Source organism: Pipistrellus kuhlii, unplaced genomic scaffold, assembly GCF_014108245.1.
Source record: "Pipistrellus kuhlii isolate mPipKuh1 unplaced genomic scaffold, mPipKuh1.p scaffold_m20_p_1, whole genome shotgun sequence".
Classification (NCBI taxonomy): Eukaryota; Metazoa; Chordata; class Mammalia; order Chiroptera; family Vespertilionidae; genus Pipistrellus; species Pipistrellus kuhlii.
The window spans coordinates 97,923,605-97,995,693 of NW_023425404.1; the positions used below are offsets into that span (position 1 = coordinate 97,923,605).

Genomic DNA, 72,089 nt, shown 5'->3' on the forward strand with positions numbered 1-72,089 from the left:
TCTGTGACATAGTCCATTCTGAATAAATGATGCTTTTAATAATTTATTATTAAGTGATTAGAACTTGAAGAGAGTTCTCTGTGTATTAACTATGCTTACTAATATAATTACTCTGGCTATAAAGTAAAATCCATATCTTATACACTTTTAATTGCAGAATTTCAAAATATTGATGCTATTTTTAAAATTAATTCCTAAAGTATACATTGTATACTATTTTTCCTTTGTAAATCGAACAGTTACGAAATATTTGCATTCAGATGTGAAAATGTGTAATAGCCATCATAATCACTATTTCCTGGTAAATTAACTCTAATTTTCTAATGAAGATACATAAATTTTTTTTGTGAAGTAACTACTAAAACTTGTAAAATTTGCCTATATTTTAATTTTTTACAACATGTCAATATATTATTTAAAGTATTACATATAATTTTAATTATATTAATGTACTTATTTGTATGTATTAGAAAAGAAATACTAAAAAGTAATTATTTTATTGCAATATAAAATATACCAAAATAACTTACTATTTCCTACTTATAAGTTACAGAGGCATATTGGTATGTATTATGCTAGAATTAATGGACCATGAAAAGTTATGACTAAATTAGAACAAGCATTTTTATTCACCATCATTTTAAGAAGTATATTAAAATATAAGAATGGACTGTATAAAGCCATAAAAAATAGACTCAAATCATAAGATCATAAAGGATACTAGTCTAGGCATTGCTTTTCACTTTGGACTTAATCCCACCAAAGGAACTAGTTCACACATAATTGCAATAAGTTTTCATGCTAGATCTGATTTGTAAACATTCTCTCTTTCTCTGACTTACTGACAATCTCAAGAAGTACATTCACACACATATTTGAGATTGTTAGTAATTCAGTAGTCTAATAAGTTAATAGTTTCATATGACATCCAATCTAATAACATGCCAATCAATTAAAAGAGAAAGAAAAAATCACTTCTGAAATAAACTCTTCTGTCTTAAAAAAATAACTCAAACATTATGTTTTGAATTTTGCAAAGAGAACAAGAGTTACTATACTAATAAGAAATTAGAATTGTTTTATAGAAGACCTGGTTAAGCTTACTCCTGACTAATTACAATTATGCCTTTGAGGAGTGTTAAAGCAAAATGTAGTTTGAATAATGTAATTAGACTCACTGTTATTAACCAAAATCAAATGCATTGTTCATGCAAATATGAAGTAGCCATGTGGAAGGTAAATAGTATTTTGTCTTAAAGACAATGTGTTGGTAGATTAAATATGCTCCATTTATTAGGTAAACCTGCACATTTTGATGCACATAGTGGAATGCAGCACACTGAGACAGAATGAAATCTGTAATTGTAATCACTGGAATGGGGTTCCAATTCCATATGAAAAGTAAACACCATAACGTATGAAGACAAGTAGCACTTGGTAAGCAGTGATTATAACTAATAACATTTTAAGAAAGCTTTAGGTATATTTGATGGACAAAAGCTATGGGAATTCCAACACTAATGATTTTTAGTATTCTCAGTATAAGAAAGATGTCAACAGATATTAGGATACAAGTCCTGAGAATTGGATTTAGCCATAGGATTTCAGCTCCTGATAGCAGTATTATCAAGAAATACTTCAGAAAAGACCCACTGGTCTGGAAAAAGTATAGATTTTTATCAATATAGAGATTAATGAACTAATCAGATTTGGTATAAATGATCAAAATGAGGTTCATTATCATGGGATGTATTCCTGTCTTTAAGTTTGTGTAAAAAAATGCCCTTGCCTTAGTCCAGATGCTTTAGGATATCACACATTGCACAGGTTTTCTGATACACAATGTGAGAATCTCTCTAAGGGAAATATCTAAGAATAGGATTGCAGGGAATAGTCTGGTTCAATTTTACCAGATAATGTTAAATCCTTTTGCAAAAATACCTCATTGTATACTCCTACTAGCAATGTCTGAGAGTTCCCATTTCCAAATATTCACCATCACTTCTTAACCTTTTAAACTTTCAGACAAAACAACTTTATAATTTTGAAATGATATCTAATTGTAATTTTAATTTGCATTTTTTCCGAGGAGCTTTTACATCTCTTCAAATGCTTATTAATCATTCAGATGTCTTCTGTGAAAAACATAGTATTTACTTTGCAGTGTTCTACAGGGCTATTTGTAATTTGCCTTCAGATTTAGACTTTTTTTTTAATACAAGGCCTTTATGTTATGTGCTTCCTTTATCTCCTATTTATCTGTGGTTTATCTTTTCAATCACTAAATGGTATTTTAGATGAACTAAAATAAAGTTTAATGGGTTGAATTTACCAGTATTTTCTCTATTTGTTTTAGCTCTTATGTTTTCTTTAAGAATTATTTTTCTGGTCTTTGGTTGTAAACATATTCACTGCTTTTCTTCTAATGTTTGTCAAGTTTGCCTTTATTTTTAAAGTATTCAATTTGGAATTAACTTTTGTGTGTGATATGAAAAGAACCTAATTTTAATTTTTTAAATTATGAATCACCAATTATCCTTATAGTTTACGGAATAGTCCATTATTTTCCATAAATGTATGGAGCTAGCCGAAACTGGTTTGGCTCAGTGGAGAGAGCATCGGTCTGCGGACTGAAAAGAGATGATTGCTTGTTAGATGTGTTAACTTGGCATGTGGGCTGTTCCAGAGAAGAAGAAACAGCACATCAGAACCTTTACAGAAGAGAGAGAATTTATCTATCCTTCATTTTTTATTGACCAAGATCCCTTAATGACTGAACTTCTGATTGATGTTATCTGGTGATTACTCTGGAAGCCAGACCCCATGTCCAATGCTGTGTGGTATTTTGCCTAAGTCAGAAAATGGAGAAGTGCTATAACCAAGAGGGAAGAAGAGAGTCAAGACTTATAACCCAATAGAGCAAGCATCTTAGTTCTTGATTTTATGGGCTGATTTTAATATTTACCTTTGGCTCTGTATTTGCTATATAACTCAATAGATATATTATCTTGAATTAGGAAAGTTCCTTTCTATTTCAAGGTAGAATTTTCTTCTCTTTTTAACTCAAGAATGAATGTTACAGAAAATATCAAATAAGAATACAAAAAGATTTTTCACATTATATGTCATCAGGGATGTGCAAATTCAAACAAGAAACCACTGCACACGTCTTTAGAATGGCCAAAATCCAGAACATTCACAATGAATGCTGAAAAGGATGCTGAGAAACAGGAATTCTCATTTATTGCTGGTGGGAACTCAAAATGGTTCTGCTATTTTTTATTTTTAATATATTTTATTGATATTTTACAGAGAGGAAGGGAGAGAGCTAGAGAGCTAGAAGTGTCGATGAGACAGAAACATCGACCAGCTGCCTCTTGCACAACCCCTACCTGGTATGTGCCCACAACCAATGTACATGCTCTGGACCGGAATCAAACCTGGGACCTTTCAGTCCGCAGACCGACGCTCTACCACTGAGCCAAAATGATTTCGGCAGTACTGCTATTTTAAAAGACAGATAGTGTTTTGTTTTGTTTCTCACTTTTCCTCTCTCTTCTTTTATTTTTAATTTTTTAAATTTAATAAATCTTTATTGTTTAGATTACAATTGTTCCTATTTTTTCCCTCCATAGCTCCCCTCCACCTGGTTCCCATCCCATTCTCTTCTCTTACATCCCCTCCACTGTCCTCATCCATAGGTGTACAATTTTTGTCCAGTCTCTTCCTGCACCCCCCACCCTTACTACTTTCCCCCTGAGAGTTGTCAGTCTACTCCCTTTCTATGCCCCTGATTCAATTATATTCACCAGTTTATTCTGTACATCAGATTTTTAATTCACTTGATTTTTAGATTCACTTGATATATGTATTTGTTGTTCATAATTTTTATCTTTACCTTTTTCTTCTTTTTCCTCTTCTTAAAGAATACCTTTCAGCATTTCATATAATACTGGTTTGGTGTTGATGAACTTCTTTAGCTTTTTCTTATCTGTGAAGCTCTTTAGCTGACCTTAAATTCTGAATGATAGCTTGGCTGGGTAGAGTAATCTTGGTTGTAGGTTCTTGCTATTCATTACTTTGACTTTTGCCACTCCTGTCTGGCCTTCATCGTTTCTGTTGAGAAATCACCTGGAAATCATATGGGTGCTCCCTTGTAGGTAACTAACTGCTTTCCTCTTGCTGCTTTTAATATCCTCTCTTTGTCTTTTGCTCTTGGCATTTTAATTATGATTTGTGTTGGTGTGGTCCTCTTTGAATTCCTTTTTTTTTTTTGGGGGGGGGGGGTTCTGTGTGCTTCCTGGACTTGTAAGTCTATTTATTTCACCAGGTGGGGGAAGTTTTCAGTCATTATTTCTTCTAATAGGTTTTCAGTATCTTGCTTTCTCTCTTCTCTGGCACCTTCATAATTCTGATCTTGGTAGGCTTAAAGTTGTCCCAGAGGCTTCTTACACTATCTTCAAATTTTTTGTTACTTTTTCTTTTAGCTTTTATAGTTGAGTGATTTTTGCTTCTTTGTATTTTAAATATTTGACTTGATTCTTGCATTCTTCTAGTTTGCTGTTGAGTGTCTGTATAATATTTTTTTTTTTTATTTCAGTCAGTGTATGTTCAATTTCTAGTTGGTCCTTTTCCATATCCACAAGGGTCTTTCTCATATCCTCAAGGGTCTCACTAAATTTATCAGCCTTTTCTAGGAAATTCTTGAAAGACCTTATAACTATGGTTTTGAACTCTATCTCCAGTTGTTTGTTTTCCTTCATTTTTTTTTTTTTCATTTGTGATCTGTTTCTTTGTCTTTGCATTTTTGATGCTTCCCTGAGTTGGTAGGGTAGCTTTGTGTGCTAGTTGTCCTACATGGGCCGGTGGCTTGGCCTCCCCAGTTACCTGAGATGGACACTCTTGGTGCATCCCTTTGTGGACTGTGTGTACAGGCTGTTGTAGTTAAGTCTTGATTGTTGTTGGTATCAGTGGGAGGAGTTGACCTCCAGGTCAATTGGCTGTGAGGATCAGCTGTGTCTATGCTGGGAGATAGCCTTATTTGATTAGACGTGCAAAATTGAGCAATTCTGTGCTCAGCTTAGATGGGGCTGGAGTTTTAGGGTAGAGCCTACAGCCTTGGCTTCCTGTCAGCCCCATTCTATGAGGTTCCTAGGTCTCAGTGTCCCTCAGTACTTGTTCCAAGCACCTCTGAGAGAAAGGCACCCTCAAGTTTTGCTTGCTGCCAGACAGTCTAGTTTCTCCCCCAATAAATCTGGATTCCCAGATTCTAGCCTGGAACTAGGGTTCAGTTCAGTCAGAATTGGGGTTCAGCACAGTCTGGAGCTTTTGTCTCCATCCCATTAGGGAAATCTAGTAGCCCAGTCAACATTTCGTCCTCTGCACACATTCACATGTGCACCTCCAGAGCTCTGCCTTTTGAAACTCCCCTGAGTTTTCGCCTTACAGCCCAGATTCTCTCTTAATGAGCCTGGGTCTCCAGGGTCTTGTCCAGAACTGAGGTTCAGTGCAGTCAGAACTGGGGTTCAGTGCAGTCTGGAGCTTTTATCTCTTTCCTGCTAGAGAATACCATCCAGGCACTCAGCTGCCCCCTCCTCTCCAGCTCTGTCCTCTCCGCACTCGCACACTCGGGCCCTCGCACCTCAGGATTTTACAGCTCCTCTGATTTTCCTTGTGGTTTTCTCTTTCCTTATAGTTGTAGAATTTCCAGTCAATCAGCTTTCCTATGGTTCTGGATGATGTCTGACTTGTCTTTTAGTTGTATTTTTGAAATTTTTGTGTGAGGCTGCATTTTAGGTGTTATTCTATGCTACCATCTTGGTCTCTCCAGTTTGTGTTGTTTTTTGTTTGTTTGTTTGTTTGTTTGTTGTTTACAAAACTAAACATACTCTTACCTAAGATCCAGCAATCATGCTCCTTGGTGTATACTCAAAGGAATTAAAAACTTATGTCTACACAAAAATCCACAGGTAGATATACCAGCTTTATTGATAACTAGAGGCCTGATACCTGAAAATTTATGCACTGGAGGGGGTGTCCCTCAGCCTGGCCTGCCCCTCTCTCACAATCTAGGAGCCCTCAGGGGCAAGAAGCAACCAATGATCAGGAGAAGTGATGTCCCCATCACACCTTAGCTGCTATCACTGCCGGCAGTGTAAGCCTTAGCCATCCCTGGTTACCTGAGTCTCAGGCAGCCCTGAGCAGCTGGGGGGATGAGGAGACTGGGAGCCACCATCTTGTGACTGTGGGCACTGCCATCTTTGAGGGCTTGGCATCAATTAGCATATTCCCTCCTTGTTGACTGTGGGTGCTGCAATCTTTGTGACAGTGTGAGGGTCACTTAGCATATTCCTTCTTTATATACAGGATTTCTAAAACTTGGAAGCAACTAAGATATTCTTATGTAGGTGAATAGATAAATAAACTGGAATTTTATTCAGTGCTGAAAGAAAATTGGCTATCAAGTCATGAAAACATATGGAGCAAACTTTAATGCATATTATTAAGTAAAAGAAGCCAAAATTAAAATTCTACATATTGCATGCTATATGACATTATGAAAAAGGCAAAACTATGGAGACAGTAAAATTATTATTTGCCTGGCATTGGGGTGGAGGATGTGAGAAGGAATAATAGATGAAGCACAAGATTTTAAGGGCAGTAAAAATACTCTGTATGGGATTATTTAAATGGATATGCTATTATACATTTGCCCAAATCCACAGAATGTACAATATGAATAGTGAACCATAGTGTAAAACTATGGACTTTAGATTATTGTAGTGTGTCAGTGTGGGTTCATCAATTGTAGGAAATATACTACTCTGGTGGGAGTTATTGATAATGATGGAGGCAGGAGGTAAATGAAAAATCTCTATGCTTTTTGTTCAATATTGATGTGAGCTTAAAACTGCTTTAAAAAATAGGCTTTTTTTAAAGACTCTAAGTTGGACTTCAATTATCTTAATTATGTAGGGCATTTATTTTTCTTCTGTGAAATTACTGTTTCTGCCTTTTATCATTTTCCTATAGAATTGTCATATGTCTATTGATGTGGGGTAGCTCTTCATATATACCAAATAGTAATCTACTATCAAGTTCACAAGTTTAATTTAGCATCTATTTTCACTCATATTAATACTTGATATATTACAAAGTAGCATTACAGATCATTGAGTTAATGATTCTAAACATGGTGCTAGAATAAGCTGTGATAACAATAGATTAAAATGAGGTTAACTTTCGTGAATTGTGACTTATACATAGAGGGTTATAAAAATTTATATAGAATTAAAGACTAATAACAAGCTGAAAACATCACCAGATTAAGAAATACACACTGCCAATGTTAGAAATAGTCTGTTTATCATTTACAGACCAAATGTCCTTCCTGCTCTATAAAGGGACCTAATTTTTATGAGAATGATTCCATTGTTTTTGCAAAAATTAAAAAATATATATATATTCTATTGATTTTTCACAGAGAAGAAGAAGAGAGGAATAGAGTTAAAAATATCAATGAGAGAGAAACTTCGATCAGTTGCCTTGGTACATGCCCTTGACCGGAATCGAACCCTGGACCTTTCAGTCCGCAGACCAACACTCTATCCACTGAGCCAAACCGGTTTTGGCTGTTTCTGCAAAATTTTTTATTCATGTTTGTATCTATAATCATTATCTTATATAGTCTCTCCTACTCTTACTTTATATAAACAAAATCTCAATTATTCTATTGTTTACTGACCTCTATTAAACCCCAGGTTCCTTTCCTTTCCCCCCCAATTTCTCATTAAAGAATGTACTCCCTGCATGGCTCAGTGTTTGGGCATCAACCTATGAACCAGGAGGTCATAGTTCATTTCCAGGTCAGGGCATGTGCCTGGCTTGCTTGCTTGATTCTCAGTGTGGGGCATGCAGGAGGCAGCCGATCAAACATCAATGATGTTTCTCTCTTTCCCTCTCTCTTTCTCCCTGAAGTCAATAAAAAAAAGAAAAAAAGAATGCTCTCCCTATTGCACTAGCCTGGATCAAATCATCTCCTTAATGCATTTTGCCTTCCACAACACACACACACACACACACACACACACACAGCTTAAAGAATGAGAAGGTAGATGAATTTTTTCAGCAAGAAATACAGTAGATTTAGATATACCAGAGATGGCTTTGTGTGTTTAATTGTGATATCAATGTTGAGAGATTATTTTCAAAAAAGTTAAAATTATGATTCCCATACAGATATACATATGAATGCAAGTTAGCTATATTAATTAATATTTTAGGAGGAAAATTTTATAAATAGAATCTAAAGAACAGACATCTTTATAGATTAGAAATACTAAAATGAATGTATAAATGGAGGCAAAACTAACTTCTTCCACAATATTAGCAGGAAGTCAATTGAACCCACTACCTAACAAGTTGTATCGCTGAGGAAAATATTTTCTGCCTTTTTCTACAAATTATAGATTTGTAAAATAGCTCCTATTATTTTATTGATAGGGTGATTTCTTTTCCAGGTCCTTGTTCAGATGGATTCAAAGAATAAAGCCAAGGACAAAAGGTGGTAGGTGAAAAGTATAAAAACTTTATTGCAAGCAAATACTACCTCTAAAACCTTAATTCTAAATTCTAAGCCTAAAACCCTGTCCCCCTTGGCACAGAGGGGCAGAGTGGCCACCTAAGAAAGTTGTCCTCTAAGTTCCTAATTCTAAGACTTTGTCCCTCTCGGATGGACAGGGGGGCCCCTAGGAAGGATGACCGCTGCTTTCTTTGTCTTGAGGCATTAAATAGGCTGGAAACACTCCTTCTCTACTGCGGGACCTTAGCCCTGTAATCAGCTCCCAGGAACCCCGTGTCTGCACTTTTCCTCATTTGGTCATCTTATCTGTTTAGGTTAGAGCCTCTTTTTAATTTATCTTATGGCTTTTTCCCAGTTGTGCTGGCCTGGGGATGTCTTATAGCTCTCCCAGTTGCTCAGGTCAGGGCTACTGTCTATCTAATTTATGGTCACTTCAATTGCTCAGGCCAGTGACACCTCTGTCCTTGGTTTATGGCTGTTTTAATTTCTCAGGCCAGAAATATTTCCATCTGCCTGAACCCCTCTCTCCTAAGGCATTTCTCTATCCTCTGTCCAAGTAAGATAAGCACTCTGGCATCTTCAAGTCCCTATCTATGCATTCCTCTCCCATGGACCCTCTCTATTCCCTAAGCCTTCCCATTAAGCTAGCTAGCTAGCTCTTTCACTATAAAAGCAAATCTCATAAAGCTGGATGTTGTGTTGTAGACAATGAGCAGGTTTCATTGAAACAGTAACTTTCTCTCTATAGTGACATCAGTCTTTCTGTCACATTCACTTGGGTGATCAATATTGTCACATTTTGCACAATAGATGACTGTGTGATAAACATTGCAATATTAATTTTTCCTTTTTATTATGTTTTCTTTCAAATCATTGGAACGCTCATATTAGTCTTTTTCTATTACAGTTAATGTTCCATTCACTGTGCAGCATGTCCAACCTCATTGCATTTCCCTTTCTCATAGATCTATTCCGACTTGAAGTTTCTTCACATAAGTGAAGAATTTGTAGTGCTTCAGTAACTCAGAGCCAAATAAGTTTCCCGAGTCCCTCTTTGCTTGACAAATGGTGTGCTTCAAGAACAGACATGAGATCAATTATTGTCTGATTGTTATGTGTATTTGTACGTCTAGGCATATTGAGGTGTTATTGTGTTTTAAATGGTAGCATAGTCCCCTTCTGCTTTGCAGGCCTTCTGTTTCAAGATTGCTTTTGTTTATCTTTATTTGAAAGCACCACTTTTTTTTTTTTTTTTTTTTTTTTTTTTTTACAGGAAGGCATTTTAACTTAATTTCATGGGTAGGCTTTTGGTTAATCAAGTATAGGCCACTTCTTCAAATTTATGGCAGGGTCCAGAAAAGGGTTGAGTAGTGTGTCCCTCTTCTAATTTATTTCCTTATAATTTAACTGTTTTTGCTTATGTTTGATAATTCAAAACTCATTTTTTTTTCTACATGGCAATTGAACTCATATATACAGAGCTGATGAATTTTCATAGGCAGGAATAATGCCAGGATCAAGAGCATAGATTCATTTCCCATCTCCACTACTCCATAGCTACATAAGTTCCTGAAGTGTTAGTTCCTTTTTATGTAGAATTGGTGACAGAGCTAAAATGGGATAATCTCTGCAAAGTGCTTCATACAGTGGTCATACAATAATCAATGCTAAATTTTAGCTATTATTATATCATAAATCACTGTTTTCTCCTTACTCTTGAACAATTTTATATATTTGAATATAAAATTAAAGAACTCATATTATTGGATAATAGAATAATAATATAATAATAGATGGTATTTAGTGATAATTCATTGTATACAATTCAACATATTAATAATTAATTTGTCTCTAAATTTTCATCTCATAAGAAAAACATTTTATTTGTAATTTTGTATTTTTAAAGAACAACTTGAGATGTAGCTCACATACTCTACATTTCTCTGCAAAGTACAATTCAGTGGTTTTAATATACCCAGAGTTATTCCACCATTATCACAATCAAGTCTACATTTCATCTCTCACTCCAAAATTACAGTTCATACTCATCAATAATCACTCACACCCTCAAGCCCTGGATAGCCACTGATCTACTTTCTCTCTCTCTCTCTCTCTCTCTCTCTCTCTCTCTCTCTTCTCTGTCTTTTTTTCTCCTTTTTCTCTCTCTCTCTCTCTCTCTCTCTCTCTCTCTCTCTCTCTCTCTCTCTCTCTCTCTCTCTCTCTCTCTCTCTCTCTCTCTCTCTCTCTCTCTCCATACATAGATGTGTCTATTTTGGATGTTTCATATAAAAGAAATCATATAACATATGGTCTTTTGTGTCTGGTTTCTTTTACTTAGCATAATGTTCTCTAAGTCCGTGGATACTGTAGTATATATTAGGATGTAATTTTTTTTTATTATTGAGTATTATTCTAGGTAAGTATACACCACATTTTGTTTAATCATTTATTAGTTGAACATTTGAGTTGTTTTGATTTATGGCTGTTATGTTTAATAATGCAATGAATTGTTGTGTACAAGTGATTGAGTGAACACACATTTTTATTTCCTTTGGTTATATACCTAAGAGTAAAATAGGTGGATCATACTTAATTCTTTTTTATTTTATTATAAGTTTTTGACATACATAACTAACATATTTGACTTGATGGATTCATAGATAAGTATACACCCATGAAACTACCATCATAATCTATGCCATAAAATATCCATCACTTCCAAAAATTTTCCCCCACTCTTTTATTTATTATTATTTTTATGATAAGAACAATTAACATAAGATCTACCCTCTTAGCAAGTTTTTAAATTTATAGTATAATACATGTTTTTTTGTTAAATGGGAAAAGGATGATAGAATAAGGTTGTAGATAGAATAAGATTACTAATATTTGGATTTAAGACTAGGAGTTTATCCTGGATTATCCAGGATCCTTACATTGTCCATAAATGAGGAAGAGGGATGTAGGACCAGAGAGATGGGTCTTCCATGAGAAAGATTCTACTGGCTGTTGCTGGCTTTGAAGAAATATCGGGGCCTATAGAATCTGAAAGTCAAGAAGATGCATTATTTCCTACAGCTTCCAGAAGGGAACCCAGCTGCCAAAGCTTGATGTTAGCCTGTGAAAGCCAGTTCGGATTGTTGCCCTCAACAATTAGAAGGTAGCTTCTTTTCTGAACAAACATCAAATGGCTCTGACGCAGGTCCTGCTGCGGGGGGGCCCTGGAATTGGAGGCCGCAGTGGTTTCAGTGAAGGATTTGACAGTGGCATCGAGGGCCAAGGTTGCATCCGGAGTGGTGGCAGGAGCTGAGGACAAGGAGTGGATCCTGATCAAGCTGGGCTGCTAGATCAAGGACATGAAGATCGAGTCCCTGGAGGAGATCTCTCTATTCTCCTTGCCCATCAAGAAATCTGAAATCATTGACTTTTTCTTGGGGGCATCCTTCAAGGATGAGGTTTAAGATTGTGCCCATGCAAAAGCAGACACATGCTGGCCAGAAGACCCGGTTCAAGGCATTTGTTGTCACTGGGGACTACAATGGACATGTTGGTCTGGATGTTACCAGGTGTACCGGTTAATAATGCAGATTTTTTCCCCCAATAGATGGAGTTACACATATGCTGTTATATATGCAATTTGATATGTATGCTATTTTGTTGTATTAACAAGCTTCAAAACTTCATGTCAAATTTTCTGAAGGTGTTAACATCATAGATATTTTTACACTTGAAGATGTTGAATTTTGTGCCAAAAAAGGAGCATTTGCAGGAAGTTTTAATTCATTACTTTATTTTGAAGAAAAGTGCTGCTGAATACTTCAGAAAGCTTATGATGAACATGCTCCATCTCAAGATACTTGTGAACGCTGGTTTAAACGCTTTAAAAGTGAAGATTTTAATGTGAAAGACAAAGAACATCCAGATCAATGGAAAAAGTTTGAAGACCAACAATTTCAAGCATTATTAGATGAAGATATATGCCAGACTCAAAAACAACTTGCAGAAAGATTAAACTTTGCTCAGTATACAATTTCTGATCATTTACAAACAATGGGAAATATTTTAAAGGAAGGAAAAGAGTGCCATATAAACTGAACAAAAAACAAATGGAAAACTGTAAAGTCATCAGTAAAATGTTGTTTCAACGGCATGAAAGAAAGTCTTTTTTGGAATCAAATTGTGACTGGCGATGAAAAGTGGATTTATTTAGAGAATCCCAAATGCACAAAATCATGGGTTGATTCAGGTCAATCATCAACATCAACTGCAAGGCCAAATCACTTCAGAAAGAAGACAAAGCTCTGTTTATATGGGATCAGGAAAGTGTAGTGTATTATGAACTCCTAAAACCAAGTAAAACCATTAATACTGATCAATACCGAACAAATAATCAATTTGAACCATGCTTTGATCATGAAATGACCAGAATGTTCCAGAAGACATAGAAAAATAATTTAGCTTCATGATGACACACATCACACACTTCAAAACCAGTTAAAGACACGTTAAAAGATCGTGCCTGAGAAATATTAACCTACCCACCTTGCTCCTTCAGATTACCACTTATTCCAATCAGTGGCACAGACACTTTCTGAGAAGCACTGCAAAACATATGAAGTGGAAAATTGTGTCTCTGAATGGTTTGCCTCAAAACAAGAAAGGTTCTATTGGGATGGTATCCACAAATTACCTGAAAGATGGGGGAAATGTGTAGCTAGCAATGGACATTATGTACTTTGAATAAAGCCCTTTTGATGTTTTTCTTGAAATTATCGTGTTTTCTTTGATTACAAAATCTGCTTTATTAACTGGTACACCTAGTAAGTGCTCAAAGGAAGTAGCCACTGCCATCTGTAGAGCCATTTTTCTGGCCATGCTCTGGGGGAACAAGTTTGGCAAGCTTCACACGTTCCTTGCAAGATGACTGTCACTGTGGCTCTGTACTGATGCACCTCACCCCTGCTCCTGGGGATACTAGCATTGTCTCGACCCCTGTGTCAAAGAAGTCAGCAGAGGTGGGGGCACTTGGCCACCTCCCACAGGATTGCCCCCATCATCACCTGGTGGATCCCACTTTCCGCATATCACCCTCTTGTTCCAACTTTCAGGCCTTCCCATGCACTTCCTCTCCCCCCACCTCCCTTCTCCTCCTGTCATGTCCGGAGCTCAGGTGCTGTCCCTGCGAGGTCTGTGGCACTGTCTGCCAGACCGTTTCATCTCATTCTTCCACTGCGTCCCGTGTTTCTGCTGCCTCATTAACTTGGTTTGAACCTGAGCGAAACGGCTCCATCTTCTATTCCTTTTGTGTCCTTTCCACCCCTAGGTTAATGCCGTGTCTAGTATGTGGCCATGAGATGCCCCTGTGACTGAGCTGGGAAACCTTTCAGCTTCTCTTTCCTTTTCTTTCATCTCAGGATAACTGGGCTCTGCAGTTTGTGTGAGACCAAGGGCCCTGGAATACAATGCTGAGCCCTCTGAACTCATTTTATTCTTTATTGTATTATTTGATTCCTGGGGTTGAATTAAAAACAAAAAAAGAAGAAAATATACCCTTAGATATACAATCTGAGTTATCACCTGGAGATTTCTGTGTGATTTTACACTGAGGCATGAGACACATGTGTTTATTGGCCAGTTTCCTCAATTAGGGAACGAAGGTTGGACCTGCCCCTGGGATCCTTTGGAGGTTGGATATGATGCATCCAGAGCGATTAACTGGTGGCTGGGAAAGTAAGATCAGAAGGCAACAGACACTTGCTGCAACTGCTGGGCACTATTGCTACATTGGGAGAGCGGCCATAGGTAGTGGGGAAAACCATGGTTATAACTGTGTCAGAATAAAAATTGATTTAAAAAAATCAGGCTGCAAACCAGGTTTGGCCTATGGTCTATAGTAGGGGTGTCGAACTCAATCAGAGAAGGGGCCAAAATCTAAAATCCAGCCTAAATCGCGGGCCGAATGGTTTACTGAACAGTCATAAACTGTCATTGTGATGGAAATGCAGCGGAGTGTAGTGATGACAGTGCGGTGCGGGCCACATTGCAAGGCCTGGCAGGACGGATTTGGCCCGCGGGCCGTGTGTTTGACACATGTGGTCTATAGTTTCTGAATCTCTGCTATTGACTATCAGGTCATTTATTTGGAATTTTTCATTTTCTTAAAACCTGTATATTGTTTTAAGAGATGGCACTAACATCACAAAGTGATAAAAAAAATCATTCACTATGAAAGACATTACAAGGTAAAATAAGGAAGTATAGATGTGATTTATCACTGTTGTTAGTAGTATCAGTAGTGTGTTTTTTAAGCACAACTACTGTAGTAAGATTTTTTTCACATATTATTGATAGTTATAATAATATGATTATTATTTAACAGGAAAGGAGTAAAGGGAAGAGTAGACAATACAGTCATGCTATTATACAGCTTTGTCAGAAAGCTGCAGTTAACATTCTGCAAGTCTGTTCCCTGCAGATGGCTGATGGAAGGTGACTGGACAGCAGACACATGCCCTGTGAGCTATGGTGACTCTGGGAGATGCTTACCTGCCATTCACACCTGGGAACAAGCCAGTGGCCAGGATAGGAGTGGCCACTGCAAGCAGGGAAAGATTTGATATTTAAGCTCCTGAACAAAGTAGGCCCCCTCTTTCTCTTGCTGCTTGTGCCTGACTCCCGTTACAGGGAACACATGCCCCTGCCTTCCCCACGTGGTTCACGGCCACGTTAACTTACATGGATTTATTCCATTGTTGGGCTGATGTACTAAATCGGGCTGGATGTCCCATCAGCTGCAGCCCGCCATGGAACAGACACGTTGGGCACTGGCCCTGCTTTTGGCTCTGCTGGACCCCCAGCTGCACCTGTTTCAGGATGGGGTTAAGGTGCAGGGGACTTGGCAACCAGAGGAATATAGTTCCAGGCCAATGAAGTCTAGTTACTCTCTAGTGCAAGTCTTAGAAAATCCATCTTTTAAAGACATTGCAAGAGCCACTCCACCCCCACTAATGTCAGAGAAATTGGGCCCACTGATTTCCCTGGCTACACTGTGTTACTTCTGCTTCTCAAAACCCAATAAGTTACGTATTACTATTTTCCTAATTTTACAAATGAAGTATCTGAGCGTCAAGGGATTAGTGAATATCCAAAGTTTAGAAAGAACACTATTTCTTATTAAATTATCTTTTAACAATTTTTAAGTTACCATCTTTATAGGGAATAATGGCAAAGCTGTGACTTTACTTCTAATCTGCCAAATTTAAGCCCCATCACTTCACAATCACATTATAGGGTATGAAAGTATTAGAAGGTAACTTCGTCAGTTACTTCTACAAATTATATGTGTTTACTAGCGTTTATATGTAAAATATATACATTTTGAAGTGCTCATACAAGATTCTGATTAAAAAATCAATAAGATTAATTATTATTGTTGTTATTATTGTTTTTAAATATATTTATTGATTTTTTACAGAGTGGAAGGGAGAGAGATAGAGAGCTAGAAACATCGAGAAACATCGACCATCTGCCTCCTGCACACCCCCTACTGGGGTGTGCCCGCAACCAAGGTTCATTTCCTTGACTAGAATCGAACCTGGGACCTTTCAGTCCACAGATCGATACTCTATCCACTGAGCCAAACTGGTTTTGGCAATTATTTTTATTTTTTTTTAATATTGTTGAGAGTATTACAGATGTCCTCCTATTTTCCCCCTGTTGCTCCTTTCACCCAATTCCTGCCCTGCTCAGGCCTTCACCAACCAACTGAGCCACACTAGCCAGGGATATACTTTTTTGAAATCACTAGCATATTAGAGGAGAGAGCTTTTGATAGAATAGAATAAAATATTCTATTCTTTTTTCTCTAAAATATTATTTCTCTTTTTAAGAAGACGTTTGCTCACAAGGTCAGTGTGACTTCCTATATATTTTAGCTAAAAACTTTAAATAATGCTTTTTCCTTTATAGTATAAGTTTGGTTATTCAAATATTTTATGAAAACTAGAGGCCCAATGCAGGAAATTCATGCATAGGCAGGGTCCCTAGCAGCTGCTGCCTGCTGGCCAGGGCCTCAGTTCTCCTGGCTGCCTACCACTGCTGCTGGCTTGGGGCGGGGCCGGCTGGAAAGAGGGGCAGGTAAGTGATTGGCCACTGGCCCTGAGCCTGGTCGAACTCCTGGTCAAACTCCAGGTTGAAGGGACAATTGCATACTAAGCTTTTATTATATAGACCAAGGGAATAAAAGCAGAAAAAGTACAAAATGAAGATAGGTAAGAGTCCTTTATTTTGTAGTTAATCTGAAGGTTAGCAGATCTCAGAGGGGAGGAGGGTGGAGAGCACAGGAAGAGATTAACTAAAGAATGTATATGCATGTAGGCATAGCCCAGGGGCAGAGACAATACTGTGGGGAAGGTCTGGGGTGGGGTGGGGCTGGGTGGAAGGGGTACGGCGGGGAGCATCTGTAATACTGTCAACAATAAATACATTTTTAAGCTAACCCCCAAAATACCAAATAGATTTGTTTGTTGTTCATATTCCTTCAACCCTGAAAACTGGAAGGCCTACAAGGACGAAGTATGAAGAAAATGGTATTCAGTGAAAAATGGGTTTGAGGGGTGAGTTAAATTTTAGTTCTAAAAAAATGTATGTCAGGGTTATTGTGAAAGTAACCAAGAGAGAAATATTAATCAGACACAGTATTTGCCTGGAGATAGTTAATATGGAAACAAAGAAACTGCTAAACAAGCAGAGGAGAGCAGAACATTGTTCTTGCTCACAGTAACGGCTCAGCAGCTTTCTAGTACACTAAAACCAGCTGTAATCAGACATTTTTGTCTGCCACTCTCTTTCACCCGGATGGCCAATTTACCCACACTAGCATATTTACAGGCCTGTTTACAGAACTGAAATTCTTCACCGGAGCTGATGCTATACTGCCTTGGAGCACTATAGGATTTAATTGAACCAGCATGAAAGGACTGATGAATGGCTTTGCTTGCAATAAAGAAAGTGGTAAGGGCAGAATTTCAATGGAAGATTTTAGCCATTACTTAGTGGCTAGGATACAAAATTCTCAATTATCTTCTTTCTTGCTTGCTAAGCCTATATGTGCTTAATTATGATTTTCTTTGCTACATCCTCTTGTTTTTCTTTCTGTTATGCTTGCTGTGCCATCCACCCTAAGCTCAAGTCTAAGTGTCTGAGACAAATAAGTTATAATTGCAAACCCCAGTGTTTTTTACACTCCTGTGCCTTATTAAAATATCCCGAAGCAATAGTATTTTCAGATTGCTGCCACTCACGGAGTTATTGAGATGGAACAATGTAAATCAGCTGTTAACAAATAATGCATGCCGTAAACATTCCGAGTCTTTGGGCTGCACAAACAGTACACACTGCGATTGTGTCCTGTCACATTCTTTTCTATCTAATTCTTTCAGCTGTTTGTTTAGTCTTTTATTCTTCTCTTTAGAATACTAAGTCTAATATTCTCCAGGAATTATTGTTTTTGTTTTGCCTCTCTGTGGTACTATTTATTAAAAATCTCATAACAGATATTATCTGTGCAAAACACTTCCAGAAAATAAAAATTTTCCAAACTTTTATTTCTAGTCTTAGTCTTCAGTTTCAAAGTTTGAGCAACTTCGTGTTCTTCCATGATTCTTTTTTCTTCCTCTTACTTAATGGAATTGTTTCATTTTATTGCTCTTGTTAGTATGTATTAAAAGCTACCATAAGTTATACATATTTTCTTTTTATTTTTTCAATGTTCTAAATCTCAACTGTTGCTTTTAACATTGCCTTATCAGATATTATTGAATGTCAAAAAGTGACTAACAGAAATTATATTCCCCACTTAATTTGATGAGCTACACAGCTAATCCATATTTCCCAACATCTTACTAAAAGTGGAAATATTTTGTCATTTATATTTTTTTCATCTTCTAGTGAATATTGTTTTTCCATTCTACCTTTGTTCTTTGATTGTCTTTTCATAGCCTCCACATTTCCTCTATAAAATGAACTTTTGCTTTGATTTAAGGCTTCCTGACTTTGATTTTTCTTTGATTTTTCACTCCATTCTACTTTTCTTACTCTCTGATTTGGACATGGCTTCAAATTATTCTAATTAAGCACTGATCTGTCTTTCTCTCTCCCTCCTAAATTCTCTTATCATCTCTCCCTCTTTCCCTCCTTCCTTCTTCTCCTTCCATTTCATTTCTTATCTGAATGTTTCTTAATTAATTAATATTTGTTTCAAATCCTTGACCTTTTTAGTCATCTTCCACTAGTTATATCTTTTGGTTTCTCTGTCTTCTCTTTTACCTGCCTACTTCAGACTCCACAAATTACTACCCTGAATTAATTTTGCAGTTTTTATGCCTCTTTAGTGCACATTCTAATACTTATATGTAGTACATAAATATTTAATCAAGATATAGTTACTACTAAACATGCCTTTTAGACATTTATATATTTCAGTGGAAATGGCATGGCAATTTCTTCTTCCATGTTTGTAAAAGACATTCATCTAATAATCCGGTCAACTCTAGAAATAGAGGCAAAAATAATGAAAATGTCATGTAATGCAAAATATTATTTCTCTTTGGCTTGGAGATTATCACAATTACTTCAGAAGATTATTTCATCTAATGTTCAGAAATTCACTTTGTACATAATCTTGGGGTTTTTCTCTTAAATTAGCTGATTTCTTTGTTTCACAGTTGATTTATAACTTCCCTACAACTTCCTCTATTTCTTTTTCTTTTTTTCTAGTAATGAGCCAGAATACGAAGAATGCAAGTTATCAGGTTAGGCAGAGTTGACATCCCCTACACCTTTCAAACTACAATAGGTATGCCTTTTGGAAAAAATATTTACATTTGTAAAAAGAAAGAAAGTAAAGTATGTTTTTAATTAAGCAAGGATATTAAAGATTACAGAGGCAAGATATATAAGAATTTGAGCATGGGAAAATTGGAAAAAATGAGTAATGCATGTTGTTAGAAAATGAAACAATGTCCAGCTGGTGTGGCTCAGTGGTTGAGTATCAACCAGTGAACCAAGAGGTCACTGGTTTGGTTCCCAGTCAGGGCACATGCCTGGGTTTGGGGCTCTATACCCAGTAGGGGGCATGCAGGAGGAGGCAGTCAGTCGATGTTTGTACCTCTCTATCCCTCTCACTTCTTCTTTCTTTAAAATTGATAAAAACATTAAAACACACACAAACACACATACACACAGACACACACACACACAACAGTATATATTTTGACTACTACTTTTAAGTATAATTCGAAATCATTACATTTTCCCCCCTAAACCTTATTGCTAGCCATTGAGAAAACTACATTTTGCATCTAAAATACCCAGCCAGGAAAATAGATTAGTCAGTGCCTATGAGATATATTGGTCTCTGCTCCAGTTCCTGGCATAGAATTTCTAGAACTCATCATTCCCTAAGAAATAAGAATACTAGAAGCATCTCTTGTTCTAATATTTGGTCTTTGACCCAGTTCCTTACACATTGCTCCTAAACCTCAAAATTCCTAAATGATAGGAGCACTCAGAAGATCTTTAGTTCTAATTAGGTGACTCCAAATGGTCTCCTGGGTGGCTCCTCGATGGAGACTGGCTCCCAAAAAGACCAATTCATGATTAGAAACTTGGAATTTTCAGCCTTTCCTCACCCATCATTCAGAGAGGGGAGAATGGTTAGAAATGAAGTTAATAATTGATCATGCCTCCATGAGAAGGCCTCCATAAAATACCAACAGTACTGGGTTGCTGGAAGGGTGAAGCACCCTAACTTCATGAGAAAAGAAGGTCCTAAACTCAGAAAAGAAGGTCACTCCCAGACCTTGCCCTATACATTTCTTTATCTGGTTGTTCACCTGTATCCTTATCATATCTATAATAATAAAAGGATAATATACTAATTAGGCTGGGCATCTTCCGGATGTCCTTCCCTACGAAGCTGGGGATGAATGGAAACCAGCCTTGGTTCCCGTGTGCCAGAGAGAAGGAAGGCATTCTCTCTCTCTCTCTCTCCCTCTCTCTCCCTCCCTCTCTCCCTCTCTCTCTCTCTCTCTCTCTCTCTCTCTCTCTCTCTCTCTCTCTCTGTCTCCTTTCTCTCTCTGTTTAAAGTATTACATATAGTAGTACACGGAAGGCCTACTCTTGCATAAATTTTGTGCATCAGGCCTTTAGTCATTTAATAAACTGGTAAATATAAGTAGTTGTTTCCCTTAGACATTGAGTCTTAATAAATTAATCATACCTGAAAAAGGAGCTGTGGGAACCTCTGATTTATAGCCACTTAGTCCAAAGCACAGGTGATAACATGGGCTTGGAACTGGTATCTGAAAGGTGTGTGTGTGTGTGTGTGTGTGTGTGTGTGTGTGTGTGTGTGAATGGGCAGTCAATATTAGTGTATGGGACTGAAGCTTTAACCTGAGGGACCTGACATTATCTCCAGGTAAAATATCAGAATGATATTAAATTGTAGGACACCCAGCTGTTTGAGAATTGCTTATTGATTGCGGTCAGGGGAACACAGTTGGTGACCAGAAGTGTCAGCAGTGAAGTGTTTTAAGGATGATACACAAGATAAAGAAATACATACTAGGAAAGAATTGAGTTTTTCCCTACAAAGGAAGGAAAACCTGAGAGTTTTTGCTTCACAGTATCACAATAACAAAGATAATAAAATGTACTAGCTTTAACTTACAATTCCCTTAGGTCCTATAGCCCTCTCTCTTCTCTCTCTCTCTCTCTCTCTCTCTCTCTCTCTCTCTCTCTCTCTCTCTCTCTCTCTCTCTCTCTCTCTCTCTCTCTCATCTTTGTGTGTGTGTGTGTGTATGTGTGTGTGTGTGTAGAGATGAGAAAGAAAGAACAGCAAAGATAAAAACCACAGAGCTTTTTGAATGAAGAATAAAGCTCTGGCGGCAATTTTGGAAACAAAAGGCAAATATCGATACAAAGAAACAAGTTCAAAGAAATTATGAAGTGGTGGGGCGTAGCTGAAGTAAAAGATGTGAAGCTGATTTCAGTGAGTGAGTTCAGGGGAAAGATAGGATGTAGAACCAAGAAAGATTCCCTAAAGTATGGTGAGAGAGCTAAGTCACCTTTAATTCAGTAGAGTTGACATGGGTGAGAAGAACTATTCTAGGTGCTGTGGTAGTTTGGACTTTCCATGTCATTAAATAATTCAACTCAACAAGCATTCCATGACTACGTAATAAGAATTGTACTGGACAAGGACAGAAAAGATAAATGAAACATGGTTTCTATGCTTGAGTAGTTTATAGCTTACTGTGGGGAGATAAGACATATATGCAGATAGTGAATACATGACATCATTTGACAAATTCTATATTTCTAGTACAGTGTAGAAAACAGCTTTGTTTTTGTTGGAATAGAGGAAAAACTTGAAGCATGAAGTTGAACGTGAGTTGGGTTGTAAAGAATGAGTTGCATTTTGGTGTTGGTGATAAAAGAAAGAGTATTCCAAATTAAAGATAAACAGTCAAGATATCACAGGTCAGAACCTAAGGGATGAAGTCCAGTGTTCATGTAGGCAAATGTTAGTGAAGAGTTTATTGCAGTTATGCAGACATAATAAGAGGAGGTGATTGGGATTAGATTATTATTTGTTACATATTTTATTCTGTTGGCCATAAAAATAATAGAAAAACTTTTTGACTCACAGTTATGCCTTTAGAGGGGTGACAAATTATTTGTGGAAGAAGATTAACAATAAGTTGATATGATGGTTTCAGAAAGAGATAATAAGAACAATAGTACTTAAAAGTGGAAAGAACTAACTTTTATAGAATGCAAAATTGATTGAGAATTGAATATATTATAGGGAGTAAGATAAATAAAAAGTATCCAAGCCTGAATGGCTGAAAGAGGTAGTTCTCACTATTTGACATTGATTGCTTCAGTTAAATATTTTACTTACAGGTATATACATATAGCTGTGTGGTTTCCAATGATAGTGTATTTCCAGTTCTTGGGGGAGAATACCCTGCATAGTATTTTAATATAATTTGTATATATCGATAGTTTACATGGACTTCATGCAAGAAAATAAGTACAAAAATTTCTTTTTTTCTTGAAAGGAGATGGATATATTTTCAACTTTAGAGGACGTTTACTAAGAAAATCACAGATATTTTGGGACTCCCTTCAAATTATGAAATGATATGACAGGTAGTGTGGTCACAGGGTGTGGGGAAGAGATGAAATTCTACCACTCACTTCATCCTTCAATCAAAGAAACTCAAGTTAATGTCTTTTATGTATTGACTTTTCTAAAGATTTTGTTTGAAGAAAGATTTCAGAGGCTAGTTTTGTTTTTTGTTGTGTTATTTTTCTTGAGAGCACTGGTTTATACAGCACAACATTGGAAAACCTAATCAAAATATTAAAATGTAAAGATGTAATATTTTCTAGCCTGTTTACATTTTACATAACTGGGGTTGTGATTTTTTTGAGAAACAAAGAGACTCATGAGAAAAATCATTTCTGATATTCTTGTATTATATTTTACTTTTGAAATGTTTATAGCTTTGTACAGAAGAGGAAAAAAGTTGTTATTCACCTCCAGAGTTTCTTACCTCTGAAAGTAGAAAATGATATTCAGAGTTACAAAAATAAACTTAAGGCACTCAATAATGTTTTCTTGCTCAAAACAAGCAACATAATCTTATCAGTTTCTATTCCATGAACATTTTAGCATCCTGTTCCTCTGTGTCAATTAAAGATGTTAAAGGGAGACAGACAGACACACACATACAGAGGCACAGAAACTTGTGCAAGGGAAGAGGAGAGGGGAGGACAGAAAGACAGAAAGAGGAACTAGGCAGAGTTTAAGATCACAGTCTTTAAAAAAAAAATACAGTTTTTCAGTCGTCTGTTTTGTTTTGTTTTTGAGCACTTCTGCAGATATGTGGCAGGATAATGGGAGAAAGATAAACTCAAAGAAATATTTGGTCCCATGAATGGTGACTAGTAATTTAAGAAATATTTGTAAATATGTGGCATAAAACTTTTAGATAACAAAAAGGTCATCATGTATTTTTTATTTTTCACCTCACTCATTAGGTAGAGCTACTCTTGGAAAGAGTGGCAACCTAGGAGTCATGGAGATGGTGTGTTAAAGAGGGGTTTTAGAAGGAGCATCATACTAACAATCCTAGAGGGAAACGCCAAGTTGATGAGTTCTCTGTTGTAATCGCTCTAATGCCACTGCTCCAGTACCTCAATAGCTGCCCTCCAGACCAAACTTTCTGCAGAATTTAACAGGTTTGAAAAGCAATTACTATTAAGATACAAATAGTGGAAACAATGGAACTTTTATAAAAATAATATTTGTTTAATGCATATTCAAACATCGGTGAGAAAAAGAAGAGAAGAAACATCTACTATGCATCTACTCTCTGCCAGATTCTCCTCAATTCAGCTCCCTTATCTGATCTTCATCTATTAGTAGTTTTGTGAGATCCCTAATATTGTGTCCATCTAACAGATGAAGACATTGAATCTCAGCAGAGTCTCTTGATTGGTTCCACCCAGCTCCTAAGAAGCAGAACCCAGATATGAGCTCAGAATTTGCTGAATAGAAAGTTCATGTTTTACATGGACTTCCAAGGCCACTCAAAAACAAAATCCAATTATAAATGAGACTAACTCTAGTAAAAATGACTAAGTATTGTTGGTGGCTAGTGGTAAGTACATTTGTTCTCCTAATCATGCTACATATTACTCTGAGGGGAGTGGTATGTGTTTCACAGAACTTGAAATGAGTATATTCCCTAGACACCATCCATCAAAACTTCTGTAAAGTTGTAGGACAGAGAAAAATGAGATGAAATATTATCATATTGTTACTTTATTCTTAAGTTTATATATAACTTGTGAGTAAAACAATTTTTAAAAAAAGATTTTAAATTCTTATCAGGACAAAATTGTCTAAAGCTAAAGTAGTTCTCTCTGCAAAACTGGGCTGATATACATTCATTAAATATAATAATTGCCTTAAATAAAAAAAAAAGTCTTATGGAGTTCTGAATTGCTTTCCTGTGTGTTTTCATCTTAAGAACAGCAGGTGAATATGAACAAATTCAAGCCTATTTTTATTTTTCAGTAATCCCAAATGCTTTAGCTTTGCAAGCTAATAGCTTTAAAAAAAAATGCTGATCTTGGCAGGAAGGAGAGCTCTGAGAGAGACTTAGCTGAGTGAAGAAACACAGCTCTGGGTTTTTAATGAGCAATTTTAACAGCAATAAATGTAAATATGAAAACTTTAATCCTAAAATTTGAAAGAATATGTAGACTGGACTAATCTGAAAAAATTTTACCTAAATCAAAATGCATTTCAGTCTAAAGGTGAAGGGATACAATGACAAATACCAGCTACACACAATACCATACACAAATAAACAAAATATGGTTATTCATATCAATAAAAATAGCCACGGCTAACAGTGAAACTGTGGGGAGAATTCAAAGCTATCTCTTACTATAAAGTTGACAGTCTAATTTCCACATTATAGCACTTTGTTGAGAATGTGTTATTGGGGTTTGTGAATGAGAAAACTTACCCTAAATAAAAGGATTTTATTTATTAGATGCTTCTTTGGTTTTATGTTCCTAAAAGTAACTGTTATTGTGATTGAACATTTTTCCCTCATTTTGATGTTTGCCTATTCAATTATTTGGGTGCAAGGAAATTTCTTGTAATTACAATATAAATAATAGATTTTTTGAATGAATCTAATTTCCCACTGGGTATTGAATGAATGATTGATATTACTGATAGTTGCCTTATATTTATGTAGCTTGGAGAATTGAAATTCTATGCCCTTGCTGCACTAGGAATAATTCCTCTATTAAAAATAGTACATTACTCATAGATGTCAGGGGAAGTATATGTTTTACATGTTTTTGAATGTGTAGCAGTGAACCATTCAAATGTTCCTTACTTTGTCTTTTGACAAAGATGCAATGATGATAATAAAAATAAAAATTCTCTCTGGAAAAGCCATATTAGCTCTTAGAAATAGATATGTCTTTAAACTATCTATGTAAAATTCCATAGAGTCATGATAAAGCAAATTCTACATCAAAGGGCAGACACAGCATGGAGAGATTTCTAGTGAATTAATGAAATCTTTATTTAATCTTCAGAGATGTAGTTTCTTCATAGAAGAATTAATACAATAAATTTCTTAAAGAGTTTGTTAATGTAAAGTGACCTAATAAGATTTTGTCTTCTCTGTCTTCTTCCTCTCATATTGCCACTGCTGCTGCCCCCAACATCTTTATCACATTGTGAAAAGAATAGTTGTTCTTGCCATCTCTATCTCATCAACTCAATCCACTACTGTTTGGCTTTAGCACCCTCCCTTCCCATATGTCACTGTTCAGAGTTGTTAGGGTTCTTTTTCATCCCCTTTTTGTTAAACACAATTACCTCTTAACAGTTTTTATTTTAATTAGATTATGTGACACCACTCCTTAATTATTCCATTCCCAAAATAAGTAGAGAAGTTATAAATTTTCAGATGAAATTTACTTTGTTCTTTGAAAGCCCCCCCCCCCCCCCCCACTGTCCTCCATCCATAGGTGTACGATTTTTGTCCAGTCTCTTTCCATTAGGTATCACTGGGAGGAATTGACCTCCAGGCCAATTGTCTGTGAGGATCAGCTGTGTCTATGATGGGAGAACTTCTGTGTTGGAGACATCCTTGAGGCAAGATTTGCTTCAGTGAGGTTTTGGTGTTCACTGAATCTGCCCCCTTATGGATCTGAGGAGTTGTAATCTAGATGGTCCTACTCTGACCCCTGGGTACACTGGCTCTTGGATCTCCAAGGAGGTGCTAATTTAGCCTCTGCTTGAGGCTGTCCAGCAGGAGCTATGGAGATATTTTCAGATTCCTCTTCTTTGTTTGGGTTTTGGAGGTGCCCAGATGAGGCCCAGCTGCAAATCAATGCAAGCTACTGTGGGACCCTTGTGTCTTCTTTTGGATGTTCTTGGTCCCTCTGACTCAGCTGCAGTTTGTTAGGTAAGTTTAAATTTCAAAGGACCAGGCCATTCATATGCAGAAGCCTCTGTGCACAACTTGAATGGGGTGGAGTCTCAGGGTGGAGCAAACAGCAATGGCTTCCTGTCAGGCCTGGCCTAAGAGGCCCGTGTCTCAGTATCCTGTGGTAATCACTGTAAGCACCTCTGAGTGAAAGCTGCCCCTTGAGTTCTGCCCACTGCCAGACAGTCCAGTTTCTCCCCATATGAGTTTGGGACCCTAGAGTCTCACCAGGAACTGGAGTTCAGAGCCTTTAGGAGTTTGTGTCTCCCTCCGGATTGAAAAAGACAGCCACATCCTCAGTTGCCAGCCCTCTGCGCACATGCCTCTGTACCTTTGGACCTTACTTTCATAGCTCCTCTGAGTCTCAATGTGCTTTTCTCTTCACTTCCAGTTGTAGAATTTCCTCTTATCTAACCTTTCTGTGGTTCTGGATGATGTCCATTATGTCTTTTAGTTGTAGTTTTGAAGTGGTTGTGTGAGGCAGCAAGTTCAGGTGTTACTTATTGCCATCTTGAACTCTCCTGAAAAATTGATCAAAGCCCTAAATTCAGCCATGGAATCCAAATAATTTGCTTCATGAAAAACTTCAGTGGGAAGGCAGGGGAGGGTTTGGGGGTGGGGAGTAAGAGATCAACCATATGACTTGGATACATGCATATAAACCTAACCAATGGACACAGACTCTGGAGGGATTGAGGGTATGTGCAGGGGGCTTGGGTGGGAAAGAGTCCAGGGGAAGGTCAATAGGGGAAAATGGAGACATATGTTCTACTATTTCTAACACTTTAAACAATAAAAAAATATATATATATATTACTTGGTTTTTCAGATAACCTGTAAGTCTGTATCTACACAGATAACAAGACTGATGATACAGTATATTTGTCAAAAATAAATATGCATGCTGCTTATTATTTGTCAGATGAGCCTTTTAATAACATAATTGATCTAGGTCAATTAAAGTGACATTCTATATAAGGACATTTGGATCAATATTTAAGCATAGAAGTTATAGTACTGAGCATAAGAAATATGTTTCTCCTAGTAATTTTATTTATTTATAGTTATGGGATAGCAGAGTTGTACAAATATATGCTCCAAGCCGAAACCGGTTTGGCTCAGTGGATAGAGCATCGGCCTCCGGACTGAAAGGTCCCAGGTTCAATTCTGGTTAAGGGCATATACCTTGGTTGCAGGCACATCCCCAGTAGAGGGTGTGCAAGAGGCAGCTGATCAATGATTCTCTCTCATTAATGTTTTTAACTCTCTATCCCTCTCTCTTTCTCTCTGTAAAAAATCAATAAAAAACAAACAAACAAACAAACAAAAAAACAAATATATGCTCCAAAAGTACCTAAGATCCCAGGTTTGTCAAGCAACTGTTCATTTTTGGTTCATTTCAGTTATTAATCTGCAAGTCATATATAACATATGATATTATTTCAAGAAACAGGATAACTATGGTGGGATATTTAACTTTTTAAAAAATGTTTTATTTATTTTAGAGAGAGGAGTGAGAAGAAGAAGGAGATAGAAACATCAAAGATAAGAGAGACTGGTGTTTCTGAATTTTTAGGATATATTTCTAACTGGGTCAAATGGTAGTTTCATTTTTAATTATTTTGTGGAAACTCCATACTGTTTTCCACAGTGGTTGCACCAGTCTACACTCCCACCAGCAGTGCACGAGGGTTCCATTTTCTCCACTTCCTCACCAACATTTGTCATTTGTTGATTTGTTGATGATAGGACATGTTCCTAGAAGTGGGATCACTGGGTCAAATTGAAGTTCATTGCAAATATTTATGTTAACAAGCACCAACTGTCCTATAATAATTTGAGCTAATAACATGTAAAAAGCATTCATATTAATAATACTGTACATTTAATATGATATTTTAGAGATTAATTACTGGTAGGAAAACATGTGAATTACAATTTTGAAACAATTGGCAGTACCAAATGGAAACAAAGCTTTTTGGTGAAAATTCTTGGTATTTTAAAAGATTGAAAAATGAAGCCCCAAAATGGTTTGCTGAAGCAAAAATATGTCTAAATCAAATAATATACATTAAACTAAAAGGAAACTCAATTATCAGGAAATAAAGTATTTTGTGGTCTATTTTAAATTTTCTTTTGCAATCTTGGTATTTAGATTTGCTTATATTTTTTTCTTGTTATCTTGATCCTATATAATAAAAGGCTAATATGCAAATAGACCAAATGGCAGAATGACCAGTTGCTATGCTGCACACTGACCACCAGGAGGCAGACGCTCAATGCAAGCGCTGCCCCCTAGTGGTCAGTGGGCTCCCACACAAAGAGAGCCACTCAGCCAGAAGCCAGGCTCATGGCTGGTGAGAGCAGCAGTGGTGGCAGAAGCTTCTCCCACCTCTCAGGCAGCACCAAGGATGTTCAACTTGGTGGCATAGGCCCACTGCACAGGCTTATGCCATCAGTTGGACATCCCCTGAGGGCTTCTGGACTGTGAGAGGGCATAGGCTGGGCTGAGGGACACCCTGCTGAGTGCATGAATTTCATGTACTGGTCCTCTAATATTATCATGGCCCAGTGCATGAAATTCGTGCATTTGGGGGAGAAGGGACTCAGTCTGGCCTGTGCCCTCTCACAGTCTAGGAGCCCTCAGAGGATCTTGGTCCTAAACTGGTATTTGGACACCCCTCTTGCAATCTACGATGCTATATGCACCAGTGACCATACTTTTCATATAGGTGAAAGGCATCTTGCTGTTATATGAGCAACTACATTTTTTTTGCCCTGATTATAAAACATAACATCATTCTTATGAGGCAATAGAACCATTTTCCCCATCTTATGGGTAGAAAAACTGGATCAAATTGAAGTTCATTGCAAATATTTATATGCAGTTATGAGTGTCAGAATCAGGGCTGACCTCAAAAACGTGCAAGCCAGAGTCCATGCATGTCATTGCTGCATCACCCTGTTTCTTCAGCGTTAGAGTAGCCTTGCCAGGTTTTAATTTTTAAATGTAGGAGACTGTTCCCAATGTATAGGGTAGGGCTCGTAGGTCTGGCTGATGATCAGGGCCATCTGCAGGGTGACCAGTGGGCAGGGTGATTAAGGGTCCCCAGCTGGCACCCATCTTGACTGGCAGCCTGGTGCTGTCTACTGGCTGGCCCCACCCCCCAGATCACCACTGCCTTTGCCTCCCTCTCAATGGGGGGTGAGTGGGAGGAGGCAGATGCTCAACCTGACCAGGGGAAGCTCCTGCATTGAGTATCTTCCCCCTGGTGGTCAGTGCACGTCATAGCGATCTCTAGTTCCGCTGTTCATTTTGCCATTCATTCCTCTGTTCAGTCGATTTGCCTATTAGGATTTTATTATATAGAATATAGTATTAACATATAGAATAAAATACTCAATACTTTATAAAGTATGAGTAACCTAATTGTTTTATTTATGAACTACAAATGTTCATTGCTCGGATAGTTGTTGAGCAAAGCTCTTAAGTGCTGGAGTATGTACCCATATTTCTTATGAAAGTCTAGGACAGTGCTGACTTCTAATTTATTTTGTGCCTTATATCACTTCTAAAACTTCTATTTTCATCTTCAAAAAAAGAGAATACCTCGCTGGGAGAAATTCATATTACCACTGTCATCTAATATGATCTTTATAAAACAAGGCTATTCCCTTTATTCAAATCCTCAGATTCCTATAATCAAAGTAGGCACATCCAATTGCCAGCAAATGGGTTAACCTTACAGACTGTTTTTAATTTGTCTTAATTCTTAATTGATGAGCTACAAAAAGTACTCAAAAGAGCTTTTAAATGAGGACTACACTTACTTTTCCTTGACAAAAGAAAGATTATAACAGAATTTGACATGCTATGAAATATTCATCAGTAAAGTAGCCTCTTTGCTACTAAAAATGAAAATAAGCTAAGGCTTGAATTCTATAGTTTAACTACAGAAATGCATTTCAAGTACATTTGAGAAATGCTTATCTTTAACTCTTTCTTCATTCTCTGCAACTCTTTAGAGAAAGCCCTGTGTGAGTTATGAAGAAAAGACCATTAAAATCACAAATTGATCTGAAGTCCAACAGCCAAGAAGTCCTTCCCCAGGTGTTTTCTGTTTTTAAGGTACCCTTGAGTCCACCACACTTTAAAAGGACAGACATATGGAATGCTTGAGAAATCAGAAAATTTTTCTATAAAATTACTTTAGAAGCAATTTCTATTCTTTGTGTTTTGAGAAACAATGATATCTAATAGGTGATAAGACATATGGAAACAAATTCAATAAAACAACTGGAACTGAATGAATTCTTATTAGATATATAAATCTTCTATTCTTTTATTAAGTCCTGCAATGAATTATTAAATTTTGCTTGACTTGAGAAATATTGCTGAATTCTAATAAAAAAGATGGATGGGTTTTAATCCAGTTTTCATAATGATCCAATGGGTTGATTGTAGCATTTGACTTAGGGAATGTAGAGATATAATAAAAAAAAGATTTATTTTTAAATTACAGTTTTTGAAAGTTATGCTTTTTCTTCAGTTCATTTAATTGTCACTAGCCATTGGGTTTTCTCTTTAATATCTTTCTGCCAATGATCAATTTTTTTAATTTTTATGAATTATAAGGAATACATTTATTTAAAAAATTCACCAAATACTTTCAAAATTGAAATCAGGTGAGAACATTGCATTCTTGCTGTAAACACAATCATAAAAAACTACTGCTGTGTTTCTTATAATTAGATTCACAAGCTATGCTTTACTAGACTCTATAATATCCTCTCTATTTGGTCACAGAGTAAAACATTTCTTCATTTAAAGCCAAAATTAATTGTGCTTCTCATAAGGCTCTCATTTATTTGACATCATTGACACAGTGTAGTGTGTATGTGTATGTGTGTCACATTTCTAACTCTGTTCTGGAAATAGTAAAAGGCTGTAGTTTACCCCAGTGGGAGGAAGACCCCTGCTCTGTGCACACTGTTTTGAGTTGATTACCCAAATCACTCATGTTCCAGATTCCATTTAGAAGAATCTCCTCTCCTCCCTAGTAGCTTGATAATGCAATGATGTAGACTGAACTGGAACTGTCATCCCTCTCCATTCATTCAACAAATAGTACAAGCTGGGAGCCTCTTCCATCCCAAGCCCTCTTGTGGGTCTTGCAGCTAGGGATGTAAACAAAGCAGAATATCCCTTCCCCTCATAGATCTTGGAGTGTGGGCGGTTATAACACATGGTATTTCAGAAAGGCTTCTCTGATAATGTGGCTTCAGTGAAGACATATAAAAAGTGAAGCTTTTAAATATTTGGAGGAATATGCTTGGATTATTCAAGAAAAGCACAGAGGATAGTATGGACAGAATGAAGTGAAGTAGGTGACAGTAATAGAAGAAAGATAATCAGATTACATATGTATTTATAGGCCATTATGAAGAATTTGGTCTTTCCTCAGAGGGACATAATAATATCTCTGAAATGGTATTGAACAGTAGAGTGTTACATTTGAGTCATGTTTCTAAGGATCATTATCAGTGCTATTTAGAAAATAGATTTTACCAATGAATGGTGAATAATGGGACCAAGTTAGGATACTAGGGCAATATTCCAGGTTGCTGGAAATAAAGGTAGTAAGACATAGCTTAATCTCAGATAAATTTTAAAACCTTATTGATTGATTAAAGGTAGCATATGAAAGAAAGATGTCTCAAGAAAGAAAGTTGTCTCACAGATTATACCAACTTGAACCTGAACTGGAATAATGGAGTCACTATGTATTGAGGTGGGGAGACTGTGGAAAGAGCAAGTTTGGGAAGGGTATTGAGAGTTTGTGTTTGGACAAGCTAAATTTGAGATGCCTGCTAGACTGCCAAGTAATTTCAAAGACACATTAGGGTAAACATTCTGAAATTCAAGGAAGAGGTCTCAGCTAAAGGTGTAAATTTGTAATTACTAGAGTACACATCCTTTTCCTTTAGAACACACAAGAGACTAATGAAATCATCCAGACAGTGTAGAGAAGACATGAAAACCACATTCAAGTTTACAGTTGGTGAATAAAAGGGAATAAACAATAAGTTTTGTGAAAAAGCTTTAAAAGAAAATTAATTGCTTCCATAAAATAATTGATCAAATTATGGGCACCTCAGTTTAAATTCCCTTGAACGCAGAGCCTGAGAAAAGCATTAGGTAGGAGCAGTTTACTTGGGAGGTGACCAGGGAGCCAGCATGAGGGAGTGGCAAGAATGATCCAGGGAAAGATCAACTCAAAGCACTGGTTATCACTGTGGGGAATTGGGACTTCTCATCAGATCTCATTCTCGGTTAATGGAGGATTGCTCCCAGGACATTGGCACCACTCTCCCCCATCTCCTGCCTCTTTCCAGGCTGCTCCTGTTTATGGGATCCTATGGCTTCATGGAAAGTCCTGAACAACAACAGAAGCAGAAAAAAAATTTAAATTTTTCCTTAAAGAGGATAGTTCCAGAATAAGTCTAACCTTGCACAAGTCCTACCACTCCTGCAGATGAAGTAAGAAGTGGCTATCAAACATGGCGATAGGACATGCAGCAAAAATAAATTGTCAAAACATCTGATTCAAAGTAGCCAACATAAATATTTACACCCTCAGCCACAGTGATGGATGTATGATTAGACACATGATTCAAGTTGAGCCAGAGATTTTCTCCAATTTTGTTGTAATTTAGCTTGTAGGAAAACCTTCTTTACTTTATGGTTGTGGATTTTTGAAGATGTAAACCCTTGGCCACCTAAAGTTATTCCCTAATGTATGAGGAATACTATTGCAGTGGGAAAATATCAATAAGAAAAGAAGCAAATATGAGTGCCAAGTTCTTAAAGTGTACCTGTCCGATGATCTGTTAGCTGAGAGTTTCAGAGCTGCCCTTATCCTGATGCTTCATAATGCCTGTTTCCTTTAGTCTCTGGCCTACTCTCGAGTTCTTATAATAATCATCATTTATGATCAATGAATAAAGCTCTGTTTCTGTGAAGAGAATTCTAGGCCCTGGCCAGGTAGCTCGTTGGTTAGAGCATCTTCCTGATATACCAAGGTTGCTGGTTCAGTACCAGGTCAGGGAACATAAAAGATTCAAACAATGAGGTTCTTCGAAAGGGCACTTGACACAAAGTTCCAGCAGCCAGCAGCTGCAGCTGCTGCAGTTCTGTCTTCAGCTTCATGATGTTACCAATTGTCAACAATGTGCTAAGTTGTCTCCCAGTTCGAAGCATTCAGAAATAATGGCAAGGCAGTTCCTCAGAAATCAGATCCCCCTGATTTCCATGACACGTATGGTGATGTTGTATTAGCTAGTGAGCCACTTCCTGCATTGCTACAGGGACATATACAGCAGCACATATTGGAACACAGTGGAACCTGTCCGCTATTGGCAGAGTCACCCCAAAGGAAGCACCCCAGCTGCCGTAATAAAGAATTGCTTCAAAACCAATTCATAATTGATGCCAAGTGAATGCACTATGTACCCATTAAAATATGGCATGATTGGGAAAATAAAAAACGTTCAAAACCTTCACAAAAATAGAATCAAACAGTGAATGCATAAATAAGTGGAACAACAAATCAATCTCTCCCTTCCTTTCTCTCTAAAATAAACAAATAAATAAATAAAAACAATTGAGTGTCAGCCCTTTTATAAAGACTACTGTAATTCATTCATTTACATTTTTGTACTGTCATTTCTTATTTTTAGTCTAATTTTAGCTACTTATTATTAATTAGTATTAATGCTGTATTTCAATGATTTGCATAAACCATTTAATTTACTTGCCAAATAAATTATGTGATGAGTAAATTATATACAATCTGTTTTCTTTTTTTAAAGATATTTCTTTATTGATTTCAGAGAAGGGAGAAGGAGAGAAAGATAGAAAGATCAATGATGAGAGAGAATCATTGATTGGCTGCCCCCTGCACACCCCCACTGGGGACTGAGTCTCCAACCCAGACATGTACCAAACCCGAGACTCCTCAGTCTGCAGGCTGATGCTCTATCCACTGAGCCAAGCCAGCAAGGGTCAACTATTTTCTTTATGATAATAACTTTAAATTAACAGAAAGCACCACATGCACAAAAGATTTCTGGTTGGTTTTCTGGTCCAGCACATACCCAGGATGCAGGATCCAACCCTGATAAGGGATGTGGAGGAGGCAGCAGATCTATGTTCTGGTCTCACATTGAGGTTTCTTTTTCCATCTCCCTCTCCTTTCCTCTTTCTCTAAAAATAAATAAAAATGTTTTTTAAAAGAAGATAGCTGAAACCGGTTTGGCTCAATGGATAGAGTGTAAGCCTGTGGACTGAAAGGTCCCAGATTTGGTTCTGGTCAAAGGCATGTACCTTGGTTGCGGGCGCATCCCTAGTAGGGGGTGTGCAGGAGGCAGCTGATCGATGTTTCTCTCTCATTGATATTTCTAATTCTCTATCTCTCTCCCTTCCTCTCTGTAAAAATCAATAAAATATATTAAAAAAAGAAGAAGATAAAGTACCACAAGTAAAACTCACATGTTTTATTATAAACCCAACATTTTATTATAAATATTATATAAATTAATCATCAGGTAGATCATAAGGTAGGTCTCTTCTTCAATGCAAACAATCTTTATTTAGTGGTTGGATGATAAAAAAAACAACAACTCATAATGTAGACCTACATAATGTTGAAGCTTCAAGTACTAGCAAACTAGCATAGAATAGGAAACTTGAGTCTGCAATGAGAAAAATATTTTTTTCCCAGGGATAACTTATTTGAGTGGTTGAATAAGCAAATTATTTTAATGTGATGCCCTTTTTATAGTTAGCCAAACCAGAGTTATAAGACAGTTTTAATCCTAGATTCAGATAAGTTAATTTTGTTTAATATTCTTTTTTTGGGGGAGGGTTACTTCTTTACTCCAGGTGACTCTTGATTATTTAAAAAATGTGCCTCCTATTAGATGATATTGATGTAGGGGATCTGGAACATAGCAGATAAGAGTGTAGGTTCTGCACTGTGTTTTGCATACTCACAGCTATAAACCTATTTTTGTCCTATCTGTATGTATGTGTAAAAACAAAGGATAAATAAACTTTCCAATTATTTACATTTTTTTATAAAATTTAAATGACCCTTAGTTTGTAGAAATGTGAAATTGAAAATCTCAAAGTCCTTTCTATTATGTTCTTTATCCTAATATATAAAAAGCCAGGGTCATCACGACAGAAACAACTGGATGGATGACCAAACAGCAGGCTGCATGGGGTGACAAGGCCAGCAGGAGTATTAGTGAGGGATGACCAAACGACTGACCAGCAGGCTGCGTGGGGCAACCAGGCCAACAGAGGGGACAGTTGGGGGTAACCAGGCTGGCATGGGAGGCAGTAAGTGGAGACCAGGCTGGCAGGGGGGCAGTTAGGGGTGACAAGGCCAGCAGAGGGGTGCATTTGGGGGTGACCAGGCCGGCATGGAGGGCAATTGAGAGTTATCAGGATGGCAGGGGGACCAGTACAAGGCATCCAGGCAGGCAGGAGGGGCAGTTAGGGGTTATTAAGCCAGCAGGCAGAGGCAGTTAGGGGTGGTCAGGCTGGCTGGGGCGGGGGCAGTTAGGGGTGATTAGGAAGGCAGGCAGGTAAGCAGTTAATAGCCAGCAGTCCTGAATTGTGAGAAAAATATCCGACTGCTGGGTTCCTTCTCACAAAGAAAAAACCGGCAGTCGGACATCCCCTGAAGGGTCTCGTATTAGAGAGGGTGCAGGCTTGGCTGAGGGGACCCCGTTTGCATGAATTTCGTGTACCAGGCCTCTAGTATGTAATAATTTTTTTAATGTTTTTAAATTTTTCTTAAATGCTGTACTTAATTATTTTTTAAAAAATATATTTTTATTGATTTTTCACAGAGAGGAAGAGAGAGGGATAGAGAGTTAAAAATATCAATGAGAGAGAATCATCAATCAGCTGCCTCTTGCACACCCCCCACTGGGGATGTGCCCGCAACCAAGGTACATGCCCTTGACTGGAATCAAACCCGAGACCTTTCAGTCCTCAAGCCAACACTCCATCCACTGAGCCAAACCGGTTTCAGCATGTAGTTAATTATTTTAAAAGTTGTATAAAACAAAGCAAAAGAAGACTCATCATACTGTCAACTTTTAAGTAGAGGATTTTCTGCATCAATTAAAATATCCTTTGATCAGATATATTCAATTTGATTTACCTATGATGGATACACCTACTGCATGACACGGTCTTTATTAATATTTTTGTAGAACGCTATATTACAAATTGTATAAAGGTCCAAATTGACAAAAAGAGAAGCATATGATATAATTTTTATTTAGTTTTACCATACTGTGGTTTTCCATTTTTATCCTTTCTTATAATAAGTACTGGTAAGAAATAAAACTATGAATGTAACAACAGCAGAAAGAGTGTGGGTTCTGGTATCAAGCTGCCTAGATTGGTAGCCTGACACCTTCATTTAGGGCAAGCTCCTTATCCTCAATAGTATTTACCTTATGAGAATGTGTGTTTATTTAAATTAGTTAAAATATAGAAAATAGTGCCTTGAATATAATAAGTGGACAATAAGTTTGCTATTGTGTTTTAATAGTGGTGATTAATGATAATGGTAATCAAGAACATTTTAATTATTCTATAATACACTGGGCTCTGGCCATTTATTCACAAGACTTTTGGCAAGATTCACTATTTCTTAAATTCCATGTTTTTTCTGTCTTTATTTACTCCCTTAGTATGCTACATATTTTCCAGTAACATATTCAGAAACCATGAATGTGGTTAATCTTGTTGAGAGTTGGTATGTCTAAAATTAGTTCATTTTACTCTTACTTCAGTAGTTGTTTGCTGTCTTTAAATCCCTCTATCTGTATGTTTTTCTGATGTATTGAAATCCCTGTACCAGAGTCCCACATTGTTCACTGAGACGATTCACTCTGGTTCCAACTTATCTTCCTGTAAATAACTTTTCTGAGGAGAAATTAAGTGGGTCCATGACCTACCTCACTTGTCACTGTTTAAAGCCTAGAACAGAGAAAGAAACAAGGAGACATATTCAGTGACCCTGTTTTCTGTCTCCTATACCACAACAGACACATGACATAAATATAGGGATTGAAAGAAGTGGCTCACACCTTTGTTATAGGCTTAATACCTCCCAGGCCTGGAAGTTTCAAATGAGTGATTTAAATTTCTCCTCCTCTTTTTTTGAAACACTAAAATGTACCTGAGAAAAAGAATCTGTGTCTCAGCTCAGAGTCTACCATTCTTGGAAGAATTACAGCCTGAAGAAAAGACTCATTCCAAGTATAGAACAGATGTCATAATACTTGCTATTTTATGTTTAGGATACTCCGATATAATAAATTTGTATTTTTAAAGAGAACCAAGGCTCTTCTAGATGTGAATCTAATGAAATGCTGCCATAGGTTGGGATTTATTTACTGTAAAATCGCCTGTCTTCTGTTCAGAGAGGAAATATTCCCATTGCTATTGTGTAGTACATACATTAGATCTTTCTATGACATTGTTCTCATATGGGTAAAATCTAGGGATGGTGGGGCTACTTTTAAAAGTAATATAAAAAAAAGGAATAATTCTTAGCCTTTCAACATATCTTTGACATTCATTGATCACCTACTACAGAATAGTCTGCAAGCTGACAACAAAGATATTTGAGGCTTATCAATATGCTGGTGGAAAAAATATCAACAGTTCTGGAACTTTAAAGACTACTTTGTTCAAATTCTCTGGAAGAGAAAAGATCGGCAATTGGTTAAATTTGACTGTAGTTTAAAATAGGTGCAATAGTATCACTGGAAGAAAATATTGAAATAATAATTGGGAACATGTCTTTTGGTGTTTGTTTGTTTGTTTTAATTTACATGTTACACTGTATAAGTTTCAGGGCTGAGGAACCTTTTTTCTGCCAAGGGCCACTTGGATATTTATAACATCATTCATGGATCACACAAAATTAACTTAAAAATTAACCTGCTATATATATTTGGTCAAACATTTAGTTAACTCACCCTTAATGTCTTGGGAGGTACAGACCAAATGATTTCTTGGGCCTTATACAACCTGCTGGCTGGACATTCCCCAACCCTGGTTAAGGTGTACAACATGTTGACTTGATATATTTATATGCTAAAGTCTTTCTGCAGCTAGAGTTCAGGAATCTGGAGAAGTAGCTGCAACATAAATGAATAAAGACTAGACAAGAAATATAATTTGGAAGGCATTTTGGGGAGGCCAGATAGAAACTTAGTTCTAGTGACAAAGCTCCCCAAATTTCCAGACCCATGGCTTTTTATTTTCAGAAAACACATTGGCTTTTTTGGAAAGCAGATATACATATCAAAAATAAGTTTTGATAATCAGGATAAGATTATCAGGTTAGGGGAAATGCCTACAGCTGTCCAGCAGCAGGTAATAATATGCAGATTTTCAGCCCTGCTGAAGCCCCAAGGTCCATCAGCCTTCTACTGAACTTCTTGAATAATTATGACCTGCTAGAATTTGCTTCCAGCATTTATACTATATTGCAATATGATTGTCATTATAGCTTTAGCTAATATCTCTATCATGTAACATAATTATTATATCTCTAGAGGCCAGGTGCAAAAAATTCATTCATGGAGTAGGTGGGTGTCCCTCAGCCCAGCCTGCACACTCTCCAATCTCAGACCCATTGAGGGATATCCGACTGCCCATTTAGGCCTGATCCCACCAGATTCCTCTCACAATTCAGGATTGCTGGCTCCCAATTGCTCGTGTGACTGCCTACCTGACTGCTTCTGCCTGCCTTCCAGATCACTACCTAACAACTCCCCTGCCAGCCTGATCGATGCCTAACTGCTCTTCTGAAGGCCTGATTGCCCCTAACTGCCCTCCCCTGCTGGCCTAGTCACCTCTAACTGCCATCCCATACAGGCCTGGTTGCCCCTAACTGCCCTCCTCTGCTGGCCTGATCACCCAAAACTGCCCTCTCCTGCTGGCCATCTTCTGGTGACCATCTTGTGTCCACATGGAGACGAGCATCTTGTGTATTGGAGTGATGGTCAATTTGCATATTACCTCTTTATTAGATAGGATTGTGTGGTGATAACATTTAAGATCTACTCTCTTGGCAATTTCAAAGTATATAACACAGCATTATTTCTTATAATCATGCTGTGCATTAAATCTCTAAAACATTTTTTTTTCCTGTTTCCTTGTTTATGATTTAGCATCTTCCCAATTTCCCCTCATCTGATTCCAGCCCCTGGTATCACCATTTTAGTCTCTGTTTCTTACTGTCCACATATAAGTAACATCATACAATATTTATCTTTATCTTATTTATTTCATTTACCATATGCAGTCTAGTTTGACTTACATTGTTTAAAATAGCAGGATTTGCTTCTTTCTTGTGGCTGAATAATATTTATATATGTATTTTTCACATCATCTTTATCCATTCATTCCTAGATGGATACAAGTGTGTTTTAGTTAATATCCTTGTTAAATATTTCATAAAATTTTCAAGAAAAGTAAACTTCTGGTAAAGTGACCGAAAAACATTTTTTTTTAAGGTGTTGATAGTAAACTTGCCCTTCAAAAGTTTAGAGTGTAACATAAATTTGACTTATCTTATATGTGTGGTACAATATTTAAATATAAAATTGATAATTTATATTTTCCAAAAAATAATGTTTCAAACAATTAATTCAAACTTTGATACTAAGATTACATGAAGAACTAAAAGTAAATCTATGATGAGAAAGAGAGTTTTATTAAGACAGCATTAGTATAATTAAACATAAAATAAAAGCAGTGAAAAATAGTTCTTATACCATGTGTCATAAAAATATTGTTCTTGATTTCAGAGAGGAAGGGAGGGAGAGAGATGGAAACATCAATGATGAGAGAGAATCATTGATTGGCTGTCTCCTACACATTCCCCACTGGGGATTAAGCCCACAAGCTAGGCATGTGTGCTGACCAGAATTCGAACTGTGACCTCCTGGTTCATAGGTCGACACTCAACTACAGAGCCACACCAGCTGGCTCATTATTTTAATATAATTTATATGTTAAAAACAATTTATCAAAGTGCATTTTATAGTAGCTGAATGAAAATACATATTTTAAATGGATCAGATGGATGGTTATACATTATGATATTCTAATAAAACATACAATCCTATATAATAAAGAGGAAATATACAATTGACCATCACTCCACCACAAAATGGCTGTGCCCACAGCGAGGCAGAGTTCCCATAATGAGCTTTAATGAGCAATCAGCAGGGACTAGGGCTGTAACCCCATGGGGCTTGACAGGGGACCTTAGGCCGTGCCCCCTACCAGGAAGGGCTTAACAGGGGCCCTCAGGCCATGACCCCTGCTCTGGTGCCAGGACAGGGGACCTCAGGTAGCACCCCCCAACCCAGCACTGGCCCAGGGGACCTGAGGCTGCACCCCACACCCAGCAGGGTTTGATGGAGGACCTTAAGGTACTCCTCCTCACCTCAGTGCTGGGCAGGGGGACCTCAGGTCACATCCCCTGCCCAATGGTGCTTGATGGGGGACCTGAAGCTGCAAATCCCTCCTGGCTCTGGGCTGGGGGATTTGAGGCTGTGCCTCCCTGTCCAGCAGGGCTTGATGGGGGACCTCAGGTTGCTCCCCACACCCCAGCAACAGGCAAGGGGACTTGAGGCTGCACCCTCACCCCCAAGTCTAGCAGGGCTTTACAAGGGTGGGACTGGCCAGGTCTGGTTCTAACCCAATGAGGGAGAGAGAAGGGGAGGCAAGGTCTGGGTCTCACACAATTTTGAGGCACATGTGGGTGGGCAGGGACTTGACTCTGGGTCTTATAGTGCACCTCAGACTCTGACAGGAGGAAGATTTTTATATACATTTTACTAATTTTCTTTCATCTCTGACACTTCTATTATAGAGAAAGAGCAAATAGCAATATTAAAATATTTCCTCTAATTAACTCCCTTTTAATGTGCATGAATTTCATGCACCAGGACACTAGTAAAATATAATGAAAACAAATATTAAAGAAAAACAAGAAAATAGTTATAAATATATTGGAATCTCCAGTTATCCAAATGTAAAAAGTATATATAAATACATTTGTACTAGAGGCCTGGTACACAAAATTCTTGCACTGGTGTGTGTGGGGGAACCTTCAGCCTGTGCCCCCTTGCAGTCTGGGATCCTTACCATCTGCCTGCTTGCTGTTCCTTACTACTTGGCTCACTGCTCCTTAGTGCTGTTGCGGAGGTGGGAGAGGCTCCCACCACTGCTGCTGTGCTTGCCAGCCCTGAGCCTGGCTTCTGGCTGAGCAGTGCTCCCACTATGGGAGCACCCTGACCAACAGAGGGATGCTCTTGTGTTGAGCATCTGCCCTCTAGTGGTCAGTGCACATCATAGAGACCAGCCATTCTGGTCATTCTGCCGAAACAGTCACTTAGGCTTTTACTATGTAGACTAGGGGCCCAGTGCATGAATTTGTGCATCTTGAAAGGAACTGTGGGCCACGAGGCTGCAGTGGGCACAGGGGCAGGTCTCAGCCCATCCTCCTGCCAGTGCCCCCAACCCCTGTCTTCTGGAAGCCCTGCCCTAGCCACTGACTCTCCCACTCACTGACAGCACCAGCCCTGCTTGCACCCACTGACAGTGTAGAGTAGGGGTGTCGAACTCAATCAGAGAAGGGGCCAAAATCTAAAATCCAGCCTAAATCGCGGGCCGAATGGTTTACTGAACAGTCATAAACTGTCATTGTGATGGAAACGCAGCGGAGTGCAGTGATGACAGCGCGGTGCGGGCCACATTGCAAGGCCTGGCGGGACGGATTTGGCCCGCGGGCCTTGTGCTTGACACATGTGGTGTAGAGCAATTGGGGCACTGTCAGCAGGTGTGAGCAAAGGCTGTTGCCCCAATCACCTCTCAGGAGCAGGGAGAAGTTGAGAAGCATTCTGTGTGTTTCAAGATTTTGTTAAATTAAATAATCCAGAATAGGCTATAATGAAAAATAAACTCTGGGAGCATTTTTGTTTGAACAAAAGCTGTGTAAGAAATTATGGTATTATAGCTAAAAAACAGTGCAATAGAGAAAAGATAGTAAGATAGAAAAACATATAGAAAAAATGGTCAAGTCTGAAAAATTGGCTGCTTTAAGACATTTGAAATTTTGAGGGATAGAAAATAAGAATCAGTTAAGACAATTATGCAATAGTCCAAGAAGAGATTTAAACACATGGAAGTAGTAAAGAGGAAACACTTGGGTGAAAGATAAATGTGAGAGGAAGTCATGGTTAATTGTTGGTTATGGAAAGTAAGGACAGAGAGAAAACAAGCACTCAGGACCAATTGCTGAAATACAAAGGCGAGGAAGAATGGCATGTCTGCTGGATGAAATCACAGTTTATTTTGGAAACATTGAGTTTGTAATCCCAATTAGGTAGTCCAGTGAAATGTCAAGTAAATTGTCTCAATTTCAGAGGCAATGTCTGGCTAGTGTGTAGCACATTCCTTATTTCCTTCTATGTTTAAGAAAGGCTCCTTAGTTAATATATATACAGTTCTGTATTTTTTATGAAGTTAAGGTGCCAGATTTGAGAATTTTATTATTGGACTCTAGTACATTGACTTACTACATATATTGCCCTGAGAAAAGGAATTAATTTTGAAGAGAATACTTTATTTTTAATCCTTACCTGAGGATATTTTCCATTGATTTTTAGAGAGAGTGGAAGAGAGAGAGAAAGACAGAGAGAAACACATTATTTGGTGCCTTCTGCATAGATCCTGACTACAGTTAGGGCCAGGGAGAAGTCTGTTACCAAGGTACTTGTCCTTGACCAGAATCAAACCTGGGACCCTTCAGTCCACAGGCCAATGCTCTATCTACTGAGCCAAACTGGCTAGGGCAATATTTTTTATTGATGTTAGGGAGAGAAAGAGAGAGGGAGAGAGCAAGAAGGCATTTGTAAGCCTATTTATGACACTTAAAAAATATATTACTCTACCATTACAGAATTAACAAAAATAACTCCCTATAAATTATTTTCTGATATTTATCTAAATACTCATGTATATTTTATTTTATTACAAATGTCTGGCTTGTGGATTTAAATTTGGGAACCATCATCATCTAAAGTCATGAATAGACACCAGTTCCTATGATCACTATGCTAGTGTGTAGCACATTCTTAACTGGGTAACTTTAATCTTAGATTTTATCTATGTTTAAAAGACACAGTGAGGTAATAACATTACAATTATGACCGATTCCTGCTTTATACTCAATAAAACCATTCCAGAGAGCAAAGCCCTTAGATAGGTTCATCTGTAGTCTCCTTCATGGTTTTGAGTGTTATCTTCCCACCTGGCTTTCCGAATCTTTCTTTGTCTCTCTATCTGGCCGCACCCAGTTCTTTATCTCCCTCTGATGTCACTCAGCAGTCTGATACCATATTTCAAGTGTTGTTGTGATTATTTTTAAAATTATAGACTTCAGATTAGTTTCTTAATATGGTTTCATTACATTTCTGCAGGTCTGTATATTAATCCTAGCCTACAGAAGATAGTGACATATTTAGGTATTAGTTCTATCTTCAGAAAAAGAAGGTTGATATTCAAGACAAAGTTAAAACCCATGTAAGTTTTAGTTCATAGTCTTATCATATTTTTAAGCAAGAATATAACCCTAAGACATGTTTTGCCTGATGTTTGTAGAAATATGCCATAATTTGTGAAGAATTTTAAACCAGCTTATCTCCACTGTTTTGAGTTATCTCTTTGACTTCACATCTGCAAACCCAAACATTCATTCTAAATAGCATGAATCTTCAAATAGGCTTCTATTTCATTGTTAGACACACCAGAGATTAGTTTCAAAGAAGAATTTTTTATTCTATTTTTATTTAACTTGAGAAAAAGACTCCTATTACTGACGGATTGTTACTATAGCAAATTTGGCAAATAGTCCTCCCTACAGACAGATTTTAAAATTTATGAATGTAATTTTGGTCATAAGGTTTAAAGGACTTTGTTTCTATTGATTCAGAAAATAAGATAGACATAATATAAATCAGATTATCATGAAAACTTTCTGAATTATTTACATATATTTTTTAAATAATAAAATATAGTTATGACTAAGTCTTAATTGACAGGCACAAGTTTCTCCATTATATTAAACTGTTAATGAACACAGAATGCATTATTCAATTATAAACAATGAATGATAATCTTTTACACTGTAATAAATATAATTTATATTTTGTGTTTGTTTGTTTTTTAATTTAGAAAAATTGAACTGTATGCTGTTCCAAGCCTGAAAATTTCTTGATTCTCTACAGAGCTCAATGTGCCTGCTGCATGGACTAGTTATGTGATTTATCCTGCAGAGTTCTTATCTCAATTGTCTCTAGCTATATTAAATTTTCACCCTCTGATGGCATAGTCATCAATAACTACAACTCATTGATTTTATCACCTTTTCACTTCCTTCCTAAGCCAATTTAAATTCCATGGTCAATTACTATAACATATCCCTCACACATCTTGATTCCCTTGACTTGCTCTCACTTTGCCACAATCTCTTGGTAAAACATAATCTATGGTTTGTACCTACAATACCTAAGCTGAAAACACACACACACACACACACACACACACACACACACAAACACACAGCCATACTGATTATTTTCACTTTAATTCAAGGGCAAACAACTATCAACTTTCTGTTCTGTTTTTAAACTATTCATACCTCCCCACCCCATTCTGACAATCCTCAAACTATTCTGAGAATAAAGCATAAGCAACAGGGAGTATTCTAAACTCCCACCATCATGGCTACCAAATTACCAGTGAAGGAGAACAGAATATGCCATCCCAAAATGTGCCCCTCTAGCATGTGGATTATTTGAGCTGATGGCAATTAAGACCTAGCAGACTCAGAAAAGACTTTTACCTCTCCCTTAACTACCTACCAGAATTTAGATAGAAGCCTGTACTAGAAAGAGAGATATTACAGTGATAACTTTTTATCTAAAAGACCTATCTGAATGGCAGGACAAATGTCTAATTATCAAACATCAGCTTTTCCTATCCTCCTGTGAATTACCTGCACCCTGTTAATCAAGGGGAGAGCTCCTCATTCCCATCTGTTGCTGGTGGGAATGGACTTCTTTTGGATTTTCTGAAACTAACACAGGAGAATGAGTGACTTTTATTTGCATGGAAAGAAATCCATGAGTTTCCAAGGTTCCACTTCCTTCACCCCCGCCTCCTCAGGAGGAAGTATAGCTGGGGCTTCAGCAAGACTAGAATCAGAGTCAGTGCCAGAGCTTCCTTTCCATGCCCACATAGTCCAACGCAGCATCAGGCTAGCTGCAGTACATCAGTCCATGTGTGTCGGGTCCACATGGCCACAAGCCATACAGGCAAATGCAAGAGAACCAAGAGCCACAAGAGATCAAAGTCTTTGTTCAGGGGATTATATAGTCCCAAATTTTCATGGTCTTGGATTGGCTCTACCCATTTTGGCCAATCCATGGTGTCCCAGGCTTGACTGACAGGCAAGTGCTTTCCCTAATCACCTCAACTTCACTATGCATGCACCTATCTCCCCTTTTTTTGACCTCTCCCACAAGTGTTCTGCAGGAAATGGGCAGGTGGTTCCCTGGGGAATACAAAATTGTAGCTTCCTGGTGAAACTGCCTAAATAACATGTCTATAATGTCTGGCTTCCCCCTCTTTCCTATCTATAATAATAAAAGTGTAATATGCTAATTATACCGGACAGCCAAACAACTTTCCAGATATCATTCTAGACATCCTTCCGGACAAAGCCGTGGTGACCAGGGCAGAAGCAGAGGCGGTTAGGGGCAATCAGGCAGGCAGGCAGAGTGGTTAGGGGCAATTAAGCAGGCAGGCCAGCGGATAGGAGCCAGCAGTCCCGGATTGTGTAAGGGATGTTCAACTGCCCATTTAAGCAGGATAGGGACCTAAACTGGCAGTTGTACATCCCCCAAGGGGATGCAGGCTGGGCTGAGGGTTGCTAGCCACTCCCCCCTGCCCTGCCAGGGGAAAATTTCATGCACTGAGCCTCTAGTTATTAATAACTAGCTAATTACAACAGTGTCACCCCCACACTTTTGAAACCACAGACCCCTATCTAATTTCTTAGCAAAGGGTGGCTTATAAGCCTCAATTATTGGATTTGACCTTGAGTCTCATATCTCTGAGACTTCTGTATATAAAAAATTAAATTTGTTTTTCATCTGTTAAACTGTCTTTTGTTGATTTAATTATTAGGTTAGCCAATGAACCCAGAAGACAAAAATGAAAAATTTTGCTCCTACATAAACCTCTGTACCCTTTCCTTCTTTACCATGGATGAATTAGTATTGTCTTTATGTAAGACCAAGTCCTCCACTGTGCCCTCTCACTAGCCAAGGACATTGTTCAGCAATTCCATTTTTTCAAGTATGTTGCATCTTCTCTTCACTGGATCATTTTCATCAGCATATTACATATACATTTCATCTTACAAAGAATATATTTTCCATTTAACTACAATTCCACATCTGTGTTCCTATTTCATTGTCTTGAATGTTTGTGTCTCCTCTCTTCAATTTATATCAGTTAGGCTTTCATCCTCAGAACTTCATAGAATTTTTTGTTTTGGATGTCACCAATATCTTCCATATTTGATAAATCCTAAGGTTATTTCCAAGTCTTTGTCTGACTTGACCTCATCAGTATTTGACACAGATAATCAATCTACTCCCTAAAATATTTTCTTCATTTCCTATACAGAACAGACACTTTTATGTGTTTTTGTTTTATTTCATAAACTACTTCTTCACAACCCCCTTATTGATTCCTCCTTATCTCCCCAATCATTTTCTTTTGTTATACTTCAGGGTTTAGACTTTGAATATCTTCTCTTTGAATCTTTAATGAATATAGAGAAAGTGGTTGGTTGGCTTTAGTCCTATGACTATAAACATTAGAGGTGGGAGGGAGAACTAGAACAGTGGGGACTAGCTATAGTTATAAGAAATATTAATCAGCCGAAACCTGTTTGGCTCAGTGGATGGAGCATCGGCCTGCGGACTGAAGGGTCCCAGGTTCGATTCCAGTTAAGGACATGTACCCTGGTTGCGGGCACATCCCCGGTGGGGGATGTGCAGGAGGCAGCTGATTGATGATTCTCTCTCATTGATTTTTCTAACTCTCTATCCCTCTCTCTTCCTCTCTGTAAAAAAATCAATAATATATATATATATATATATATATATATATATATATATATATATATATTTTTTTTTTTTAAAATATTAATCAGGCTCTGTTAAATGTGATTGTTTCTTTATGATTAAAAAAAGCACATTCTGACCTGGCCCCAGACCTGGGAGTTATCTTGAAATGAGGTCCAATCTCTTATTGGAGTACTGCCTATCATCATAGAAAGATTAGCAACTTTGTTGCCAAAACAGTGGAATCCCAAAGATGCCCCCATTGCCTGTAATCTTTAATCATTTTAACCTTTGTCTTCTACCTAGTATAAGCAGCTGATTTAGAGATTTTGGTGGATTACCTGGTGCTCTCCCCAGTTGCTGGCAATATTGGAAAATAAAACGCTTGTATAAGATTCAACCCTATCTGTGCTTAAGTGGCTCAAGTAGTGACAGGCAGCCCAAACCATTTGTTGTCTAGTTTCATAAATACTGGCTATACAGTGAAGACCCCAGAAAGTATAGCTCCAAACTAGACCTCTCCTCTGAATTTCAGTCTTGTATGGTTATCTGGCTGATTAGCATAAGAACTAGAAAGTACAAATCCCATCTCCTACATAAAACACCAAAACCTCAAATCTTGATATTGCCTCCTCTGCCTTGTTCCTCCTCAAGCTTTCTCCATGTAATTAAATCTTTACTTTCTGATGCTCAGTCATAAAATTTTACTGCCTTCATTCTCTCACTTCATATATCTTATATATCAGCAAATATATAGCTGCAGCTGTTATAAACATCTATGAAAACTAAAAAAGAAGAGGTCTCACCCTTCCTATTGAAAATAAGGGAGGAGGAGCTTCCCACCCTTTTCTTAGATCTTTACTTTAGAAAAGCTGTAGTTTTAAGTACTTTCCAGAAAATGTATATATACACTGAAAATTATTTAGCTCTATTTTTATTTTTATGACCCAGGAATACCTTTCTTAAGGACTCAGGAGCCATCTCTTTGAAATGTAAACATTCCTGTAGGAGAGTAGGAGCCTGACTGACTTCAGTGACACAGTTACAGGACTAAAGAGGTCCATTGGCCTGCATGCATCAAAGCCCAATAAGTCAGGAACAGGAGCTTGCAGCAAAAAAGTAAGGGTTTACTTTTAAGAAGTGGACCTCATACAGGTGGCTTACTGCTCCAAGACCTGGCTCCCTATTGGCTTCCAGGGATGGATTATATAGGGGGAAATCATTTATTATGGTGACTAAGGAAGTTAGGGTTGTCAAGGTTGTGGTCTCTGCTGGCGTCATCAGACTTGAGGCTTTGTTCTTAAGATTATTTGAAGCTGGTCAGACCTTAATTTTCCTGAAGGCTTAATGATTAAGGGAATGGATGTGCAAGGTAGAAGAAGGTGGGTAAATCAGGATGCTGGAAGAGGACAGTCTGAATCAAAAGAGAAAAAAGAGAGAAAAGATCATATTAAAGAAATAGGGTTTCTATGCAGTTACAATTTGCTTCAAGTTGCAAATCTGATTCCTGACATAAAGTCATAAGTATCTTGTTTCCCTTAGAATATAGCTGCTTAGTTAACACCAATGGTTACCTCAGTTACTGGGTAAATCTAGAATGAGCCAGATATGGCAAATAGTGTGGTCAAGTCCTCTTACTAGAGGACTGTTATTGTTTGTCTTGAGAAGGGTGAAAATGGGTTTTATTGGTCTTCCTATAGAAATGAGTGAGTTTTCTTTTTGTCTGCAGTCTCTTAGCAGATTACTTATGATGTGCACCACATTCTAATTTAATGTTTTCTTCAATAATAATACAGTGTATTTTCTCTACTACCTTTGTGGAGAAAATTTCTGGATTGGAGGAAAATTTTGTTTTAAATTTAATTTTCCCCTAATGTTTATCTTCCATGTAAACACAAATCTGCAACTTCTCACAACCCTAACTTCTACCCTCTGGTCCAGGCTACTTGCTCATTTCATTAGAATTATTAATATAGTTAGCTAATTAGCCTCCCTCTTTTAGTCTTTGCCTCCTAAAATTTTATTGTAACACTAGAGGCCCAATATACAAAATTCATATACTAGGTGTGTGGGGGGTGTCCCTCAGCCCGGCCTGTAACCTCTTCAATCTGGGACCCATCGGAGGATGTTCAACTGCCAATTTAGGCCCTATCCCACAGGGATCTCACAATCTAATACTGCTGGCTCCTAATCACTTGCCTCCCTGCCTGCCTGATTGCCCCTAACCGCTTTCCTGCTGGCCTGATTGACTCCTAACTGCCCTCCCTTGCCAGCCCAATTGCCTCCAAATGCCCTCCCCTACTGGCTACCTTGTGACAATGTGGGGTTAGCCATCTTGCGGTGGCCATCTTGTGACAATATGAAGTGGCCATCTTGTGATGAGATGGGGGCAGCTATCTTGTGAGGGTATGAAGGTCAGTTAGCATATTACCTCTTGATTATATAGGATTATAGCTAGATCCATCTTTTATTTTTTATTTTATTATTTTTTTTTTTTGCAGATGAACCAAGCCCTTTATTGTAACAGGCACACACTCATTGCTACTTAAAACATTCAGGTTTGCCGAAACCAGTTTGGCTCAGTGGTAGAGCCTCGGTCCATGGACTCAAAGGCCCCAGGTTCGATTCCGGGCAAGGGCATGTACATTGGTGGCAGGCACATCCCTGGTAGGGGGTATGCAAGAGGCAGCTAGTTGATGTTTCTCTCATCGACGATTCTACCTCTCTATCTCTCTCCCTTCCTCTCTGTAAAAAGTCAGTAAAATATATTTAAAAACACACACAAAAAAAACAAACATTCGGGTTTGTGCCGAAAATGCTCCCTCTGTGGCTTCCAGAACTTTGTTTTCCCATCACCTTTCCCACTCCACCCTGGAGCTGAAGCCTGGAATCCTGTGCAGTGCGGGAAGCTCCAGGAGACTTCACCGGTTCCTCATGCCGCGGTGCGCGGCCTCCCGGCGGCCACGGCCCCAGCGGACCGGCCGTCCTCCACGCGGGGACTCGGCGCCGGGGACTCCGCACCAGGGCCTCAGCGCCGGGGCTGCACGTGGCGGCCGCGGCCTACGCGACCCCGAGGCCGCCCGGGCCGTCCCGCCCGCAGGCTGCCGCCGCCGACCGCGGCCCGCCGCCGCCAGACCCTCGAGTCGGCCGCATTCCGACCAGGCCACCGGGCTCCGACCGGGCCACAGGGCTCCGACCGGGCCACCGCCTCGGCGTAGTGCCCAGGACCGCTCCCCGACGCCGCCCGGACGGGAAAACTAGATCCATCTTTTAAATCATAGAAATATATTGTTTCCCTTCTCCTACATCAATTTTTATATAAAATTATTGTAATTTATAGAAAAAAATTTAAAAATATGTGTATAAAACTAACCTATTAATTTTTGCAACATTACCTAATTTCTTAGCATGCATATATACATATATATGTAGAATATACATAGCTACATATATTCTATACTCTACATATATAGAAAAAACGTATTTCTAAACCACTTTAAAGTATAATGCAACCATCATTATTATTCATTCCTAAATATTACATCATGAATCAATTAATAACATGGACATTCTCCTATATAAACATAATACCATCACCACACATATAACTTAAATTTAAAAGCCCAGTGACCACAGTTTCAGGCAGAAACCCAAATAGTACCCTGATTAGAGGGAAAAGCAAGGGTCTTTTTTGAGAAAGGGAAAGGAATATTTTCATGAGAAGAATTTATATTGGTGCTGTAAAGTTGTTACTCTTTGACTAGATATGATTCATAACTGACTCTACTCTCAGGTAGTCAATCATCATTAGCCCTTGTGGTCAGAACACTCACTGTTCCAGTTCCAGCCCAGTTCAGATGCCTGCCCAGTTCACAGTCCAAAGGCAATTCCTCTGGAGTGGCAGCTCCAACTTCATTTTCAAAAAGTCTCCTTTTTATATCAACTTGCACACAACCAAGTTGTATTAACACTGATATAATTGTATCACCTAATAGTCTATTTTCAAATGCTCCAAAAGTTTTTTTTATATATATATTTTTAATCTAGGATGTAATGGACGATAATACACTGCATTTGAATGTAGAGTGTCTTTTGTATAAAGAATGGTGCCCCTTCAGTTTTTTCATTTATAAAATTCTAATATATAAATTCTATTTTGGCCATAGTTACAGAAATGATGAAGCCAAACAACTCTGTAAGGTAACTTATTACTGTTTAGATAAGAAAATTCAGGTGAAAAAAGTAAAAGTTGAAGTGAGTTCTCTGAGGTGACATAGATAATGTAGAATCAGGGAATAAACAAGGTCTTTGATGTGCAGATCTTTTGCCCTAAATCTCCCATCTCTTGTTATTTGTACTCAAATAAGATCCAAATGATCAAATACACCTGGCAGTCTCGTTCTACTCAATTTCTATATAACAGGCACAAAAGTCTCCTACTTTGTGTTTGAAGCCCTGGTTTGAAAAATGTTATAATGAAGATGTAGGAAAAACTTGTGAAACCAGGAAAATTCAAATACAAAACAAAAGTTTGCCCATTAACCTATGTGTAGGGACAACAGAAATTCAGCATGTAGGTGGGCTCAATATCTCAGTTACTATTTCTGAGAAAGAGTTCAGGTTTCACAGTGGAGGCTTGCTACAGAGAATAGTGCCTCAGATATTTTTTAAAAATTTAATATATTTTATTGATTTTTACAGAGAGGAAGGGAGAGGGATAGAAAGTCAGAAACACTGATGAGAGAGAAACATCAATCAGCTGCCTCCTGCACATCCCTACTGGGGATGTGCCTGGAACCAATGTACATGCCCTTGACCAGAATTGAACCTGGGACCCTTGAGTCCACAGGCCAACTCTCTATCCACTGAGCCAAACCGGTTAGGGTTAGTGCCTCAGATAGTTCAAGAATGGTGCCAGTCTCTCTCTCTCTCTCTCTCTCTCTCTCTCTCTCTCTCTCTCTCTCTCTCTCTCTCTCTCTCTCTTAAAATGTGGAGATCTATAATGACATAATGAACATAAACAAATACCACACTTGCCAATATTTCTGAGTCAGTTATGACAAAATCGGGAGCGCTATTAGGTTTGTGGACCTCAGCATTCCATGCCTTGTTTCTAATGACAGAGAAGTGCTGTCTAAGTTCTAGATCTGAACCACAGGTCTTCCGTCCTGGCTTCTGTACATGGTGTATACAGAAGCTCCTCACATTCCCTAACCACTATGTGATTCCTGTAATAAATAGATTAACCTTCCATTCCTTGATATCTAAGTCTGGCTGACTCAGAATTTTACCATGTTTCTTTGAAGCTGCCACTACAATGTCTGTCTTTAAAGTAGGCTTCCCCATAGAAAATTACAGGAATTACAGTGAATTCACCTGAACCTACTGTGCCCGGAGAGCAGTATATATATTAAACAATCATATATTGAACTGTTTGCCTACCTTCAAAGAACTAGTCTTTAGTTGGGTTAGATATATTAGTTCTGACTTCCTCCATTATCCTCACTTCCAAAAAACAATGATTTAGAAACTTCCAAAACAATGTCTTCCACACACGCACAGAACATATTAGAAGATTTTTTTTTTCTTTCTTTCTTTCTTTCTTTCTTTCTTTCTTTCTTTCTTTCTTTCTTTCTTTCTTTCTTTCTTTCTTTCTTTCTTTTTAAAGAGTACATAAAACACATCAGTGGAGTTTAATAAAAATGCAATTTTGGGGACATTTCTCCTATATTCTGATTATAGAGGGCTTGAATGTGGCCTGGTAATCTGCATTTTAATTAGTACCCGAAATGATTTCAATGGAGATATTCTGAGGAACATGGTTTGAGTAATACTAGTCTAGAGGTTATAAAAGTTATATACAAAATATTTTTATAAACTGATAAATGGGATAGTAGTCTAAATCGTAGCCCCTTCTTTACATTCAATAGGGAGGGGATAAAGAAAAACACATACTCCAAAATATTATTATATTTTTTTAAATGTCACCAATTTTCTTTGTAAAGTTTTAGTCTTAAATCACAACTAGAAAATCTATGTTTTGTTTTTTAATAAAAACATGAAATAGATATTTTTTGTGTTCCTAACATATGTCAGATAGTATGGTAGATTCTGCAAAAGTTAGAAAGATGATAGATAGTAAAAATGTTTATTTTATTTAGATGCTTATAGTAATAAAATGTAAAATTCTGGTCAAAATATAAAGAAACACACACATACACACACAAAAACTATTTATTCCAACCTGATTTTTAAGACTATAAATATAATTTAATAAAAGTTTTCATTTAATAGTACATGTTGTTTAAAAATGTTTAATTAAAATAAGTAAGTAAGAGAATTACTATTTACATTATCTTTTAGAGATATCCAGTTCTCTAAAATAATAATTTTATTTAACACATGGGAAGAGAAAAAGCTGAATATAGTTTAATCTTTCCACATTATTAGAAATTATACATTAAATTTTTAAACAATTTGGCTGACATCTATTTTTAATATCCTTCCTAAGTCACTGTAAGCTATTTTAGTTCATTGACCTTTCTCTCAAAAATAAAATGCTTGTTATTAAATTTCTACTTTTCTTACTTTCAGCCCATAGAAGAATATTTTTCAAGTGACAGAAGTTTGACTACTTACATCTCAATGTTATACAAATAGCCACAGTGAGTGCATGCTTTCATGAGCACTCCCAAATTTTGCAACAAACATTATGAAAAAAGGAATTCTATTATAAATATGACAGTGATTATGCATATCAATAATGTGCAATAACTACAATCATTTGTCATTCACAAAATGTAAAAGTGATTTTTAGAATAACAAAGATTTTAAAGAGATGACAGCCAGCATAAGAGAACTTTACATTGGTCTGATTAATTTGAGATTATCTACAAAAGGAAGTTTGATAATACAGGTAAATATAAATGGACATTTGCAGTCACATAACAAATCTATAAAACTGTACCAAAACTCTGGTTGCAGAATAACTTAAGGGCCATAACCAGGAAGGGGGTATTACAGGTGTGTGTTAAAGATGGATTGACATTGCACATTTATATTATCCAAAACCTCTATTTTATAGCTAAACATTACCCCTTTTTATTTAAAAAAAAAAAAAAAAAAATATATATATATATATATATATATATATATATATATATATATTATTGACTTTTTAAAGAGAGGAAGGGAGAGAGATAGAGAGCTAGAAATGTCGAAGAGAGAAAAACATCAACCAGTTACCTCTTGCACACCCCCCACCGAGGATGAGCCCACAACCAAGGTACATGCCCTTGACCGGAATCGAACCTGGGACCTTTCAGACAGCAGGCCGAGGCTCTACCACTGAGCCAAACTGGTTTCAGCAGCATTACCCCTTTTTAGACCACATCACAGTGTTTGAATTACTTAGCTGGTTAATTTGCACAGGAACAAAGTTTAGAGATGGTGTGAGTTGAATTGTGTCCCCCAAAAAGATACATTGGCAGCCTATCCCCTAGAACCTGTGAAGCTGACCTTATTTGGAAACAGGGCCTTTGCAGATATAGTCAAGTTAAAATGAGGTCACAGAGGACTGGAGTGCACTCCAAACCCAGTGACACATGTCCTTTTAAGAAGGCTATGTGAAGTCTCATTCACACAGAACAGAAAGATGGATGTGAGAGGCAGATTGGAGTGGAGTAATTACAAGCCAAGGAATGCCAAGGTTGTTAGCAATCACCAGAAGCTGGGATGATGCAAGCAAGGATACCTGCCTGGAGCCTGCCTAGGAAGTGGGCCACACCCAACCCCTTCATTTCAAATCCCCAGCCTCCTGAATTGTGCCAGAATACATCTCTGTTTTTTTTGTTTTGTTTTGTTTTGCTTTGTTTTCAAGCCATAGATTTTTTATCATTTGTTACTAATGATCAAATGGATCATAGGAAATGAATACTGGTGTTTTTTTTCTCCCATGTTACTAAAATATTATATATTCAACTGACAGTATCATAACCACATTGAAATGCACAAACTGGAATCAAACAGGCATATTCACTGTCCGAAAGACTTGATTCAACATATTAGGCTCAAAGCAATCAAATCCAAATTCATGTCTCAACAGTATGATATCTTAGAACTTTAATTTAATAATGACTATTCCATAAGACAGATGAACTCATTTTCCATAGAATTATGACCTTATTGTAACTCAAAAACTCTCTGTGGCTTCCTTGATTATAAAGAATTAAATCTTTAACTTTCAATGTACCTTTAGTTCTGAAAATTCTCTAACTATATTATGTAATTAATTACTATACTACCAATGAAATTATATTAAATCTATAAAATAAATTAGTTATTTATCATAATCATTACTCACATGTTAAAGACAGGATATTGTAACTAAGAAATTATCAGAATTCATAACAGATTTTTCTCTCAGATAAGTCTATATTTTTTTTAAAGAGTCAAAACATGATCAATCATTTATGCTATAATTATTTTAGATTTATGAACTTTAGAATGACAATAATATTTAAATTTTATTTTACTTAATAAATTAACAATTAAAAATCAATTGAAATATTCATTAGAGATATCTCCAAACATATTCTCAATAATCAGACCATTAAATAAAAACAAGGAAAACTTCTTCATAAATTCTTGAGGCTTTGTGATCATTAAATTAATTCTATTCTAAAAATTAACTTCTTTTTTATTAAAAGTTAAAACTTAAGGTCATTATCTGAACAGAATATTATAATTCCCTTTATAAGAAAAGAAATGGGCCTACTGAGGAATGATAAGGGTAACTTATAAAGTCAAGGGCATTAAAATTGCCAAAGAGCTAAATAATTCTTTCAAAGTATTCATGAGAGACATTAATGATGCAAAATAATCGTATAAGGAATCAATTATTTTAAAAGTAACTCAGGGTTAAAAATGGCTCAAAGTAAAAGGAGAAATATGAGATATATTGCATATGTAGGGATGGGCAAAAGTAGGTTACAGTTGCTTCTATGGAAAATAATACAATAGCCAAAACTGGTTTAGCTCAATGGATACAGCGTCAGCTTGGGAACTGAAGGGTCCCGGGTTCGATTCTGGTCAAGGGCATGTACCTTGGTTGCAGGCATATCCCCAGTAGGGGGTGTACAAGAGGCAGCTGATCAATGACTCTCTCCCATCGATGTTTCTAACTCCTCTCTATCTCTCTCCCTTCCTCTCTGTACAAAAATCAATAAAATATATTTAAAAAAAGAAAAAATAATAATACAATAATCCTATCTAATAAAAGAGTAATATGCAAATTAACATCACTCTGTCACACCCACAAGCCACACCTACCATCCAATCAGGAGAGAGTATGCAAATGAACCCAACCAAGATGGCTTCAGCCATGGAGCCAGCAGGAGGCTTGGGTTTTCCCAATAATGGAGGAAGCCAAGCTTTCTGCCCTCCCTGGTGGGCTCAGGCCTCTGCTCAAGGCTACAAAGTTTCAATTTTAGAAGATAAATAAATCCCAACAAAATTGTGGCAGCCACAGAGCTGGAGAGAACAGGAGGCTTGAGTTGTTCCTGGTAATGGAGGAAGCCAAGCTTTCCACAGCCCTGGCCTGCCTTGGCTTCTGCTTAAGTCTACAAAGTTTTGATTATAGAAGATAAATAAATCCCAACAAAAATTGCTGTGGCCACAGAGCAAGCTTGAGGCTTGGCTTTGCTCAAGGCTGCAAAGTTTCAATTATAGAAGATAAATAAATCTCAGACACCAGGACCTCCACTTGGGTCGCCAGGGGTGTGGCTGCCTGCAAACTACCACAGGCCCCTCGCTCAGGCCGCCCCACACCCAAGAGAACCCCCACTCTGATCCGGAACACCCTTCAGGGCAAACCAGTTGGAACCCACCCATGCACCAGGCCTCTATCCTATCTAATGAAAGAGTAATATGCAAATTGATCATCACTCCAACACACAATTTGGCTGCCCCTATGTGGTCAAAGATGCTGCTCCCATGTGGACACACGATGGCCACCACAAGATGGACAGCAAGGGAGGGCAGTTGTGAGGGACCAGGCCTGCAAGGGAGGGAAGTTGTGGATGATCAGGCCACCGAGGGAGGGCAGTTGGGGGCAATCAAGCTTGCAGGGGAGGGCAGTTGGGGAGACCAGGCCTGCAGGGGAGGGCAGTTAGGGCTGACTAGTCCTATAGGAGAGGGCAGTTAGGGGTGATCAGCCTGGCAGGGGAGCAGTTAGGCATTAATCAGACTGGTTAGGGGTGATCAAGCTGGGAGGCAGAAGTGGTTAGGGGAAATCAGAAAGACAGGCAGGCAAACAGTTGGGAGCCAGCATTCCTGGATTGTGAGAGGGATGTCAGACTTTCAGTTTAGGCCTGATCCTTCTAGGGGGGTCCCATAATGGAGAGGGTGCAGGCTGACATCCCTTGAGGGGTCCCATATTGGAGAGGGTGCAGGCTGCCTGAGGGACACACACACTAGTGTGCACAAGTTTCATGTACTGGGCCTCTAGTCTATACTAATAAAAGGGTAATATGCAAATTGGTCAGGATGCCCTCACAGTAATGATCAAACTTCGTGGGGTGACCAGGCCAGCAGGAGTGTTAGTGAGGGATGACTAAATGACTGAACAGCAGGCTGCATGGGGCAATCAGGTCAGTGTGGGGTGGCACTGAGGGGTGATCAGGCCAGCAGGAGGGGCATTTAGGGGTGACCAGGCCTATATGGGGCCAATAAAGGGCTTTCAGGCCGACAAGGGGGGCAGTTGGGAGTGACCAGGCCAGAAAGCAGAGTGGTTAGGGGTGATCAGGCAGGCAGGTAAGCAGTTAGAAGCTAGCAGTCCCAGATTGTGAGAGGGATGTTCAACTGCTGGTTTAGGGACAATCTCTACTTCCAATTGCCAGTTTAGGCTCCATCCCACAGGGATCAAGTGTCGGACATCTCTGAGTGGTCCCAGTGTTGGACGTCCCCAAGGGTCCCAGATTGGACAAGGTTTAGGCTGGGCTGAGGGACACCCCCCTCCATGCATGAATTTTGTGTACCAGTCCACTAGTACTATCAATAGTATAATACAGTGCCATTAGCTATACACCATGCTGCATATTAGATCCCCAAATTTGTTAATATGATAATTAACTGGAAATTTATACCATTTTCCCAATATCTCCCCATTTCTCTGATCCTTCAACTCCTGGTAACCATCATAACACTCTACTTGTATTTCTCTGAGATGACTTTTTTAGATTCCACATGTGAGTTAGATCATATAGTATTTCTTTATCTGTCTTACTTATTTCACTTAGTATAATGCCCCCAGATTTCATTCAAGTCATCATAAACAGCAGGTTTTAATTCTTTCTTATGCTTAAATTATGTTCTATTACTTCTATCTATTTCTATATAGATCTTCTTTATCCAATGAAGCTGAATTTAATACAATGGTTAAACATGAAAGGAACTACCTCAAAATATGGGTGGAGGAGGTATTTAATGGCAGGGGAAAATACATGATGATTTTTTATGTTTTGTTTGGTTCAGGTTGATTTTATTTATTTATTTATTTTTAATTTATTGTTTAAGGTATTATAAATAGTAGTACATATGTCTCCTTTTTTTCCCCATTAACCTCCTTCCAGCCACCCCTAACACCTGGTACCCTCACCACCACCCTTCCCTCGCCCTCAGTGTCTTGAGTCAAGTCTATTGGTTGTACTTATATGCATGCATACAAGTCCTTAGGTTGATCTCTTACCTCCACTCCACAACTGTCCCCTACCTTTCCCCTATAGTTTGACAGACTGTTTGATGCTTCTTTGCCTCTATCTATTTTTGTTCAACAGTTTATAATGTTCTTTGTATTCCATAAATGAGTGAGATCATGAGGTATTTATCTGTCACTGACTGGATTATTTCACTGAGCATAATGCTTTCCAGTTCCAATCATGATGTTGCAAATGGCAAGAATTCCTTCTTTTTTATGGCAGCATAGTATTTGTGTAGATGTACCCAGTTTTTTAATCCACTCATCTTCTGATGGGCACTTAAGCTGTTTCCAAATCTTAGCTATTGTAAATTGTGCTGCTATGAATATAGGGGTGCATATATTCTTTCTGGTTGATGTTTCTGTTTTCTTGGGATATATTCCTAGAAGTGATATTATAGGGTCAAATGGGAGTTCTATTTTTAATTTTTTGAGGAAACTTCATACTATTTTTCACAGTGGCTGCACCAGTCTGCATTCCTACCAGCAGTGCATAGGGTACCTTTTTCTCTGCATCTTCTCCAGCACTTGTTTGTTGATTTGTTGATGATAGCCATTCTGACAGGTGTGAGATGGTACCTCACTGTTGTTTTGCTTTGCATATCTTGGATGATTAGTGACTTTGAGCATGTTTTCATATGTCGCTTGGCTTTCTGAATGTCCTCTTTTGAAAAGTGTCTATTTAGGTCTTTTGCCCATTTTTTTTTTGTTTGTTTTTGTTTTGTTTTGTTTTATTAGATTGTTTATCTTCTTTTTGTTAAGTTGTATGAGTTCCCTGTAAATATTGGAGATTAAACCCTTATCAGAGATAACATTGGCAAATATGTTCTCCCATGCAGTGGGTTTTCTTGTTGTTTTGTTGAAGGTTTCTTTTGCTATGCAAAAGCTTTTTATTTTGATGTAGCCCCATGTGTTTATTTTCTCTTTAGTTTCCATTGCCTAGGAGCTGTATCAATAAAGATATTGCTACACGTGTCTGCTATTTTGCTTCCTATGGCTTCTTCTAAGACTTTTATGGTTTCCCATATTACATTTAAGTCCTTTATCCATTTTGAGTATATGTTTGTGTATGGTGTAAATTGGTGGTCTAGTTTCAATTTTTTGCAAGTATCTGTCCAATTTTCCCAACACCATATGTTGAAGTGACTGTTTTGACTCCATTGTATGTTCATGCCTCCTTTGTCACATATTAATTGAGCATACTGGCTTGGGTCAATTTCTGGGTTCTCTGTTCTATTCCATTTTCTATATGTCTGTTTTTGTGCCAGTACCAGGCAGTTTTGAGAATAGTGGCTTTATAGTATAGCTTGATATCTGGTATTGTGATCCCTCCAACATTGTTCTTTCTCAAGATTGCTACAGCTATTCAGGGTCTTTAATTCAGGTTCATTTTAGTGATAACAATAATTGAGCACCAAAGACTCAATTTTATTAGAAAATTTGACTCTACATAAGTGACATGCAAAGTTCTTAGCAGATGTTGGTTTTGACATTGCGTTGGGAGGTAGGACTCACTTTTCTATTACACTGTGATAGAATGGGAGGTCTCAGTCAGAATTTCAGCAATGCCTCGTCTGGATAGGACTTTTCCTTTTTCTGGGGTTCTTGAAAGGTGGGCGGCAGAAAAGATGTGCAGAGCCTCTTTTAAAAGAAACTATTTTTCCTTTTTTAGGAGTTGAAATAAATACTTTGTGAACAGAAGGATCTATTAAAGCAGTAATCCTTCTTAAATTTATTTCTATTAGAAAATGTGTGAAGTTATTGTAATATTTATTTTATATTCTTTGTAAAAGTAACAGTTTCCTTCTAAGAGGGAAAATACAAAAATATCAAAGGGAAATTTGATGAGATATAAAATTAGATTATAATAATTATTTTGTTATTTTAACCACATAATTACAATATAAAGTGGTTATGTCTAGTTTGGCTCAGTGAATAGAACATCAGCCTGTGGACTGAAGGGTCCCAGGTTCTATTCTGATCAAAGGGCACGTACCTAGGTTGAAGTCTCGATCCAGGCCGTGGTCTGGTCTGGCTCCTGTAGGAGGCACCCAATCAATGTGTCTCTCTCACATGGATGTTTTTCTTTGTCTCTCTCCTCCCTACCACTGTCTCTAAAAATCAATGAAAAAATATTCTCAGGTGAGGATTAACAAAAACATACAAAAAACAACATTAAGATAAAGTAAAAGACGCTGAGGACTATAAAAAAATGTACACCCCACATAATCAGCTTTTGTCACTTTTATTGACCTCTAGTGAACACACAGCCTTACTATTTTAAGTGCTTCACCCTTGCTTTTAGCATTTTAAAACTATAACAGCTTTTAGCCACTGAGCATAGACACAGAAAATGATTATTTTGTTTAATCTGATTAAATATAGTTATTTTTCAAAAGGATGCATGTGAGTGTACCTATGTATAAATTGCAGTGCTTGAGGCCATTGGAAAAAGCAATGGCTATTTGTTGTTAATTATAAAATTATAATAAAAACTTAATATGCTAACTTGACTGGACATCCTTTCGGTTGTCCTTCCAGATGACCTTCTGGATGAAGCCAGGGCTGTGAGGGAAGTCCTGGTCCCAGGTGCCTGTTGGTGGCTGGAGGAAAGCTGGTGCTGGCAGCTGGGGGAAAGAAGGCCTATTGTTGCATGAATTTTGTGCATTATGCCTCTGGTAAAATTATAGAAGTCTAAAATAACAGGAAATTCATTAACAAAATTATTTTGATGTTTTGTCAGATAATAGCAAAAATAAGTACTTTGTAACACCTGAGTGTTATGCAATGCAAACAACTTTCTGCATTCTTCATGTCAAATGAGTATTTGATAGCCTTTGATGGAATGTAAGAAAAATTATATATCCTATATACAGTTCAAGGCCTGGTGTGCATGGATATATGTTTAAAGGCAGAGGATAACTTGGCTTTTAGTCACTAGAACATGAGGAGCCACTTGTGAACTTAGTAGGTCAAACTGCATCAATGTGAGATCTTGGAGTTTGATTTTGGATTGTCTATCTTGAAGAGGAGGATGAGTGCTCTTCTGTGAAAGGACACTATAAGCTCTTCTGTTGGTCAAAGGAGCCAACAGTACCTGTTTCCCAGCCTCCCTTGCAATTGTATGTGTGGCCATGCAACACTCTTACTAGTTGAATATGACTTAAAGATACCTGTACACTCAAGAACAAGGCTTTTAAGTAGTGTATGTGCCTCCTCAATATTCTTTTGGACTCCTCAGCTTTGCTTTGATATTTGCATATTAGAATGTGTCTATAAATTTATTGGATGGTTTAATAAGAAAACTTGTTTCACTTTTTTCAACTTCTCAGAAGTTCAACTAACTTCTAAAGAATAATCTGGTTTAGATGAAAATATCCTATACAATAAAAGCCTAATATGCTAAGTGTCCAGTGGTCTGGTTAGCTGTTCAACCAATCAAAGCATAATATGCTAATGATATGCTAAGGCCACTCAACTACTCACTATGACATGCACTGACCACCAGGGGTCAGAAACTCTGACTGGTAGATTAGCTTGCTGCTGGGTTCTGGCTAATGGGGACTGAGCTAGAGGAGCTATACAAACCCAGGAGCCCTCGCTGGCTGGCCAACCTCCCGCGTCCCTCCCCAGCCCAGATCATGCACCAGTGGGGTTCCTTGGCCTGGCCTGCACCCTCTCGCAATCATGGACTTCTTGGGGGATGTTGGAGAGCCAGTTTTGGCCTGATCTCGCAGGCCAGTCGAGGGATCACACTGGTGCATGGATTCATGCATCAGGCTCTAGTAATAAAACTATTGTAAGAGGCAAACAATATTTTGGAGAATTATAAGAAATAGATTTGATTAAGTACTGGAGGTGCTCATATAAATACAAATGCTTAATAGTAATAATAATTGTAATAATATAATATATAGAATTTCAAAAATATTAAGCACTTTAATATTTTAAAATATGATAAATAGTAAATTATTTATCATCTTTTATCAAGCAGCTTATGAATTTGTTACCATAGTGATAAATATTAAGCAATATGGAGGAAAAGCTGCAATATTACTAGATTATTATAAATATAAAAATTTATTATATGCTATCTTATTTTTCAGTATCAATTTATATCTACCTTGGATTAGTATACTATAGTGTTCAGAGGAACAAAACATGCTTGAAAGTAGCATAAACTCAATACATCTTGATAATTATTGAAGACAATTTGCCTAAGTGCTTATTTAAACTTTCAGTTAAACATATCCTATGCACCATACAGACTGGGATCTAAACTCCATGGAAGAGTGAGTTATCATTATATCACTAAGACATTCAATATTAAACATTTTGAAAAAAATTTTGAGGGCATCCCTTTTGATTCTTTCATATTGTATGTATCCTATTATTCTCAACCAATAAATATTAAGCAGTCTTGGAATGAATGCACAGTTTAAGTACATGTCTTTAAATGATGCAAAAGTCTGCTAGAAACTGAAACAATAGTTAGTTTCTCTCTACCTATCTACCTACATATATATCAGCCTAACTATCTTGTAAAAGATAGAAATTTTCAGCCTTGCTCCATGTTTCTACAATTTTAGCAATAAACAGTCAACCTAAGTAGACCCCTTCATAAGAAGGAACAGTATATTTTAAAGATTTTATTCTTTAAATTTTTATATAAAAATGTTTAATAGTCAAGTAAAAATGCTTAACAAAGGCTTACCTAAAATAATCTATCATTGAAAAATGTTTATTAATCATGAACAAAAATAAAAACAAAAATATCATTTTCAAAACTGAAAATTAAGAAAATATTACTGGCCTAGCCAGTTTAGCTCAGTGGATATAGTTTCCACCTGTGGACCGAAAGGTCCAGGGTTCAATTTCAATCAAGGGCATGTACTTTGGTTGCAGGCTCCTCCTTAGCCTGGGCCCTGGTCAGGACTAGCGGAGGAGGCAACCAATTGATGTTTCTCTCACATTGATATTTATCTCTGTCTTTCCCTTCCAATCTCTCTAAGAATCAATGGAAAAATATCCTTAATAAAAACTTAACAGTGAGGATTTAAAAAAACAAAATATTACTAAGATCAGCAGACTTGGGTGACCCTGAAATAGAAAGTTGAGTGAATAATACTTTGAAATGCTAGGAAAATTATTACCATTATTACCTTTCAGATTTGAAATTAAAACTGCAATAACTCTGTTAGGACCTAAGGCTATCAACCAGAATCATATAAATCCAGCTAATTCTTTACATTCAGTTCTGCATGCTTATTTTTTTAAAATATTAATTCTCTAAAAGCAAACCTTGCCTTTGAGCCCTTAGATTGCTATTTCAGCACCTTAGTAATGAAGGTTGATTTTCCTGCCGATTCTTGTTAGTGTTCTCTGGGCATCATTTCAGTAAGGGTAAGTTCAATGAACCAGTGTGTCTTTGAAACTTATGGTACAATGAAACTAATTAACTCAGTGAGCTTCAAAAATGTCTAGTACAGCTAGCTGGCTGATAAGTCATGTCTATTTTCTTTCTTTAAAAAAATATATTTTTCTTGATTTCAAAGAGGAAAGGAGAGAGGGAGAGAGATAGAGACATCAACGATGAGAGAGAATCATTGATTGGCTGCTTCCTGCATGCCACACACCAGGGATCGAACCTGCAACCCAGAAATATGCATGCCCTGACCATGAATCGAACCACGACCTTCAGGTTCATAGGTCAACATTCAACCACTGAGCCCACGCCAGTCAGGCCAGTCATGTCTGTTTCCTGTCAGTGTGTGCTAAACAGCTTTGTTTCTTTAAATATCTTGCCAAATTTTCATTGACATGAAGAGAAAAAAATCCATATGTTTTACTGTGTTTAGTAAATGCCTAGTTTAAAAACAAAATAACGAGGTATATTTTATATGTAATATTAATCATATAAATAATTTAAACATTATATATTATGTAAATTGAACATGTTACATATGTTGACTAAATATGCATACACATTATGACTATTTTCTACAAAAAGGTATTGATAGTCCAGACACATAGTTAAACTCAAAGCTGGTCCGCAAGAATACACTTTCTATTTTATCCATCTGCTGTATTTTTTTACCATATTTAGATTCATATTATGGTCCATTTAATGGAAGGAGAGTCAAAGGAGGCCCAGTCTTAGTCAGAAACCGACAATACTGGAGCCCAAATAGGAAGCACAAAACTAGATTGCTTAATGATTTTGTCTGCCTCATTCAGAAACCATTAGCTTTGCGTATAGAAAGGGACACTACCATATAGCTTAGATATACTCATTGATTTCTCTGGATCTTTTAACATTCTCAGTTTCCCTGAATTGATTGAAATTCTGGCTTAAAGAAGTTTAATAATAAAAAAAAAATGTTCCAGATAAAGATATATGACCAACTACAGAATAGAAGTTTCTTAATGAACGAAAAAAAATGGAAAAGTGGAATGGTGTACATTGTTACAAAACTATGGCAGTTAAAGAAAAAGTGCAAAAAAAAAGAAAAGAAAAGAAAGAGTGCAAACAGTGTTGAGGCAAAAACATCTTATCTAATAAAAGAGTAATATGCAAATTAACCATCATTCCACTACACCCATAAAGCACTCCCACCAGCTAATCAGGAGTGAATATGCAAATAAACTCAACCAAGATGGCTACTGCCTCGAAGAGCAGGAGGGAGGCTTGGGTTTCCCCTGCAATGGAGGGAGCCAAGTTTTCTGCACACTCTGGCCAGCCCAGGTCTCCACTCCAAACTACAAAGTTTCAATTTTAGAAGGTAAATAAATCCCAACAGAAATGGCAGCCACCATGGAGCAAGCAGAAGGCTTGGCTCCACTCCAGGCTACGAAGTTTCAATTGTTGAAGATAAGTAAATTTCAGGGTCGCTAGGGGTTGTGGCCAGCCTGCCAACCACCACAGGCCCCTCACCCAGGCCTCCTCATACCCCAAGGGAACCCCCACCCTGATCTAGGACACCCTTCAGGGCAAACCAGCTTGCCCTCCCCCATGCACCAGGCCTCTATCCTATCTAACAAAAAAGTAATATGCAGATTGACCATCACTCCAACACACAAGATGGCTGCCCCCATGTGGACACAAGATGGCCACCACAAGATGGCCAGCAGGGCAGGCAGTTGAGAGGGATCCAGGCCTGCAGGAGAGAGCAGTTGGGGGTGATTAAGCCTTCAATGGAGGGCATTTAGGAGTGACCAGGTTGGCAGAGGAGGGAAGTTGGGGGCCTTTCAGGGAGGGCAGTTAGGGGCAAACAGGCTGGCAGGGGAGCAGTTAGGCATCAATCAGGCTGGCAGGGGAGTGGTTAGGGGCAATCGGGAAGGCAGGCAGGCTAGCTGTTGGTAGCCAGCTGTCCTGGGTTGTGAGAGGGATGTCCGACTGCCCATTTAGGCCCAATCCCAGTAGGGGTCCCAGATTGGAGAGGGTGCACCCTGGGCTGAGGGACACACCCTTTCCCCTGCGCACGAATTTCATGCACCAGGGCCTCTAGTACTACATAATGCATCAATTCTACACTTTTTCATAGTTTTATTGCAAATGTTAATTAATAAACTTTTAAACATAGTCTTTAATATTTACTAAAGCCATAAGTAAATGAAACTGTGTTTTAATTTTCAAGTTTGATTTTTAGGAACCACTTTTGACTATATTTCCTTATATTGACATACAAATTATAGAATTTAATGTTTCTGACCTAGCAATTACTTTTAGTCATAGTTTAAGCGGAATAAAATACATATACTTGATTATTATAATATAATCATTATAATTAAATACATATACTTGATAATTATTTCTGATTTTTCTTACCCAATATAAAAATAAGCTATTAAGTTAACTAGAAAATGGAATTTTGGATCTAAATGAGGATGTCCTAAGATAAGTAAGTTAAAATATGCTTGTCTGTTCATCCACTTACATAGTTAATTGAAACAATATATATAGGGGGAATCTAAAATTTTGAAATCTTCAAATGAGAAACTAATATTTCAAAACAAACAAACAAACAAAAAAAGAAATAATTTAGGATAGTAGTTCCCACAAGGATATTGTTGGTTAGAGTATATTAAATAAGACAATAAATTTAGAGAAGCTGTTGTAAAGTTATCTGACAAGGGTAAATGTGTTTATCAGTGGTCAGCAATGAACTCTGATGTGTTGGAATGAGCTGAGCAATCATGTATGAAACATTAGGCTTAACAATAGAGTATACTAAATTTGGGTGTTCTTTCACTATTGTATTGCAACATTCCTGAATATGCTGAACAAACCTATTAATCATTGTTGCTAAGATGGCCACATGTGTAATCCTGAATGACTTCTTCCTCTATTTCATGAAAATAGAATTATAGTTAACAAACCATTTTTATTTTATTTTTTAATTTTTAAGTATATTTTATTGATTTTTTACGAAGAGGAATTGAGAGGGATAGAGAATTAGAAACATCGATGAGAGAGAAACATTGATCAGCTGCCTCCTACACACCGCTACTGGGGATGTGCCCACAACCAAGGTAAATGCTCTTGACTGAAATCAAACCTGGGATCCTTCAGTCCACAGGCCAACACTCTATCCACTGAGCCACACTGGCTTCGGCAAACAAACCATTTTTAAAAAATTCTCTTTAATATACACTTAGTAGAGCTTTTGCATTAAATATAATAAATAGATAACAAAAAAGGCAACTCAAACGTGTTTACCAGGCATCTACTCTACTTAAGAAATTCTTATTTGGAATAAATAGACATGAAAGTGCTTTGTAAATGGTAAATCTTTATTCCAAATGTTAGTCATGTTTTAGTGAAGCTTCAACATGCACCAGCCATTGGGTAGTTGGGCAGTGTTTTTGGATGCAGAGGAAAATGTGACATGGTCTGTACTGTCAGAGCCTTGAAAGAAAAATCAGAGACATGTGAGTAAATGAACAATTGGCAGATCTGGTGACAAGTGTTGTGAGAGAAGTGTGCATAGGGTGCCCTGAGGAGCGAGAGGGTGTCCACATGGGGCCTGGAGCTGAACCTTGGGAGAGGAGTGGGTTCTGTGGAAGTTACAGTCACAAATACAGGTAATTGGTAGGGGCAGTGTGTGTCCGTATCAAACCTTCTAACTTTAATGTTTTCTATGGCATAGTGATATTTACTTAACCACCAGTATTGGCACCTGTTGTTCCAACTATGTTTCCATTTTACCTTTTTAAAATAAGACAACTCATAGACTGGTTAAAATGCTACATCCAGTGAGACCGCTTTTGCAGCTGGGCTGCGTATGAATTGAGAAAGTGAGCAGCTGTAGGTAACATCTGCATTGCTTTATCTGGGCTCTTCCAGATTTTAGCTCCATTTAGTTTTGCCTGTCACAGCCAGTAATCCACTCCACAGCTCACCCTGTCCCACCACTTACACTGCTTAGGGGTTAAATTTCTCTTCAAAAGAAACCTTGTAACTAAGATGACCCTACATATAGTTAGCCTAGAGGGATCCTAACTTACTCCTGATGTCCCAGAAAAAAAAATTATTAATAACATTTCACTTTATCTTCAAGAATATCCTGGCTTAGTAAAAATCATTATGTGATCATCCTATATCAAATTGAATTCCTGACCATGATGTAGTTTCTAAGATTCTGAAAAAAAAAAATGCATCATCACACTTTCCTGTTTTCACTCTGTCTTGCTCCTTAACTCTCAGGATCAATTTGTTGTTCTGAGGCTTGACGCTGTTTTTTTGGTTTCTTCTAATTTAATGTCAATGATCCAATATCCACAGTAATCATAAATAATACATAATATGTTAAGAGTATTTGGTTTTGCCTTAGGGTAACAAGCCAGTCAATTGTTTTCAAGTAGTGAAGATGGATTTTACAGTGATGATATAGCTTACTCCTTCAGTTACATAAATTAAAAATGACATAACATTATCCTTTATGTTGTTATATAGAATTTAGTTTATGCCTAAAAATGGAAATAAAGGATGCTATTGCAATGCCTTTTCCTCATAGCACTCTCATAAACTACATTTTAGTGCCAGTTTTTATGCACATAACTGAAAAAGAGAAATAAGGAACTAGGTAACTTATTAGGATAAGCAAAAAAAGAAAAATCTGCTTATATATATTTCAATAAAAATATGAACATATGCATATTGCACAGTCAGCATATTTATAAAAACAATATTTAAATGTACTTGTGTTATTCCTGGTTCTTAGTATTTTCATGTACTACTCCACTTAGTAGGTGGTACTATTATTTCCATTTTTAATATAAGGAGAGTAAAATAGAAAAAAAAATGATTTGCCCAAGATCACACCACTTGCAAGGTGTGGAGGAGGTTGTTTCATTCATAGAATCCGGTTTCTAACCTACCATGCAAGCATTATAATTTTTTAAAGTAATATTTGGAGAACAATACACAGAGAAAAATATACAGCTCAATGATTTTGTAAAACAGATTTAAAACACAACTAACTATATTGTGTATCCAGTACCTAAATAAGAATTAATATTATTTGTACTTGAGAAATCCTGATTATACTCATCCCTAGTTATATCTACCTCTCCTCAAATATAATTAATAGTTGAGATTTACTAATTTGGGGTATTTTATATAAATGTAATAATATCATGTGTAATTTTTTCTTTTATTTAACACTGTGAAAGTAAAAAAAATTTTGGCCCTTATTATAGTGGAATAGTTTATTGAATGATTATACCATAAATATTGTGCCCATTCTCTGGTTGATAAACATTGTTGTTACAATGTATGTTTATTACAAAGTGTTCTCTGAACTGTTCTCAAAACTGCCTGGTTTTGGCACAAGAAAAGACACATAGATAAATGGAATAGAATACAGAACCTAGAAATTGACCCAAACCACTATGCTGAATTAATATTTGACAAAGGAGGCATGAACATACAATGGAGTGAAGACAGTCTCTTCAATAAATGGTGCTGGGAAAATTGGACAGATACATGCAAGGAGAAGAAGAAGAAGAAGGAGAAGGAGAAGGAGAAGAAGAAGGAGAAGAAGAAGAAGAAGAAGAAGAAGAAGAAGAAGAAGAAGAAGAAGAAGAAGAAGAAGAAGAAGAAGAAGAAGAAGAAGGGGAAGAAGAAGGGGAAGAAGAAGGGGAAGAAGAAGGGGAAGAAGGAGAACAAGAAGAAGAAACTAGACCATCAACTTACACCATACACAAAAATAAATTCAAAATGGATAAAGGACTTAAACATAAGATGGGAAACCATAAAAATCTTAAGGAATCCATAGACAGCAAAATCTCAGACATATGCCAAAGCAATATTTTTATTGATATAGCTTCTAGGGCAATGGAAACTAAAGAGAAAATAAACAAATAAAAAGCTTTTTCACAGCAAAACAAACCACCAACAAAACAACAAGAAAGCCAGCTGCATGGGAGAACATATTTGCCAATGATATCACCGATAAGAGTTTAATCTCCAACATCTACAGGGAACTCATACAACTTAACAAAAGGAAGATAAACAATCCAATAAGAAAATGGGCAAAGGACCTAAAAAAAAAAAAAAAAAAAAATTTTCAAAAGAGGACATACAGAAGGCCAAGAGACATGAAAATATGCTCAAAGTCACTAATCATCTGAGAGATGCAAAGCAAAACAACAGTGAGGTACCATCTCAAACCTATCAGAATGGCTATCATCAACAAATCAACAAATGACAAGTGCTGGAAAGGATGCATAGAAAAAGGAAGCCTCGTGATCTGCTGGTGGGAATGCAAACTGGTGTAGCCATTGTGGAGAACAGTATGGAGTTTTCTCAAAAAAATGGAACTCCCATTTGACCCAGTGATCCCACTTCTAGGAATTTATCCCAGAAAACTAGAAATACCAATTAAAAAGAATATATGCACCCCTATGTTCATAGTAAAACAATTTACAATAGCTAAGATTTAGAAACAGCTTAAGTGCCCATCATCAGATGAATGGATTAAAGAACTGTTGTACATCTACACAATGGAATACTATGCTGTGGTAAAAAGGAACTCCACCACTTGCAACAGCATGGATGGATCTGGAGAACATTATGCTAAGTGAAGTAAGACAGTTGGGGAAAGATAAATATCACATGATCTCACTCATTTGAGGAATATAATGAACAACACAAACTGATGAACAAAAACAGATTCAGAGATAGAGAAGCATCCATCAGAACTTCTAATCTTAGAGGGAAGGTAGGGAAGGATGGGACTAAGGGGGAGAGATCAACCAAAGGACTTGTATGTATGCATATAAGCATAACTAATGGACACAGACACTAGGGGTCTGAGGGCAAAAGTAGAGGGAGGTGGGAGGG

The 72,089-nt window shown here is 37.4% G+C and overlaps 1 pseudogene; it reads left to right on the forward strand.

The window, feature by feature from the left end:
- The first annotated feature begins 11,768 nt into the window (after positions 1–11,768).
- LOC118718273 lies at positions 11,769–51,206 on the forward strand (annotated as a pseudogene).
- Positions 51,207–72,089: the final 20,883 nt, after the last annotated feature.